Source organism: Nuphar pumila, chromosome 4, assembly GCF_984573655.1.
Source record: "Nuphar pumila chromosome 4, dmNupPumi1.hap1.1, whole genome shotgun sequence".
Taxonomy (NCBI): domain Eukaryota; kingdom Viridiplantae; phylum Streptophyta; class Magnoliopsida; order Nymphaeales; family Nymphaeaceae; genus Nuphar; species Nuphar pumila.
In genome coordinates this window covers 80,719,489-80,791,577 of record NC_143252.1, presented here as the reverse complement: position 1 = coordinate 80,791,577, position 72,089 = coordinate 80,719,489, and positions in this window count along the sequence as shown.

Genomic DNA, 72,089 nt, shown 5'->3' with positions numbered 1-72,089 from the left:
CATATTTCCAGTTGCTTATTTTGCAAAGAATAGCAGTGCAATTGTCGTAACTCCAGCGACGACTCAATCTCTAGTAATGGGATATCATTTCAATTGTCTACCAAAATTCTCAATAAATATTTTCCTCCAACCAAACTTCCTTCAGAAGCCTAACCATCAGTTCTACCTTGCAGAGAGCATCAGCAATATCCAAGAGAACATTTGTGATACCCGATGGTTCATACAAGATCCGGAAAGAAAACCTCATCAATCGAAGGTGTCGCATACTCAGTAGCTTCAGAAGAGGAAATAGACTCCCCCCGATAAGCTAAAAATCAGGGCCAGCAGGTTGAGGATGACATTGATCCTCAAATGTACGTCATGTTCAAGAAAATGATGACCAAGATGCTGACAAAGCAAGCTGAGGCCAGTACCGAGCAAATTCAGACCAAACAGAAGGATAAGGGTCATGCCGTCAAGAATGTGAAGATCAGCAAAAAGCAGAGTCGTCACGAGGAAATGTCTGATGAGTCAGAATCAGCTGACGATGCTGACAAGGAATGTGAAAATAAACATGAATTCAAAAGGTCGACTCAGGGCCAGGGGTCGGCTTACAAATCCAAAAATCAGTCTGTTGATGAGCTTACTCAGTCGCAACTAAAAGATATGATGAAAATGGTCAAAGATCTGCAGGCCCGCGACAAGGGCAAGAAAGTCTTCACCAGCGAAGACTTCTATGATGGCTTGGATGGGGACGACAATCTGGATAATCTCCCCAGAAAATTTATCAAGTTTGATGGTTCTGGCAACCCTAAGGCTCACCTCGCCATGTTTTTCGCTGAATGTTCACGATTCAAGCGTGACAATCGGGCACTTTTCCTTTGCTTCCCTCGCAGTCTGGAGGGAACGGCAACTAAATGGTACTCGGAGCACATCAACCCCATAGAGCTGAAAGAATTTGATAAGGTGGTGAATATGTTCATTGAGCGCTTTCTGTTCAATGCTGAGGTGCTCCCGACCCTCAGCCACCTCTGTGGCCTGAAACAGAGAGAAAATGAAAAGGCCCAAGATTTTATCCACCGCTGGAGGTCAGCTTGCAACAAGATGAGAGACCCCATATTAGAAGGGCATGCTTTGTCCTTGATTCTAAGCAATTTCTCGCAGCCTCTAAAAGCCCTCATCTCCACCGCACCATCCAGAACCTTTATAGAGTTAACAGAACGAGCCAAATGGCTCGAATTGAGTATGGAGAATGGTTTCTACGAAGGTTTCACTTTCACCAAGAACAACAATCAGAATGAGTCAAAGAAGAAGACTCATTTCGCTCACTCTGCCAGAAATGATAAACAGAATCATCGCAAGGGGCAGAATAGAGACTTCTGTTATGGGACAGGAGGTTCAAACAAGAATGACCAGAAAGGAAAGTCGATCCCGCAATTCAGCAAGCCGCTTCAGCTGGAGCAGGGACCAAAACCCCGAGAGAAAGTGAAGCACGAAGGATGGAGCTATGAGAGGAAGTTCACTCCATTAGATGAATCACTCGAGACTGTGCTCGAGTACCTGTTGACCAAGGAGATGGTCAAATTGCCCAGGCTGGTCGATCCTTCCGCTCCTATGGGAAAATTGAAAGACCAATTCTGCAAATTTCATCGAACAGTGGGGCACAACACTGAGAATTGCTTCGTTCTGAAGAACATTGTTCAGGACCTTATTGATAAAAATCTTCTGGTAGAAGGTGCGGAAGATGGAAATATAGATATTCTAAAAAAGCCATTTTCTCGTCATTCTACAGTAGTCATCACCGAACAGTCGTTTCAACCACAGGAGCATATCAGACCATGCTCTGAAAATGATATGCAAGCTCAGCATCGGGTCCTGGTATTGCAACAGGCTCAGTCCAAGGCCTAGAAGATGGACCTTATTTCAGCTTTCGGCAAAATGAAAGTATCTGACAAGCCCGCTGGGGTATCTCCCGAGGTAGCCAGAAGTATGCCATGGCTCCCTAAGCATCTCATTAAGTCCACCACAAAGAAAAGCGGGACATCCACTCTAAAGCCTATTACAGCATTATCCAATGTCTCAATTTTGGACTTAACCCAAGCTTCCGCTAAACATCAGCAAGTATTAAATAATCTGTTGCAGAAAATCAAGGTGAAACCAAGCATAACTCCGGAAGACATGGCCCACATAGTCAATCAGGCCATGACTAATGCTCCAGTTACTTTCTCCGATGAGGATCTCCCTAAACCTCATGTATTTCACAACAATGCCTTGTATGTTGTGGTTCGAACCAGAGGGATGACAGTTCCTCATGTGCTGATCGATGGAGGCAGCAGCCTCAATATATGTCCGGAAATGACCGCCAAAGCTTTGGGCATTAAAGAAGAAGAATATATTCCAGATCCAATCACCATTTATGGGTTCGACAATCATGGCCAAACAGCGAAAGGAAAAATCTTCCTAGAGATCTTCATTGACTACTCGGTCCATTCAATTCTCTTTCACGTAGTCAATGTGCCGCCCACTTATAATCTGCTTCTCGGGAGACCATGGATCCACAACACAAACGCAGTACCATCTACTCTGCATCAGTGCATCAAGTGGTCAAAAGGTGGTATGATCACGACAGTCTTAGGCGAAGATCCGGAGCAGAGGCTAGCACAGCCCATGGTTCCCAGGCCCTCTTTCACTACTGATATCCCTAGCATTAGGGGTATTGAAGAGGTCAGCTTCGAAGAGGATTCAGGAATAATACAGATGACAGAGCAACCCGAGCATATGGTGGCTACGACCCGATGGGGAGGCCCACAGTTCTTCAAGATTGGAGGACGAATTGATTATAGCGCACTTAAGGGTCATCCTCTATTCTCCCAATTTATGAAGGCTAGAAAGGGATTTTATTTACTAGTGAAGCACGGCTACCAGCCTTTTCAAGGCCTAGGCAAAAATGAAGATGGTCGTCTTGAACCAGTGATTCCTCAGCATTGCCCTAAAAGGGCCGGATTGGGCTTTAATGGCCGAAGATCTCAGAAAGGGACTGTTTTCATTAAGGGAACGCATTAGAAGAATTTATTTGTCTTTCCTTTTCTATTCTTTTGTCGGGATGATATCCCATTTCATTCTCATCATTGTCATTTTGATTAATTCTATCTTTCAATAAAGTTGCCAGTTTCCTTTGTCTATCTTCGTGCCATTTGTCTCTTTACTCCTCAATATTAAATCTTCACAAAATTGAAATCATTTTGCTCTTTTATCTTTCCAATTATTTTCAATAAAAGCAATTTATTTCATGATGAGCAATTTTCCTAAATCAATTTATTCTCCAATTTTCAGAATGTCTTCCCGATCTATCAAGAAACTCGTCTTTAATCCAAAAGCCTGTTCGAAATCAGCAATAATACATCAGGTCAGAATAAGAACAGAATGCAGTCAGACTGCAAAGCAATCAGAAGAATCCGCAGAGTTCGATTCAGCTCTTCAAGAACTGCCAGAATTTGCATCGGTTCAGAAGCAAGATGAGCCATCAACCTTAGTTCAAGATCCGAGTGAGGATATCAATATCGGATCAGAAGACGATCCTAGAATTATCAAGATTGGCAGTGGTTTGAGTCCAGAAGAGAAAGAAAGGCTCACTAATTTCCTCAAGCAGCATGAAGAAGTATTCGCATGGACTTATGAGGATATGCCAGGTTTAGATCCGAAATTGGTGGAACATCGCCTCGTTCTGAAGCCTGAGGCGAAACCAGTCAAGCAGAAGTTGAGAAAAATGGATCCTCGAATCGAGCAACAGGTCAAGGAAGGACTTGAGGATCTGCTTAAAGCAGGATTCATTCGAGCAATTGATTACCCGGATTGGTTGGCGAATATCGTAGCAGTTCCTAAGAAGAATGGTAAAATACGAATCTGTATCGACTTCCGTGATCTCAATAAAGCCACTTCGAAGGATGACTATCCGCTCCCAAACATTGATCTCCTAGTCGATAGCACAGTCGGGCATGCTATGTTTTCCTTTATGGACGGATACTCCGGATATAATCAAATCAAGTTGGCTGCTCGTGACCAATCCAAAACATCCTTTACCACGCCATGGGGCACTTTCTGTTATACAGTTATGCCTTTTGGGCTCAAGAATGCGGGAGCCACTTATCAGTGCGCTATGACCGTTATTTTCCATGATCAGATGCACAAGACTATGGATGCATATGTCGATGATATTCTGGTGAAATCCAAAAAAGAGGAGGATCACATCGAAGCTCTCAATCAAGTTTTCAAGCGACTCATTCTTTACAAGCTAAGACTCAATCCACAAAAATGTGTTTTTGGAGTCGAATCTGGCAAGTTGTTAGGCTTCTTTGTCAGCAAGAAGGGGATAGAAATGGATCCTGCTAAGGCCAAAGCTATCATTGGCATGCCGCCCTCGACTAATCTCAAAGAATTGCGTAGCCTTCAAGGACGCATGCAATCAATTCGGCGATTCATTTCTAATTTGGCCATGAGATGTGAGCCTTTCAATCATTTGCTCAGAAAAGGAGTGAGGTTCGAATGGGGACCAAAGTGTCAGCAGTCGTTCGAACGCATCAAGAAATATCTTCTCAATCCTCCTGTTTTAAAGCCGCCAGAATTAGGGAAACCCCTATTGCTATACATTTCATTTAATCGAATTGCTTGCGGCGGATTCTTAGCGCAATACAAAGAAGGCAGCTTGATAGAACATGCCATTTACTATGTGAGCTAGACCTTTATTGATTACGAGAAGAAACTCTCAGATAGAGAAGACGTGTTTAGCTCTGGTATGGATGTGTCAGAAATTGAGACATTATCTATTGGCGTCTGAAGTCAAGATTCTATCTAAATTAAATCCTCTCAAGTACATTCTTGAACAACCATTTCTCAGTGGACGAATCGCCAAATGGCAAGTCCTATTAATGCAATACGACTTGGAATATGTCTCTCAGCAATCTATCAAAGGCCAAGCAATTGCAGACCAATTAGCAGATTTTCCTCTAGCAGAGGATGTTAAAGCTGAGAATGATTTCCCCGATGAGCGGATCTGCAATATTCAACAATCCCCAATTTGGAATTTATTCTTCGACGGTTCCAAGAATATGGCAGGCATAGGAATCAGAATTCTACTAATCACACCAGAGAAAGAGATGATTCCCTTTTCTCTCAAACTGGATTTTCAGTGCACTCACAATATGGCCGAGTATGAAGCCTTGATACAAGGTCTGAAAATTCTACAGCACTTCCATGTCAAAAGAGTGCATGCTTATGGCGATTCTTTGTTAGTCGTCAATCAAGTCCTAGTCGAATGGCAAGTAAAAGATCAGAAATTACTTCCTTACCAGAAGATTGTCTTAGCTCTTGCCTACAAATTCGAAGAATTCCAACTTTTTCATATCAAGAGAGATTTCAATCAAGTTGCAGACAGTTTAGCTAATCTGGGATCCATCATGTCTTTCAGGAGTGGAGAATCTTGTCGCTCATTTGAAATTGGCAGACTCGATCAACCCGCTTTCGTCCCAGTAGAGCAGATAAACCAGGCTGAGCAAAAGAAGAAGCTCTGGTATCATGATATCAAGAATTTCATTAAAACTGGTGAATTTCCTCCAGAATTATCAAAGAGAGAGCAGCGAGCAATTCAACGCATGTCTGCTCGATATTTTATTCTTGCCGACGTCCTTTATCGTCGTGGATTCAGTTCTGAGTATTCCAGATGTTTGGACGAAGAAGAAGCCAAAGAAGTTGTGCAAGAAGCACATGAAGGCATTTGGGGTGGTCATATTGGCGATCAGACTCTCGTCAAACAAATCATCCGAGCAGGATATTATTGGAAAACTATGCAACAAGATTGCTATCATTTTGTGAAGAAGTGCGTTCAATGTCAAATGCATGCGCCTTCCATTCATGCGCCAGCGACATACTTGCAATCTGTCATCTCGCCATGGCCATTTTCCATGTGGGCTTTCGATGTTGTAGGCCCCATCACTCCTTCAGCCTCCAATGGTCATAAATATTTTCTTGCTGCAACAGAATATTTTACTAAATGGGTAGAAGCAGTCACTCTACGCACAGTAGAAGGTCGACACGTGGTTTCTTTCATCCATAAGAATATCCTTTGCCGTTTCGGTATACCGCATGATATTGTGTCGGATAATGGCAGTCATTTCAAGAATGAGAGAATGAGGACATTCTGCTCAAAATTCAGAATTCATCATCATTTTTCCGCTCCTTATTATCCTCAAGGGAATGGTCAGGCAGAGGCCACCAACAAGATTCTGATCCGGATCCTGGAGCGAACTTTAGAAATGGGCCGTGACTGGCATGAAAAGATTCATGATGCATTATGGGCATACAAAACCACCATTCGAACTCCAACGAATGCTACTCCATCAGAACTTGTCTACGGAACTGAAGTAGTACTGCCTCTACATGTTCAGAAACCTGCTCTAAAATTCGCATCACTTCTAGAATTACCTCTTGATCAGTATCAGCAACAGCGACTGGTACAGCTTGATTTGCTCGATGAAAGAAGGCTCAGAGCAGCAGAGCATGCTCAATCCTATCGCCAGAGAATAGCCCGACAATATGCAAAATCTGTCATTGAGAGAAAATTTCGGGTCAATGATCTAGTGCTCAGATCAACAGCTTATCTCAGGCACCGCCCGGGTGGCAAATGGTCGCCAAATTGGGAGGTTCCTTATGTTGTCAAAGAGGCACTACCTCGCAATTCATATCGGCTCATCAATGCTGATGGAATAGAATTACCAGATCCCATCAATGCTCGACATTTGAAAAAATTCTATACTTGAACAATTTCCTATTCTTTGTAATTCTTCCAAATTTTCTTCAATAATGATCAAAATTCTTTTTCCCAATTACACTGGTGCATTTTAAAATTTTGTTTTTATCTACAAATACCCTGTATGTAGGCAGGAAAAACAAATCTCTCATTTCACGCACTTGTGCATTCATGTGCATCAATTTGCATTCACTTGCATACAATCGCATTAATAACGATCTGGTCAGTATTGAGATTTCAACTATCAATCCCATCACAATTCCTAACGATTCAAGATTGAAAGACAATCACCAGAACTGAACCAAAATCCAGTATCCAAACTGGTACATTTTTAAAACCGGTATGCATACCGGTATCCTTTCAAAATCGAGCACTCGTGTTAGTGTTCCACTAAATAGTCATGTCAGTCGACCTCTTGAGTTCAGTCTTCGTGCTGATCACTCATCAAATTCCCAATTTCTAATTTCCAATTTCCAAATATCAATTTCCAAATTCCAAAATTCCCAATTTCTAATTTCCAATTTCCAAATATCAATTTCCAAATTCCAAAATTCCAAAATTCTAATTTCCAATTTCCAAATATCAAATTCCAAATTCCAAAATTCCAAAATTCTAATTTCCAATTTCCAAATATCAATTTCCAAAATTCCCAATTTCCGAATATCAAATTCCAAATTCCAAACTTCCAATTTCTAATTTCAAATATCAAAATTCCAATTTCAAAAATTCAAAATTCAAAATTCCAAATTTCGACCTTTTGGTCACTCAATACCAATTCCAAAAATTTCTCTTGCGAGAGACCCTTTGTATAGGGAGAGTTCGAGGGAGCTCGCTCTTTTCGCATGCTATCCAATTCGTTCACTTAGCCCCTTTTTAGGAAGAGTTTGAAGGGACTTGTGCCTTTGTGAACCGTTTGCAAAACAAAATTCCAATTTCATACAAGGAACCCTTAGTTCAGGGAGAGCTTCGACGAAAGTTTGTTTTTCTTGTGGCCCCATAATTTCAGACTAGGCCATTTCATCATGAAGGATCCTCTTTTCAGGGAGAGTGTGATGAACTCGTTCCTTCATGACCAATTTATCAACCTCACCAATTTCGGCCCCCTTTCCATAAGAGAAGCCTAATGTTAGGAAGTTTTGACGAAAGCTTAATTTCTCTTAGAAAGTTCATTTTGCAAACACCTCCTCTTCAGGGAAGAGAGGAGTAATTCCCAATTCTAATTTCTGAATCTTCTCCTTTGGGGAAAGGAGAAGAGAATTTTTGTCATGGATGCGTTGCGTTGTGCTTCGAATGCTCGCTTTCACAAAAGGATTTCAAGAAAATTTTGCCAATTTGTCATTAAATATTTGTTGATTTCAAAAATCATTATTGCACAAAATTATTACTTCAGAATACCTCCACTATTACTTCCGAAAAGGCAATGCTTTCACGAAAAAGGATTCAAAGTTCAAAATCTTTTTATTGGCCAACCAAAAGGATGAAGAATAAATCCATGATATGGCCAGCAAAGAGAATTCAATGTTGTTGCAAAGCCATGAGTGATTGATATTGATCGCAGTCAATGGCACATTTTTAAAGACCATTCTTGAAAAATAAAGCAGTCGAAATATCCTGGGTGATACAGAAAAATCCACTCAATTTTCATATCTCCTCAATCAACTAAGCTACAATTAAATATCTGCAAAAGGGATCTCTCAATTGTCGTCAAGATGAAGGCGAATTAAGCGAGTCGATCCCCGGGGCCAAAGAAGATTTGGATCATCTCCAAGATGACGGAGTTTGTGACGGATCCTTCCAGGAAAAGTTCAGATCACCGTCGATATGAAGGCGAGTGTGATGAGCCTACCGACAAACCCTAAAAGGTATTTAATTTCTGCTATCATCAAGAGATTTCATACCAAAGAGCCAATAACTATCAAGATAATCCCTGAGAGAAAAGAAGGATCGGAACATCTCTGAGATGAAGGAGTTTGTGACGTACCCTTCCAAAAAAAAAAAAGAGAGAGACAAGTCAGGACATCTCCAAAATGAAGGATGATGTAATTCCCGAAAAATCCAAGAGAGCTCCAATTCTGTCAAAAAGAGTGCAGAAAGATCATCATGAGAAAAGAATCCCAGGATATCAGACTTCCAAATCTATCAAGAATCTTCTTTAATTTTGTGAAATTCTTTTATCAATATTCTTTCACCAATAGCTCTCGCAATATCAAGAATACTTTCTTTTCCGTCCATATCAAGGAAATTGATAGCTTCCTTGAAAGAAAGTCAATCGCAAGCAATTTGAATTCGAATATTGATTCTACGAAGTTAAGCCCAGTCGGAGGTAATACTTCAGGTAGAAAAGAGGGAATACTTTCAAAACAAAGTGCATCATTTTCAATTATTTTGAATCAACAACAATTTTCAACATTTTGACAATATTTTCTAGTTATCCTGGCATGAAGCGAAAGCTTGGGGTTCATCTTTGGCGCATCCTGACACCATCCCTTTTAGGACTTGATTACGAAAGTTTTCAAGATTCCTTCCCTTCTATTGGTATAATCTGAGCGCATGGGCTCTTAGATTCACACACTTCCCTGTGTCCCCACTGTCCCACCATAGACAGTCCAATTTCGGCTTGAGGTTAAGCCACCAATTCCAGCAAAAGGCAATTTCAAAAGTTAATTAGTCTCAGCAATAAGACGCCCAAAATCAACCCCTTTTCAAACTTTAGAGACCTCAATTTCCTTCCTTTTGCAAAACCCCTATCGGATTCATTGTGCGGAAATCCGAAGGTTCCATCACGGTCTCTTCTTTCGACGATTCTGTCCATTTTCATTGCCCAATCAGGTCAAGGGTACAAACCTGAGCCTCACGTGATGAGGTATTTCATTGCCCAATCAGGTCAAGGGTACAAACCTGAGCCTCACGTGATGAGGTATTTCATTTCCCAATCAAGTTAAAGGTTAAGCCTGAGCTTCGTTCCATACGAGGTATTTCCCGTCCCATCCAGACCTAAATCTCACTTCTTTTGAAGTAAAATTTTCTCCTTATTTCCCATTTCATATCTACCCTCATCACTTGAACTAATTCTTTCATACCCCGTTAGATTCATCTAACTGGGGCATTTTTATAATCCAAATTTGGTGTGTTTTCTTTGCCACTAAGCTCGGCTTTCAACCGGCTTAGCAGCAAAGAGGGGCATCTGTAAACACCCCAAATTTTCACCCTCATCCAGTGTTTGTCCATTTCATAGGTCATCACAGATTATTGCATATCATTGCATGTATTCTGCATATCATTCCATCGCATTGCATAGCATTGCATGTCATTGCATTTCATTTTCGAGATTCAGCACTTCTATTTCAAAACATTCAATCCAGATTTGAATTTTAAAGCTTTTATTTCAAAATCAATTTTAAAACCTGGGTTTTTATTCAATACTCTATCATTTTCCAACCCCAGGACTTTATATTTCGAAATATTTTCTCAAGGAAACAATCTGGATTCATTTCAAATTCAAATTTTAATCGATTTCAATTCACAGATGAGACCCATTGAGGTGGTGTCGCTTCTGAATTCCTCTATTCATCAAATTTCTCAAAGTTTTGAAAGTTTCAGTCCGATCAGGACTCTGTCCCAGAGTCCTAATCCAGTCAGGAGTCTGTTTTGAAATCTGTTTTACTTCCATTTTTAGTCTTTTTAGATTATTGTCAAAATTTAGGTCATTTTACAGAGTCTAGTTAGTTCAAAACTCTATTTTAGAGTTCGGTCGAGTTAGGAGTCTAACCCTGACTGTGTTTTCTGACTTATTTCAACATTTCTTGGTAAAATCTTTCAAAAATTTTTACATTTGAATTCTAAAATTTAAAATCTCAGAGTCCTAAGAGTTCAGGACTCTAACTCGGAGTTTCAGTTCGCTTGAGACCCTATTTTCAAAGATCTTGAATTTCAAATGTCGATTTTAACCCTTTTTCAAAGCCATTTTCAGTGTTTATTTCAAAAAATTTCAAAATTCGATGTGGGCCCACTCAGTTGGCACCATATCCAGAGGAGTTCTAACCTAGTTAGGACCATATGCCATTTCAAAAATTATAACTTTGAAGTTTGTCTTTGAAAATCCTTTTGAAAACTCCTTCAATTTCAAGTTTTAAAATCGCTTTTTGAAAAACTCAAGTAGGGCCCACTCGGGGTGTAAGACCCTCGATATTTCTGAGAAAATTTGATATGAAATATGTTTCAGTGTTGGTAAATCCTTGTATTATTGAGAGAATTGCTCGTAATTTATGTATTTATTGCTTTCTGAGGTTTTGAATCCTGTAAACTTGCCTTACGAGGCGATTCAGGGCAAACCACGATGAATCAAACCTCGATATTACTAGATTAGATCTATAATGTATCTAATTAGACTTACCTCGAATTTGGAACCTAAACAAAAAAAAAATATCTCGTTATTTCATGTATTTTGGTGAAAGGGGTATATCGGTAAATACGAGTCGGATCGAGGCCCGAATTCGTTGGAACTGGAGATCTAAATACGTAATATTGAAATTTAGGTCTTAAAATTATGAAATATAATTTGGAAATAAAGCATTTAAATTATTTAAATCTAACTTTTAAATAAGAAAGCAATTAGGGGTTTTAAATAACTAAATAGCAATTTTTATAAAACCTAATTGAGGTTTTTCAAAAAGTTTAAAGGAGAGCTTGTCTTTGGCATTATTAGAAAATGGTTAGCATGGGGCCCACCTCATCCCATGCTACCTTGATTTAAATTAAAAAGAATTTCAAAAAAGTGCACTTTGTTAAGTGTTTTTGAAAAGTATGCAAAAAACTCTTTGAAAGGGTGGTTTTTGGCATTTTGAAAAGTAGTTGGCTAAAAGCCAACGTCTTTTCCATGTGGCTGGGCAACCCTTAGGGTGTAGCCTTGAGCTGAATTTAATGAATTCAAATAAAAAAAAATGAAATTTTAATGGAGCCTCCTTTGACAAGTCAAAGGAGACAACTCCCCTTGAATCAAGGGGAGTTGTTGAGAGTGGTTGGCCCCTCAAGGCTAGGCCTTGAGGGGTAGGCTTTGACCAAGGTGAGAAGGGTGGGGTGTGGGGCTGGAGAGTCTCCCATCTCTCCTCCCCCATTTACTCCCAGCCCTCCATCTCCCTTGCCTTCTTTTTTTTAAAAGGGGTAGAGGAGGGGGATGAGAGAGAAACAAAAAGGGGCGACACCCTTTCTTCTCTCTTCTTCTTCCCCCTTTTCTATTTTATTTTTTTTGTTGTGTGGTTGTGCTGTGTGTGTAAGAGTGGCTCAGCCCCAGCTGAAGAAAAACCTCCATTGTCTTCCTCAATGTGAGTAAAGCCCTCCTTACGTGTTCCTTTCTTTGGTAAAATGTGAATGGTTTAGGTATGGAATCCGGTTTGCACTTGCGAAGTGCAAACCGATCCATGGTGATTTCATGCCATGGTTGTGCTAAGCAAGCACTAGGATTGCATTTGAAGCCATATGATATGCAAAAGAAATTTTTTTATGGGTTGCCCTTGAAAACGTAACTAGTTGATTGATTTCGTTTCTCGTTTTTACGAGTTGTCAAAGAACCCTCCGGTAAAATAAGCGTATCTCCCTGGATACATGTCGGATTGGAGAGTTCTTAGGCATTTCGGAAAGCCCAGACAAATTCCCACAACTTGGTAGTTATTTATTTTTGCTGGTTCGGCATTCACAGCCGACTAAAATCAGCATCTTTGGCTGACATGTTGTTCCATCAGCAACCCAGGAACGTCCTGAGTGACATTTGGTTTTTTGGCGATATCTCCTGAACCGTATGTCGGATTTCTGATTTATTGAATTCTGTAAAAAGATAACGAAAATCTCTACGAGTTTAGTGTTTGAGGTTTTTTACAGAACAGTGTGTAGACTTCAGGAAAATGTCAGCATTTCGACTGCATTTTTGGAAAAAAATAAATATATATAACTACTTTGTTTTGATTTGGTTCGTTGTTTCTAACGCTTCCTTCACTTTTTTTTTTAGGACCGAGCTACCCGTTCGGTCTGCACCCACATGGGGCAGACCCAACTAGGTGCACCTTGGTCTGAGCACAGGCTCGACCAAGTGCACCCAGCTGGAACCTTTGGCGCGGCCGATGGGCGCTAGCCTTACCCGGCTAGCCCAGCCGGCCTGGGCGCCTGGCTGTGAGCTGGTTGCCCCTAGTTCGAACTGGTCTGAACCATAAGTTCAGACCAGTGTGTCGACTTGGCCTGGTGGTCTGGTCCAACGGACCAGACCCCAACCCGTTTCTCCTTTTGGCCTTGGCACGGTGGTGGGTGTCGGGTGCTAGTGCACCTGAGTAGCCTAGCCGGCCCCGTCTCCATTGACTCGGGCCACCCTGCACACTGAGTGCAGTGCCTGGTCTGAGCCTTGTGGGCTCAGACCAGGGGTTTCATTGATCTCGAGGTCTGATCCGAAGGACCAGACCCCGCCCCTTTGGCCTTCGCTCTGGCACAATAGTGGGCTGCGGGTGACTCAAGCAGGCCACACTTGGCCACGGGCTGAGCTGCACCAAGAGTACAGTGTCCTGGTCTTAGACCAGAGCCCTAGGTGACCCTTGCGGTCTGGTTTGACAGACCAGACCAAGTGGTCCAGCCCGTTTGCCTCCCATTTTTGCCGCCAACCTACAAAACGCGAAAAATCAAGGAAGAAATGAGGGAAAAGCAAGGAAAGGCAAAAAGGAAATTTTTGGGACACCGTGTGCGCTGTCTAGCAGTCCCGGGGAGTACTCTTGGCACTGATGGTGCATGATACAGATCCGCAAATGTGGCCTTATGGGCCGCGGTTAGTGTTTTGGACACTTTGGCACTTTGGTTGCCGTTTTGGATTTTGCCTAGCGCTTGGTCGGTCCAGAGTGATCACCATGGCCTTCCTTGCCTCGTCATGGCAGTATTAAAGGGTATAGCGTGGCGAGCGGTACGCTGCCCACGTGTCGATACATGACTCCTACATGATGGGTTTTTCGATCGTTTCGTCAAACCCCATCATTTTGGTATTTTTGAGTTTTGCAAGCGCGGTGACACATCGTGGATGTGCAAATGTAATTCCCATTCGGATGGGATTGAGTTGGATCTCGCTCTCGACACACTTGGGTGTCGATTCCGCGACAGTTCTTCGTCGAAGGCTTCGTTATGCGAGGTTCGCCGCACTGTGGGGGTTGGAGTACGCGTATTTGGGAAAATACGTATTTCAGGGTCTGGACACTCCTCGCATATACAATGGCTATAGTATATGCATTTTTTTTTAACCTCGTGCAACTCAAAAATAATGAATTATGCCATCTTAAATATATTGTTTCGGATCGATACTCGTGCGATTGATTGTGACTTCGTGACTTTTCTCGTTTCGCACATGCACGTTGACACATCTTGTCCATCTGTCACTGGCTATGGTTTGTCGAGTGTTACTTGTTGTTTGATTCATGTTCGTGTATTAATGATTGTCTTACGTACCAGAGGCGTGCTTCACACTCGCCGTAACATACACTTGAAAGTTGAAACACCATCTGGATATTAACACAGTTTGACCTGTTGAGGTTTGGGACTCGGTTGGAGTCTTTGGGTAGTGGCCCACGATCGTGAGAGAGCTCACGTACTGTGATACCCTAGAATGGAAATGGTAGTGATGTGAGATCGCTTTCACCGTCAACGTGCTCTTCTTGGGTCGGGTGAAGCCGAGCACGTGGGTGACATGGCTAAGACCTCGCTTCGTACCCCACGGGACAGCGAGGCATTTGGAAAGTTTAAATTCGTGCAAGAAGGCACGGGTTGGGTACGCTTGTAATGTTATAATTTTAAATATCGAAATACGATCACTTGTTACTGCTGGGTGGAATGCCACTTAGCCCTTGCATGTGTTCACACATGACTAGGAGTGAGATATGTAAATATTAACATTTACGGTTGATGGTTGGGCAATTATACCTCGCAGTTATCGACATGTATGTCATATGGATTGTATGCGACGTCAGTATGCGTACGTATGCGGTGATTCATCCTTGTCATTGAGCTAATGCTTGTCACATCTCTGAGTGTCATATATGGTTATCGCCTGCGTTGGCAAGGCCCTTTACTATGCTAGTAGTGCTGGAGCACGTAAATGTCTGAGTGTGATCTCGACATTTCTGCCTGTGTTGCCCTGCGGGGAACACCAGGCCGGATGGGCCTAAGTACCTCGGAAGGAGGAATTGTTACTGGATACGCGTAAATTTGCCTAATTGTGGTTTGGTGTACACGATAATTTTCATCATCGTAATGGCTCCTTTAATTAAGTACTTTACTGCTTAAATGTCTGATTAGTTTTGTATGCATTTTCTTTGGGCATACGACTTACCTAGTGATCCATCTCGTAAGTACAAAAGGGACTTGTTACGTATTTTAGAAATATATGCTTGTTTGAGACGGGTTTTTAGAGGTGATGAACTCCGTGGCAAGTTCTTGTGGGCGATAGACCCATCTCGTGAGTTGAGCTCACCTGTGCTAAGGATGTGTGGTTACACGTATTTTTCCCTTATAGTATATCCTGTGTGCCTTGGATATATAATTAATGAACATTCATTGTTGCCCTGGAATGTGAATGCTAACCGTTTGGTCATGATAGCGCTGCTCATCCTTGTTCGTGATGCTAGAGTTGTAGCTTCTTTGCTTACTCGCTTAGATGGTTGCCGTCACTGTCTATGTTGTTCGTGTTCGACACTGTCACTTATCACTTAGCAGTATTCGCTACCTTGCTTACTTACTCAGATATTTGACGTTACTGTCTAGATGTTTTAAGGCTTGACTTTGTCGCTCATCACTTAGTATTATTTTTACTTCACTACTCGTGTTAGTATCGTTCTTGCGCTTGTCTCGTGCTTGGTTCCTTAGTTGCTTGTTGTTCAGCAGTTGTTTGGCTCAGCCCTTTGTTTTGCTTAGTTCCCTCGTCTCATTGTTCAGTAGTTGCGTGTTTTGTTTTTCCTTGTTCAGTTCGTTGTAGTAGTTGTACTTGCTACTTTCACTGTTGCTTAGACTTGTAACACGTACACTTGCTTGACACACGCACTTGTACTTTGGTTTAAATGTCTCTAACTGTTCCATCATGTTAGCAGTAGCCTGTTACTTGTAGTTTTCAAGCATGACATATCTGTATCCTGTTTCATGCTTTAAACCTTATGCGTTTCCTTAGAAATGATAAATGTATGGATGGTTTATCTCACCAGCTCGCAAGAGTACTGACCCCGTTTTATGGGGATACAGGTGTTTGGCTTTTAGTGGTGCGATGGAGCTCGATGTGCGGCGGAGGACTGAACCCACACTCTAGAACTTGAAGATCCTGGCAGTGGACTTTGGAAAAAGGGAAATGATGTATATTGCTCACGTATCAATTTGTAATAAATAAAATGTTTCTTCTTGTTGTTTCTTCTTGTGACCCGCTCAGAATTTCCAACTGTTTTCCCTTGCCAGTTTTCCTTTTTTGCGCAATGCTTTCAAAAAAAAAAATTTACTCTAAAAATTTAAGGATTTTCCAAGTTGGGATTTTGGGGCGTTACACGGGGTGGTGCCATATTCGAGTCAGTCAGGGCTAGACTAGGGTTAGTTGATGTCTTGGTTAGTGTTAGAGGTTTAGAAGAGTCAAAACCATTTTGAAAAACTCATTTTGAAAGTTAGTTTTTAAAACTAGTGTTTTTAAAAGGTTTTTAAAGGTGTTTTAAAAAGCCAAATGTAGAAAATGCCAAGTGGCATTACATTTGGGGATTTTTTAGGAAATTCTAGGGGTTAATTAGGCACTAGTTTAGATAATCTAGGCTAGGGGTAGTTAGGTCTTTCCACCCAAAAATCGCCCCCCCTTGTTAGAGTCCAAAAAATTCAAAATTCCCAATTTTTAAACCTAAAAAATTTCTATAAATAGTCTCCATAGGGGGGTCGATTTTTCCAACTTGCTCTCCTTGGGATTCTTGGAGCTTCTCTCTCCTCTCCAGTCCTTCCTCCATTGCAGCCACCTCAAGGTAATTATTTTGTTTAATTTTTAGCTTTTATTTCATGTTTTTAATAGTTTTAAATCAATTTTAGCCATTAATACCTCCTATTTCATGGATTCAACCATGGTTTCACCTCAAGAACCATCAAGAATCAGCAAGAACGATCCAAGAAGGTGATCTAACCCTGTTTTGGGTGATTTACAGGGATTTTAATCCATTAGAATTGATTTTAATATGATTCTTTACATTATTAACCAATAAAATATATGATTTACCCTTTTAATTGGTTAAATCTATGTTTTAAAGGTGATATCAAATTCCAGCCATTGATTCCCTGTTTTTTATTTTATTTTCATGGTTTATTCATGTTTGTTTTACGTTCTATAGCATAGAAATAATTTTTATTTACTGTTTTATGGTTTATTTTATTGATTTACATTAGTTAATGCATGGTTTTTCAAGTTTCTTAAATTTCTGTGTGTTTTAGGTTTAGAACAGTAAAGATAATGTTATTTCGGATTGAAGTACTCATTGTTTATTTCTGATTTTTTTATATGTGATGCATGCATGAGTTATTGAGTTACTGTAGAAAAATCAAAGGTTTTGGATCTCGGAAACCCTGTCAAAAAAAATCAGACATCAAATCGGGTTTTTAAAGCTTTAAAATCCTGGTTAAAATCAAGAAGGTAACTTGCTGTTATGATATTTCTCTCATCTTATATCCGATTTTAGATCTGTAAAGTGATATGGATTCACATTGAGTAGATCTGTCTGCTGTAAAATTTTCGAATTTTTTGATCACTGTTTAGTATTTTTCCCTTTTCAGAGAAACTGTTTTTAAATTTAAAACTCATTAGGGTTTACCAAAACCCTAATCAGACTTGTGTTAGTCATAATTCTCAAACCACAGATCCAATTCATGATCTGTAAAACGTGAGTATTGCTATTTTTCTGTCTACTGTTTACTATTAAAATTTCAGAGATTTTTGTTTAGGTTTGCTATTTATGTTTGTATTTTCAATCTGAAACAGCTGTTTTAATCCCTGTTAAAAGTGATATATTTTAGCTCAGATTGCCGGAAAGGTTTCTCCCTAACCGGAGATGCTTTTTCCGATCTGTAAATTAGGAAATCTCTGTATTTCTTCTTAGTTAGTCTCTGTAAAATTTCATAAATTTTCATGGAGGTGTGACCCCTGGTTCGGGTCTTGGACTGAAACTGGTTGGTGAACTAGGTCAAAAATAGCATATTTTTAGGGTTTAATGCAATTTTCAGATTAATTTAATGTCAAAAAAATAATTTTATAATTCTAATTTGATATTAGGGTTATAAAAAGTGCAGGTACCGAATTTGATGAATTTTGGAATCCATTTGATGTCTGAATTAATAAAATTGCAAAACAGGGCACCCGAAGAATTCCAAAACACTGCAAAAATCACAAAATTTGTGATATTCTTGGATTTTCGTGTATAAGAATATATTTTTAGGGTTTAATCATGTTCATAATCTTATTAGGATGCTTTAGGTTTAATTTGATGCTCCTTTGATTTCATTTAGTGCATAAAACCTAAGTTTTTACCAAAATATTTTCAGAAAACCCTGATTTCAAGGCCATAGTCTTGCTATCGGGGGCAATTTGGTCATTTGACCTCAATTTCGAAATACCTAACCCTAATTTTCACATATTTAAGCATGTCACATCATATTTAGCTTAGTTTATTCCATTCAAATTTCAAAACTTGCATTTTATCAAAATATCTTTCTAAAAACCCTAATTTCAAGGCCATAGTCTTGTTATTAGGGGTATTTTGGTCATTTTGACCCCAATTTCGAAATTTCATATCTTCTCTTTCATATTTATTCAATTTTATTTCATATTTTATCAATTTTGATTTAAGGGAATCATGGCAAAAAGGCTTATATCTAGTAAAATCCAACAATTTCCTGATATTGCTGGATAAATCTAGAAAAGCCAACATATATTCACTAACAAGTTTTCTAGTTTTGCAGGTACATGGAAAACTTTAGTTTCTTTAATTTCATGTATTTAAATTTCAATAGTGATGTAATTAAACTTTGGAATAAGAATTTACATTTCCTGCTTAGCTTAGGTTGCATTGCATATAGTTTATTTTTTTATAATGTCAATGTGTGATGGATGATGATTCATGCATATTCAAACTCACCATGGTCTACACGAATGGCACATGCACTAGCTTTTATGAAGTTTATAAACTTGGTGAAATTCGTATTTATGGCCATAGTCAGAATACGAATGATACCCAGATTTATGATCTTCACATTAGCCACATTCAGCCTACACTCTTAGGCTAACTTCAAAATGCACTGCATTTCTCAAAAATACAAAAAGTATTTCTCAAATCCTCAAATTCATATTCATTCATTTCATGCATTTGCCAATTTCAATTCAAAGAAGTTCATTTTCTCAAAATTTTCTAAGTCATACTCAAAAATCGATTTTCCCAAAAGCATTGAATTTCAAAGAATATTTTAAGTATTTCCCAAGTTCCAAATTCAAATTTTCTAAGTTAGAATTTCAATTTCAAAGTTTGAATTCAAAGAAATCAAGTTTTTCAAAGTTATTTCATATCTCTCAAAATCGATTTTCACAAAATCCTTACATTTCTTCAGAAATTGATTTTTACTTCTCTCAGAAGTACATTTCAAATCCCATTTCATGATTTTTCATGTGATATCATTTCCAAGATTTACATTTTCTAAATATTTCAATCATTCAAAGCAAACATCATGTGCATTTTCTGAAAATTCATAGCACATGCCTGATTCTTTGTGCATTTAGAAATTAGAATATGATTTAGACAAGTTGAATAGAGCAGAGCAGTAGATTGATCCTTGGTTCGATTACCCCTGTTAAAGGTGGCAGGAACGGTCGAACCTCGTACCGACAGGCGAGTCCCATTCTACGGAATTTTCCCGCATTTTCAAACGGAGGCGAGTTATTTTCAAAAATTATTTCAAAGGTCAGTTTGACTCGCAAAAAGTTAAAATTTTTCCGATGATAACAAACACATATATCTATGATTGAATTTGAAATTTTTTTGATATCCATAGAATACATATATACATGATTCAATGACTATTAAATTTTTTGACAGCCTTAGAACACATATTCATGATTGACTCTCTATGAAAATTTTTTAACAACCTTAGAAGACATATATGCATTATTGAGTCACTATGAAAATTTTTAAACAGCCTTAGAACACATATTTGCATGATTGAATCTTTATGAATTTTTTTTGACCGCATTGGAACACAATTATGCATGATTGAATCACTATTAAATTTTTTTGACTGCCTTAGAACACATATGCATGATTGAATTTGAATTTTTTTTATAGCCTTAGAATACCTATATGCAAGATTGAATGACTATGAAAATTTTTGATAGCCTTAGAACAAATATTCATGATTGAATCTCTATAAATTTTTTTTGACAGCATTAGAACACATATATACATGATTGAATCACTATGAAATTTTTTTGATAACCTTAGAACACATATGTATGATTGAATCACAGTGCAATTTTATTGACAGCCTTAGAACACATATATGAATGATTGAATTACTATGAATATTTTTTGACAGCCTTAGAACAGATATATACAAGATTGAATCTCTATCATTTTTTTTTGACAGCATTGGAAACCATATATGCATGATTGAATCTCTATCAAATTGTTTTGATAGCCTTAGAACACATAAATGCATGATTGAATCACTATATAAATTTTTTGATAGTCTTAGAACACATATATGCATGATTGAATCACTATGAATTTTTTTTTGACAAAATTAGAATACATATATGCATGATTGAATCACTATGAAATTTTTTTGTAAGCTTAGAACACGTATATGCATGATTGAATCACTATAAATTTTTTTTGACAGCCTTAGAACACATATATGATTGATTGAATTAGTATGAATTTTTTTTTACAGCCTAAGAACACATATATACACGATTGAATCTCTATCAAATTTTTTTGACAACATTAGAACCCATATATGCATGATTGAATCACTATAAAATTTTTTTGACAACCTTAGAATACATATATGCATGATTGAATCACTTTACAATTTTTTGACAGCCTTAGAATACATATATTCATTATTGATTCACTATAAAATTTTTTGACAGCCTTAGAAGACATATATACATGATTGAGACTCTATGAAATTTTTTTGACAACATTAGAAAACGTATATGCCTGATTGAATCACTATGAAATTATTTTGATAGCCTTAGAACACATAAATGCCTGATTGAATCACTATGATTTTTTTTTTTAAAATCTAAGAACACATATATGCATTATTGAGTCACTATGAATTTTTTTTGTCATCCTTAGGACACATATATGCTTGATTGAATAACTATGATTTTTTTTTACAGCCTTAGAACATATATATGCATGATTGAATCACTATAGTTTTTTTTTGACAACCTTAGAACACATATGCCCATGATTGAATCACTATGAAATGTTTTGGACCGACTTAGAACTCATACATGCATGATTAAATCACTAAAAAAAAATTTGACATCATTTGAACACAGATATGCATGATTGAATCACTTTGAAATTTTTTTGACAGCCTAGAACACATATATGCATGATTGAATTACTGTGAAATTTTTTTGACAGTCTAAGAACACATATATGCATGATTAAATCACTATGAAATTTTTGTGACAGCCTTAAGACACATATATTCATGATTGAATGACTACAAATATTTTTTGACATCCTTATAACACATATATGCATGATTGAATCACTGTGATTTTTTTTTTAACCGTAGAACACATATATGCATGATTTAATCAATGTGAAATTTTTGTGACACCCTTAGAACACATATATGCATGATTGAATCACTACAAATATTTTTTGACATCCTTAGAACACATATATGCATTATTGAATCACAACGATTTTTTTTTAAAACTTAGAACACATATATGCTTGATTGAATCACTATGAAGTTTTCTTTATAGCTTTAGAACACATATCTGCAAGGTTGAATCTCTGTGAAAATTTTTTGACAGCATTAAAACACATATAAGCATGATTGAATCACAATAAAACTTTTTTGACAGCCTTAGAACACATATATGTAAGATTGAATCTCTATGAATTTTTTTGATAGCCTTAATACAAATATATGCATGATTGAATGTCTATGTAATTATTTTGATAGCCTTAGAACACATATATGCATGATTGAATCACTATGAATTTTTTTTAACCTTAGAACACATATATGCATGATTGAATCACTATAAAATTTTCTTGACTGCCTTGGAACACATATATTCATGATTGAATCTCTATGAAATTTTTTTGATAGCAATAGAACACATATAAGGATGATTGAATCACTATGAATTTTTTTTGAGAACCTTAGAACACATATATGCATGATTGAATTTGAAATTTTATTGACAACCTTAGAAAACATATATGCTTCATTGAATCAATAAAAAACTTTGTGACAACTTTGAAACACATATATGCGTGATTGAATCAGTATGAATTTTTTTTAATAGCCATAGAACACATATATACATGATTGAATCTTTATGAATTTTTTTTGAAAGCCTTAGAACACATATATGCATGATTGAATCTCTATGAATTATTTTTGAGAGCATTAGAACACTTGAATGCATGATTGAATCACCATGAAATTTTTTCGACAATCTTAAAACACATATATGCATGATTGAATCACTATGTATTTTTTTGACAACCTTAGAACACATATCTACATGATTGAATCACTATGAAATTTTTTTAACCATCTTAGAACACATATATGCCTGATTTAATCACTATGATTTTTTTTTTATAGCCTTAGAACTCATATATACATGATTCAATCAATATGATTTTTTTTTGACAATATTAGTTCACATATATGCATTATTGAGTCACTATGAATTGTTTTGACAGCCTTAGAGCACATATATGGATGATTGAATCACTATGAAATGTTTTTGACAGCCTTAGAACATATATATGCATGATTGAATCACTAAATTTTTTTTTGACAGCATTAGAACACTTATATGCATGATTGAATCACTATGAATTTTTTTTTAAAGCATTAGAACACATATATGCATGATTGAATCACTATGGAATTTTTTTGTCAGCTGTAGAACACATATATGCAATATTGAATCTCTATATAAATTTTTTGAGAGCATTAGAACACAGATATGCATGATTGAATTTGAATTTTTTTTTACAGCCTTTGAACACATATATGGTTAATTGAATCACTATGAAATTTTTTTGACAGCCTTAGAACAACATATATGCCTGATTGTATCACTATCAAATTTTTTTAACAGCACTAGAACAAATATAAGCATGATTGAATCACTCAATTTTTTTTTTGACTACCTTAGAACACATATATGCACGATTGAATCACTACACATTTTCTTTGACAATCTTAAAACACATATATGCAAGATTGAATCACTATGAATTTTTTTTTACAGCCTTAGAACTCATATATGCATGATTGAATCACTAAGAAATTTTTTGTCAACCCAAGGACACATGTATGCATAATTGAATCACTATGGAATTTTTTTGACTGCCTTAGAACACATATATGCATGATTGAATCACTATGAATTTTTTTTGACAATGTTACAACACATATATCCATGATTATGTCACTATAAATTTTTTTTGACTGCCTTAGAACACATATGCATGATTGAATCACTATGATTTTTTTTTATAGCCTTGGAACACATATATGCAAGATTGAATCACTATGAATTTTTTTTATAGACTTAGAACACATATTTGCATGATTGAGTCACTATGAAATTTTTTTGACTATCTTAGAACACATATATGCATGATTGACTCACTATAAATTTTTTTTTTACAACATTTCAACACATATACGCATGATTAAATCACTATAAAAATTTTTGGAAAACCATAGAACACATATATGCATGATTGAATCACTATGATTTTTTTTTAACAATCTTTGAATACATATATGCATGAATGAATCAGTATGGAAATTTTTTGATAGCCTTGGAACATATATGCATGACTGAATCAGTATGATTTTTTTTGACAAGCTTAGAGCACATATATGCATGATTGGGTGACTAAAAAAATTTTTACAGCCTTAGAACACATATATGCATGATTAAATCACTATGAATTTTTTTGATAGCCTTAGAATACATATATGCATTTTAGAATCAATCCATAGAACACATATATGCATGATTAAATCACTATGAAAATTTTTGGACAGGCTTAGAACACATATACGCATGATTGAATCACTATGAATTTTTTTTGACAACCTTAGAACACATATATGCATGATTGAATCACTTCAATTTTTTTTGGCCGCATTATAACACATATATGCGTGATTGGATAAATATAATTTTTTTTTGACAATCTTAGAACACATATAAGCAAGATTGAATCGCTATAAAATTTTGTTGACAGACTTAGAAGACATATATGCATGATTGAATCACTATGAATGTTTTTTGACAGCCTTAGAATACTCATATGCATGCTTGAATCACTATAAAAATTTTTTGACAGCATTAGAACACATATATATATAAGTGATTGAATCACTATAAATTTTTTTTGCCAGCCTTAGAACATATATATGCACAATAGAATCACTATATAGATTTTTGACATCCTTAGAACACATATATGCATGATTGAATCACTATGAATTTTTTTTGACAACCTTAGAACACATATATGCATGATTCAATCACTATAAATTTTTTTGATACCATTAGAATACATATGCGTGATTGTATCACTATAAATTTTTTTTGACAACATTAGAACAAATAAATACATGATTGAATCACTAGAAATTTTTTTTGACAACCTTAGAACACATAGATGCATGATTGAATCACTAAAGCTTTTTTTTTACAACCTGATAACACATATATGCATGATTGAATCACTATGAAATTTTTTTTACAGCCTTAGAACACAATATTCCTTCTTTTCTATCGAGTTTGTCATAACCACTACGTACACTCCATGAAATTGTGCACAACAAATAGGAGCTAATGAATAGACCCGAGATACGATAGAAACACATCAGATTCCTACCAAAATAACTGGAAGTTCCAACCAATAAAAATCCTAGTGAACCTAAAAAAAGGATACAAGCCTAGTAGAAGTCACTTATTCTTCTGCAACCCGTTATAAGTTCTATCCATATATGTTCTGATCGCCAATTCATATAGATGGAGTTTCATTCTATTGGAATTTCGAGAATAATCAAAATGAGTTTTTTGGCTCCCGAAGTAACTTTCATCTGCTAATACTATCTTGATGTAAATCATCAATCAGAATTCATTCATTGAATCAGTTAGATAGAACTAACATCCACTCCTCCATGCATGATTGAGTCACAATAAAAAAAATTTGACAGCCTTATAACACATATATGCATGATTGAATCACTATGCAGTATTTTTGACAGCCTTAGAATACACATAAGTAAGATTGAATCACTATGAATATTTTTTGACACCCTTAGAACACTTATATGCATAATTGAATCATTATGATTTTTTTTTGACAGGCCTAGAACACATATATGCAAGATTGAATCACTATAAATTTTTTTTGACAATCATAGAACACATATCTGCAAGATTGCATCATTATGAAATTTTTTATACATCCTTAGAGCACATATATGCATGATTGAATCACTATAAAATATTTTTGACATCCATAGAACACAAAAAAGCAAGATTGAATCACTATAAAAAAAAATTCACAGTCGTAGAACACATATAAGCAAGATTGAATCACTATGAACTTTATTCACAACCTTAGAACACATATATCCATGATTTAATCACTATGATTTTTTTTGACAGAATTAGAACACATATATGCAAGATTGAATCATTATATATATTTTTTAATTCCTTAGAACACATGTATGCATGATTTAATCACAATAAAAAAATTTTGATTGATTCAATCACGCATATATGTAATGTAAGGCTATCAAAAAAAATTCATAGTGATTCAATCATGCATATATTTTTTCTACGGTAGTCAAAAACAAAATCAATTAATTCAATTGTGCATATATGTGTTCTAAGGAAGTCAATTTTTTTTTTGTGGGGATTCAATCATGCATATATGGGTCCTAAGGAAGTCAAAAAAATGTCATAGTGATTCAATCATGCATATATGTGTTCTAAGGCTGTCAAAAAAATTTCATAGTGATTCAATCACGCATATATGTGTTCTAAGGCTGTCAAAAAAATTGTATTGTGATTCAATCAAGCATATATGTGTTCTAAGACAGTAAAACAAAATTTATAGTGATTCGATCGTGCATATGTGTTCTACGGCTGTCAAAAAAAATTTATATTGATTCAATCCTGCATATATGGGTTATAAGGCTGTCAAAAAAAAATCATAGTGATTCAATCGTGCATATATATGTTCTAAGGCTGTCAAAAAAATTTCATAGTGAAACAATCATGATTATATGTGTTCTAAGTTAGTTTAAAAAATTTCTTAGTGATTCAATCATGCACATGTGTGTTGTAAGGTAGTCAAAAAATTTCTTAGTGATTCAATCCTGCATATATGTGTTCTAAAGTAGCCAAAAAAATTTTCTAGTGATTCAATCATGCAAATATTTGTTCAAAAGTAGTAAAAAAAAATTCATAGTGAGTCAATCATGCATATACGTGTTCTAAGGCTTTTAAAAGAATTGCATAGTGATTTAATCTTGCATATATGTGTTCTAAGGTTGTCAAAAAAATTGCATAGTGATTCAATCATGAATATATGTGTTGTACGACTGTCAAAAAAATTTCATAGTGATTCAATCATGCATATATGTGATCTAAGGCAGTCAAAAATATTTGATAGTTATTCAATCATGCATATTCTTGTTCTAAGGTTGTCAAAAAATTTTCATAGTGATTCAATCATAAATATATGTGTTCGAAGGTATACAAAAAAAAAATTCAAGTGATTTAATCATGCATATATGTGTTCTAATGCTGTAAAAAAAATTCAAAGTGACACAATCATGCATATATGTTGTCTCAAGTTGTCAAAAAAAATCAATGATTAATTCATGCATATATGTGTTCTAAGGCAGTCAAAAAAATTCCACAGAGATTCAACCATCCATATTTGTGTTCTAAGGCTGTCAAAAAATTTTCATAATGATTCAATCATGCATATATGTGTTCTAAGGCTGTCAAAAAAATTTTTATAGTGATTTAATCGTGCATAGATGTGTTCTAAGGCTGTCAAAAAAATGTCATTGTGATTCAAATATGCTTATATGTGTTCTAAGGTTGAAAACAAAAATCATAGTGATTCAATCCTGCATATATATGTTCTAAGGTTGTCAAAAAAAAATTCTAGTGATTCAGACTTGCATATATGTTTTTTAATGCTGTAAAAAAATCATAGTGATACAATCATGCATATATGTTGTCTATGGTTGTAAAAAAAAATTCATAGTGATTCAATTATACATATATGTGTTCAAATGCTTTTAAAAAAAATGCATAGTGATTCAATCATGCATATGTGTTCTAAGGATGTCAAAAAAATTTCAAAGTGATTCAATCATGCATATATGTGTTCAAAGGCTATAAAAAAAAATTCATAGTGATTCAATCTTGCATATATGTGATCTAAGGATGTAAAAAAAAATTCATAGTGATTCAATTTTGCATATTTGTTTTCTGAGGTAGTCAAAAAAAGTTTCAAGTGATTCAATCATGCATATATGTTTTCTAAGGCTCTAAAAAAAAATCATAGTGATTCAATCATGCATATATGTGTTCTTAGGTTGTCTAAAAAAGAATTTAGTGATTCAATCCTGCGTATATATGTTCTAAGGTTGTCAACAAAATTTCTAGTGATTCAATCTCGCATATATATGTACTAATGTTGTAAAAAAAATTATAGTGATACAATTATGCATATATATGTTCTAAGGCTTTTAAAAAAATTGTATAGTGGTTCAGTCATGCATATGCGTTCTAAGGTTGTCAAAAAAATTCATAGTGATTCAATCGTGCATATATGTGCTCAAAGGCTATGAAAAAAAATTCGTAGTGATTCAATCATGCATATATGTGGCCTAAGGATGTCGAAAAAAATTCATAGTGATTCAATTTTGCATATTTATGTTCTAAGGTAGTCAAAAAAAGTTTCAAGTGATTTAATCATGCATATATGTGTTCTAAGGTAGTAAAAAAAAATTCTATTGATTCAATCGTGCATATATGTGTTCTAAGGTAGTCAAAAAAAAAATCACAGTGATTCAATCTTGCATATATGTGTTATAAGGCTGTCAAAAAAAATTCATAGTGATACAATCATGTATGTTTGTGTTCAAAGGCTATCAAAAAAATTTCATAGTCATTTAATCATGCATATTTGTGTTAAAGGGCTGCCCAAAAAATTTCATAGTGATACAATCATGCATATTTGTGTTCAAGGTCTGTCAAAAAAATTTCATAGTATTTCAATCATGCATATATGTGTTGTAAGGCTGTCAAAACAAATTCAGAGTGATTCAATCATGTATTCATGTGTTCTAAGGCTGTCAAAAAATTTTCATAGTGATTCAATCATGCATATATGTGTTCTAAGGCTGTCAAAAAAATTCCATAGTGATTCAATCATGCATATATGTGTTCTAAGGCTGTCAAAAAAAATTCAGAGTGATTCAATCACACATATATGTGTTCTAAGGCGTTCAAAAAAATTTTATAGTGATTCAATCATTCATATATTTGTTATAAGGCTGTAAAAAAAAATCACAGTGATTCAATTGTGCATATATGTGTACTACGGCTGTCAAAAAAATTTCATAGTGATTCAATCATGCATATATGTATTCTAAGGCAGTAAAAAAAAATCATAGTGATTTAATCGTGCATACATAGGTTATAAAGCTGTCAAAAAAAACTCACAATGATTCAATCGTGCATATATGTGTTGTACGACTGTCAAAAAATTTTCATAGTGATTCAATCATGCATACATGTGTTCTAAGGCAGTCAACAAAAATTCTTAGTGATACAATCTTGCATATATGTGTTCTAAGGCTGTCAAAAAAATTTCATAGTGATTCAATCATCCATATATGTGTTCTAAGGCTAGCAAAAAAATTTCATAGTGATTCAATCATGCAGATAAGTGTCCTAAGGCTGTCGAAAAAAAATTATAGTGATTCAATCGTAAATATATGTGTTCTAAGGCTGTCACAAAAATTTCATAGTGATTCAATCGTGCATATATGGGTTATAAAGGCTGTAAAAAAAAGTTCATAGTGATTCAATCGTGGATATATGTGTTCTAAGGCTGTCAAAAAAAATTTATAGTGAAACAATCATGGATATATGTGTTCTAAGGCTGTCTATGAAATTTCATAGTGATTTAATCGTGCATATATGTGTTCTAAGGTAGTCAAATAAAATTACTAGGGATTCAATGGTGCAAATTTGTATTCTAAGGTACTCAAAAAAAAATTCATAGTGACTCAGTCATGCGTATATGTGTTCTAAGGCTTTTAAAAAAAATGCATAGTGATTCAATCATTCATATATGTGTTTTAAGGTTGTCAAAAAAAATGCATAGTGATTCAATCATGCATATATCTTTTTTAAGATTGTCGAAAAAATTTCATAGTGATTCAATCATGCATATATGTGATCCAAGGCTGTCAAAAAGGTTTGATAGTGATTCAATCATGCATATTTTTGTTCTAAGGCTGTCAAAAAATTTCATAGTGATTCAATCATACATATATGTGTTCTAAGTAGTCAAAAAAAATTCATGTGATTCAATCATGCATATATGTATTCTAATGCTCAAAAAAAAAATTCTTAGTGACACAATCATGCATGTATGTTGTCTCAGGTTGTCAAAAAAATCATAGTGATTAATTCATGCATATTTGTGTTCTAAGGCGGTCAAAAAAATTCTACAGTCATTCAGTCATCCATATATGTGTTCAGAGGCTGTCAAAAAAATTTCATAGTGATTCAATCATTCATATATATGTTCTAAGGCATTCAAAAAAAATCATAGTGATTCAATCATGCATATATGTGATCTAAAGATGTCAAAAAAATGTCATAGTGATTCAATCATGCATATATGTGATCTAGGGCTGTCAAAAAATTTTCAAAGTGATTCAATCATGCATATTTGTGTTCTAAGGTTGCCAAAAAAAATTCATAATGATTCAATCATGCGTAGTTGTGTTCAAAGGTTATCAAAAATATTTCATAGTGATTTAATCTTGCATATTTATGTTCTAAGGTAGTAAAAAAAAAATTCAAGTGAATCAATCATGCATATATGTGTTCTAAGGTAGTAAAAAAAAATTCATCGTGATTCAATCATGCATTTATGTGTTCTAAGGCTTGAAAAAAAAATCAAAGTGATTCAATCTTGCATATATGTGTTCTAAGGCTATCAAATAAAATTCATAGTGATTCAATCATGCATATATGTGTTCTAAGGCTGTCAAAAAAAATTCAGAGTTTTTCTATCACTCATATATGTGTTCTAAGGGTGTCAAAAAATTGTTATAGTGATTTAATCGTGCATAGATGCCTTCTAAGGCTGTCAAAAAAACGTCATTGTGATTTAATCAAGCATATATGTGTTCCAAAGTTGTAAAAAAAATTCATAGTGATTCAATCATGCATATATGTTTTCTATGACTCTAAAAAAAAAATCATAGTGATTCAATCATGCATATATGTGTTCTAAGATTGTCAAAAAAAAAATTATAGTGATTCAATCCTTCATATATACGTCCTAAGGTAGTAAAAAAAAAATTCTATTGATTCAATCTTTCATATATGTGTTCTAATGCTCTAAAAAAAAATCATAGTGCTGCAATCAGGCATATATGTTGTCTATGGTTGGAAAAAAACCTCATCATGATTCAATTATGCATTTATGTGTTCTAAGGCTTTTAAAAAAATTGCATAGTGATTCAATCATGCATATGAGTTCTATGGTTGTAAAAAAAAAATCACATTTATTTAATCCTGCATATATATGTTCAAAGGCTATCAAAAACATTTTATAGTGATTAAATCATGCATATTTGTGATCTAGGGATGTCAAAAAAAATTCATAGTGATTCAATTTTACATATTTATGTTCTTAGGTTGTCAAAAAAAGTTTCAAGTGATTCAATCATGCATATATGTGTTCTAAGGTAGTAAAAAAAAATTCTAGTGATTCAATCATGCATATATGTGTTCTATGGTAGTAAAAAAAAAATCTCAGTGATTCAATCACGCATATATGTGTTATAAGGCAGTCAAAAAAATTTCATAGTGATACAATCATGCATATTTGTGTTCAAAGGTTGTCACAAAACTTTCATAGTGATTCAATCGTGCATATATGTGTTCTACGGCTCTCCAAAAAAAATTATAGTGATATAATCATGCATATATGTGTTGTAAGGCTATAAAAAAAATCATAGTGATTCAATCACTCATTTATGTGTTCTAAGGCTGTCAAAAAAATGTTATAGTGATTTAATTGTGCATATATTTGTTCTAAGGCTGTCGAAAAAAAATCATAGTGATTCAAACATGCAGATATGTGTTCTAAGTTACTCAAAAAAAATATATAGTGATTCAATCACGCATATATATGTTGTAATGCTGTAAAAAAGTTGTTGTTATTCAATTATGGATATATGTGTTTAAGGTTGTCAAAAAAATTTCATAGTGATTCAATCAAGCATATATGTGGTCTAAGGTTGTCAAAAAAATTTCATAATGATTCAATCAAAAATATTTGTTTTCTAAGGCTCTCAAAAAAATTTCATAGTGATTCAATCGTGCATATATGTGTTATACGGTTATCCAAAAAAGTTTATAGTGATTCAATCTTGCATATATGTGTTCTAATGCTGTCAAAATAAATTCATAGTGATACAATCATGCACACATGTGTTCTAAGGTTGTAAAAAAAAATTTGTAGAGATCCAATCATGCATATATGTGTTCTAAGGCTTTTTAAAAAATTGCATAGCGATTCAATCATGTATATATGTGTTCTAAGGTTGTCAAAAAAAATCATAGTGATTCAATCATGCATATATGTGTTCTAAGGCTGTCAAAAAAAATTCACAGTGATTCAATCACACATATATGTGTTCTAAGGCTTTCAAAAAAATGTTATAGTGATTCAATCATGCATATATGTGTTCTAAGGCTGTCAAAAAAATCTAATAGTGATTCAATCACACATTTATTCATTATAAGGTTGTCAAAAAAATTTTATAGTGATTCAATCGTGCATGTATGTATTCTTAGGATGTCAAAAAAAATTTGTAGTGATACAATCAAGCATATATGTGTTCTAAGGCAGTCTAAAATTTTTTATAGTGATTCAATCATGCATATATGTGATCTAAGGCAGTCAAAAAAAATGTAATAGTGACTCAGTCATGCATATATGTGTTCTAAGGCTGTCAAAAAAAATGAAAAGTGATTCAATCTTACATATATGTTTTCTAAGGTGGTCAAAAAAATTTCATAGTGGTTCAATCATGCATATATGTGTTCTAAGGCTGTAAAAAAAAAATCATTGTGATTCAATCATGCATATATGTGATCTAAGGATCTCAAAAAAAAATCATTGTGATTCAATATTAAATATATGTGTTCTAAGGTAGTCAAAAAAAGTTTTAAGTGATTCAATCATGCTTATATGTGTTCTAAAGCAGTCAAGAAAAATCTTTAGTGATTCGATCGTGCTTATATGTGTCCAAAGGTAGTCAAAAAAAAAATCATAGTGATTAAATCATGCATATATGCATTCTAAGGCAGTCAAAAAACTTTCATAGTGACACAATCATGCATATTTGTGTTCTAAGCCTCTCAAAAAAATTTAGAGTGATTCAATCATGCATTTATGTGTTCTGAGGTTGTGAAAAAAAAATTATAGTGATTCAATCATGCATATATGTGTTCTAATGTTGTCAAAAAAAATCACAGTGATACAATCATGCATATATGTTGTCTAAGGTTTTCAAATTTTTTTTATAGTGATTCAATCATGCATATATGTGTTCTAAGGCTTTTAAAAGAATTGCATAGTGATTGAATCATGCATATGAGTTCTAGGGTTATTAAAAAAAAATCACATTTATTTTATCGCGCATATATGTGTTCAAAGGCTATCAAAAACATTTTATAGTGATTAAATCATGCATATTTGTGATCTAGGGATGTCAAAAATAATTCATAGTGATTCAATTTTGCATATTTATGTTCTAAGAGTGTCAAAGAAAGTCTCAACTGATTCAATCATGCATATATGTGTTCTAAGGTAGTAAAAAAAAAATTCTAGTGATTCAATCGTGCATATATGTGTTCTATGGTAGTAAAAAAAAAATCACAGTGATTCAATCACGCTTATATGTATTATAAGGCAGTCAAAAAAAATTCATAGTGATACAATCATGTATATTTGTGTTTAAAGGTTGTCACAAAAGTTTCATAGTGATTCAATCACGCATATATGTGTTCTACGGCTCTCAAAAAAAATTATAGTGATATAATCATGCATATATGTGTTGTAAGGCTATAAAAAAAAATCATAGTGATTCAATCACTCATTTATGTGTTCTAAGGCTGTCAAAAAAATGTTATAGTGATTTAATCGTGCATATATTTGTTCTAAGCTGTCAAAAAAAAATCATAGTGATTCAAACATGCAGATATGTAGTCTAAGTTACTCAAAAAAAATATATAGTGATTCAATCACGCATATATATGTTGTAATGCTGTAAAAAAAGTTGTTGTTATTCAATTATGGATATATGTGTTTAAGGTTGTCAAAAAAATTTCATAGTGATTCAATCAAGCATATATGTGGTCTAAGGTTGTCAAAAAAAATTCATAATGATTCAATCAAGAATATTTGTTTTCTAAGGCTCTCAAAAAAATTTCATAGTGATTCAATCGTGCATATATGTGTTATACGGTTATCCAAAAAAGTTTATAGTGATTCAATCTTGCATATATGTGTTCTAATGCTGTCAAAATAAATTCATAGTGATACAATCATGCACTTATGTGTTCTAAGGTTGTAAAAAAAAATTTGTAGAGATGCAATCATGCATATATGTGTTCTAAGGCTTTTTAAAAAATTACATAGCGATTCAATCATGCATATATGTGTTCTAAGGTTGTCAAAAAAAATCATAGTGATTCAATCATGCATATATGTGTTCTAAGGCTGTAAAAAAAAATTCACAGTGATTCAATCACACATATATGTGTTCTAAGGCTTTCAAAAAAATGTTATAGTGATTCAATCATGCATATATGTGTTCTAAGGCTGTCAAAAAAATCTAATAGTGATTCAATCATACATTTATTCATTATAAGGTTGTCAAAAATTTTTTATAGTGATTCAATCGTGCATGTATGTATTCTTAGGCTGTCAAAAAAATTTTGTAGTGATACAATCAAGCATATATGTGTTCTAAGGCAGTCTAAAATTTTTTATAGTGATTCAATCATGCATATATGTGATCTAAGGCAGTAAAAAAAAATGTAATAGTGACTCAGTCATGCATATATGTCAAAAAAAATTTATAGTGATTTAATCGTGCATAGATGTGTTCTAAGGCTGTCAAAAAAATGTCATTGTGATTCAATCATGCTTATATGTGTTCTAAGGTTGAAAACAAAAATCATAGTGATTCAATCCTGCATATATATGTTCTAAGGTTGTCAAAAAAAAATTCTAGTGATTCAGATTTGCATATATGTTTTCTAATGCTGTAAAAAAATTATAGTGATACAATCATGCATATATGTTGTCTATGGTTGTAAAAAAAAAATCATAGTGATTCAATTATACATATATGTGTTCAAATGCTTTTAAAAAAAATGCATAGTGATTCAATCATGCATATGTGTTCTAAGGATGTCAAAAAAATTTCAAAGTGATTCAATCATGCATATATGTGTTCAAAGGCTATAAAAAAATATTCATAGTGATTCAATCTTGCATATATGTGATCTAAGGATGTCAAAAAAAATTCATAGTGATTCAATTTTGCATATTTGTTTTCTGAGGTAGTAAAAAAAAGTTTCAAGTGATTCAATCATGCATATATGTTTTCTAAGGCTTTAAAAAAAAAATCATAGTGATTCAATCATGCATATATGTGTTCTTAGGTTGTCTAAAAAAGAATTTAGTGATTCAATCCTGCATATATATATGTTCTAAGGTAGTCAAAAAAAATTCTAGTGATTCAATCTCGCATATATATGTACTAATGCTGTAAAAAAAATTATAGTGATACAATTATGCATATATATGTTCTAAGGCTTTTAAAAAAATTGTATAGTGGTTCAGTCATGCATATGCGTTCTAAGGTTGTCAAAAAAATTCATAGTGATTCAATCGTGCATATATGTGCTCAAAGGCTATGAAAAAAAATTCGTAGTGATTCAATCATGCATATATGTGGCCTAAGGATGTCGAAAAAAATTCATAGTGATAATTTTGCATATTTATGTTCTAAGGTAGTCAAAAAAAGTTTCAAGTGATTTAATCATGCATATATGTGTTCTAAGGTAGTAAAAAAAAATTCTATTGATTCAATCGTGCATATATGTGTTCTAATGTAGTCAAAAAAAAAATCACAGTGATTCAATCTTGCATATATGTGTTATAAGGCTGTCAAAAAAATTTCATAGTGATACAATCATGTATGTTTGTGTTCAAAGGCTGTCAAAAAAATTTCATAGTCATTTAATCATGCATATTTGTGTTAAAGGGCTGCCCAAAAAATTTCATAGTGATACAATCATGCATATTTGTGTTCAAGGTCTGTCAAAAAAATTTCATAGTATTTCAATCATGCATATATGTGTTGTAAGGCTGTCAAAACAAATTCAAAGTGATTCAATCATGTATTCATGTGTTCTAAGGCTGTCAAAAAAATTTCATAGTGATTCAATCATGCATATATGTGTTCTAAGGCTGTCAAAAAAATTTCATAGTGATTCAATCATGCATATATGTGTTCTAAGGCTGTCAAAAAAAATTCGGAGTGATTCAATCACACATATATGTGTTCTAAGGCGTTCAAAAAATTTTTATAGTGATTCAATCATTCATATATTTGTTATAAGGCTGTCAAAAAAAATCACAGTGATTCAATCGTGCATATATGTGTACTACGACTGTCAAAAAAATTTCATAGTGATTCAATCATGCATATATGTATTCTAAGGCAGTAAAAAAAAATCATAGTGATTTAATCGTGCATACATAGGTTATAAAGCTGTCAAAAAAAACTCACAATGATTCAATCGTGCATATATGTGTTGTACGACTGTCAAAAAATTTTCATAGTGATTCAATCATGCATACATGTGTTCTAAGGCAGTCAAAAAAAATTCTTAGTGATACAATCTTGCATATATGTGTTCTAAGGCTGTCAAAAAAATTTCATAGTGATTCAATCATCCATATATGTGTTCTAAGGCTAGCAAAAAAAATTCATAGTGATTCAATCATGCAGATAAGTGTCCTAAGGCTGTCGAAAAAAAATTATAGTGATTCAATAGTAAATATATGTGTTATAAGGCTGTCACAAAAATTTCATAGTGATTCAATCGTGCATATATGGGTTATAAAGGTTGTAAAAAAAAGTTCATAGTGATTCAATCGTGGATATATGTGTTATAAGGCTGTCAAAAATTTTTTATAGTGAAACAATCATGGATATATGTGTTCTAAGGCTGTCTATGAAATTTCATAGTGATTCAATCATACATATATGTGTTCTAAGTAGTAAAAAAAAATTCATGTGATTCAATCATGCATATATGTATTCTAATGCTCAAAAAAAATTTTCTTAGTGACACAATCATGCATGTATGTTGTCTCAGGTTGTCAAAAAAATCATAGTGACTAATTCATGCATATTTGTGTTCTAAGGCGGTCAAAAAAATTCTACAGTCATTCAGTCATCCATATATGTGTTCAGAGGCTGTCAAAAAAATTTCATAGTGATTCAATCATTCATATATGTGTTCTAAGATATTAAAAAAAAAATCATAGTGATTCAATCATGCATATATGTGATCTAAAGATGTCAAAAAAATGTCATAGTGATTCAATCATGCATATATGTGATCTAAGGCTGTCAAAAAAATTTCAAAGTGATTCAATCATGCATATTTGTGTTCTAAGGTTGCCAAAAAAAATTCATAATGATTCAATCATGCGTAGTTGTGTTCAAAGGTTATAAAAAATATTTCATAGTGATTTAATCTTGCATATTTATGTTCTAAGGTAGTAAAAAAAAAATTCAAGTGAATCAATCATGCATATATGTGTTCTAAGGTAGTCAAAAAAAATTCATCGTGATTCAATCATGCATATATGTGTTCTAAGGCTTAAAAAAAAAATCAAAGTGATTCAATCTTGCATATATGTGTTCTAAGGCTACAAAAAAAAATTCATAGTGATTCAATCATGCATATATGTGTTCTAAGGCTGTCAAAAAAAATTCAGAGTTTTTCTATCACTCATATATGTGTTCTAAGGGTGTCAAAAAATTGTTATAGTGATTTAATCGTGCATAGATGCCTTCTAAGGCTGTGAAAAAAACGTCGTTGTGATTTAATCATGCATATATGTGTTCTAAAGTTGTAAAAAAAATTCATAGTGATTCAATCATGCATATATGTTTTCTATAACTCTAAAAAAAAATCATAGTGATTCAATCATGCATATATGTGTTCTAAGATTGTCAAAAAAAAATTTATAGTGGTTCAATCCTTCATATATACATCCTAAGGTAGTCAAAAAAAAATTCTATTGATTCAATCTTTCATATATGTGTTCTAATGCTATAAAAAAAAATCATAGTGTTACAATCAGGCATATATGTTGTCTATGGTTGGAAAAAAACCTCAACATGATTCAATTATGCATTTATGTGTTCTAAGGCTTTTAAAAAAATTGCATAGTGATTCAATCATGCATATGAGTTCTATGGTTGTAAAAAAAAAATCACATTTATTTAATCGTGCATATATGTGTTCAAAGGCTATCAAAAACATTTTATAGTGATTAAATCATGCATATTTGTGATCTAGGGATGTCAAAAAAAATTCATAGTGATTCAATTTTGCATATTTATGTTCTTAGGTTGTCAAAAAAAGTTTCAAGCGATTCAATCATGCATATATGTGTTCTAAGGTAGTAAAAAAAAATTCTAGTGATTCAATCATGCATATATGTGTTCTATCGTAGTCAAAAAAAAATCTCAGTGATTCAATCACGCATATATGTGTTATAAGGCAGTCAAAAAAATTTCATAGTGATACAATCATGCATATTTGTGTTCAAAGGTTGTCACAAAAGTTTCATAGTGATTCAATCACGCATATATGTGTTCTACGGCTCTCAAAAAAAATTATAGTGATATAATCATGCATATATGTGTTGTAAGGCTATAAAAAAAATCATAGTGATTCAATCACTCATTTATGTGTTCTAAGGCTGTCAAAAAAATGTTATAGTGATTTAATCGTGCATATATTTGTTCTAAGCTGTCAAAAAAAAATCATAGTGATTCAAACATGCAGATATGTAATCTAAGTTACTCAAAAAAAATATATAGTGATTCAATCACACATATATATGTTGTAATGCTGTAAAAAAAGTTGTTATTCAATTATGGATATATGTGTTTAAGGTTGTCAAAAAAATTTCATAGTGATTCAAATCAAGCATATATGTGGTCTAAGGTTGTCAAAAAAATTTCATAATGATTCAATCAAGAATATTTGTTTTCTAAGGCTCTCAAAAAAATTTCATAGTGATTCAATCGTGCATATATGTGTTATACGGTTATCCAAAAAAGTTTATAGTGATTCAATCTTGCATATATGTGTTCTAATGCTGTCAAAATAAATTCATAGTGATACAATCATGCACATATGTGTTCTAAGGTTGTAAAAAAAAATTTGTAGAGATCCAATCAAGCATATATGTGTTCTAAGGCTTTTTAAAAAATTACATAGCGATTCAATCATGCATATATGTGTTCTAAGGTTGTCAAAAAAAATCATAGTGATTCAATCATGCATATATGTGTTCTAAGGCTGTCAAAAAAAATTCACAGTGATTCAATCACACATATATGTGTTCTTAGGCTTTCAAAAAAATGTTATAGTGATTCAATCATGCATATATGTGTTCTAAGGCTGTCAAAAAAATCTAATAGTGATTCAATCATACATTTATTCATTATAAGGTTGTCAAAAAATTTTTATAGTGATTTAATCGTGCATGTATGTATTCTTAGGCTGTCAAAAAAAATTTGTAGTGATACAATCAAGCATATATGTGTTCTAAGGCAGTCGAAATTTTTTTATAGTGATTCAATCATGCATATATGTGATCTAAGGCAGTCAAAAAAAATGTAATAGTGACTCAGTCATGCATATATGTCAAAAAAAATTTATAGTGATTTAATCGTGCATATATGTGTTCTAAGGCTGTCAAAAAAATGTCATTGTGATTCAATCATGCTTATATGTGTTCTAAGGTTGAAAACAAAAATCATAGTGATTCAATCCTGCATATATATGTTCTAAGGTTGTCAAAAAAAAATTCTAGTGATTCAGACTTAAATATATGTGTTCTAAGGTAGTCAAAAAAAGTTTAAGTGATTCAATCATGCTTATATGTGTTCTAAAGCAGTCAAGAAAAATCTCTAGTGATTCGATCGTGCTTATATGTATCCTAAGGTAGTCAAAAAAAAATTCATAGTGATTAAATCATGCATATATGCATTCTAAGGCAGTCAAAAAACTTTCATAGTGACACAATCATGCATATTTGTGTTCTAAGCCTCTCAAAAAAATTTAGAGTGATTCAATCATGCATTTATGTGTTCTGAGGTTGCGAAAAAAAATTTATAGTGATTCAATCATGCATATATGTGTTCTAATGTTGTCAAAAAAAATCATAGTGATACAATCATGCATATATGTTGTCTAAGGTTTTCAAAAAAATTTTATAGTGATTCAATCATGCATATATGTGTTCTAAGGCTTTTAAAAGAATTGCATAGTGATTGAATCATGCATATGAGTTCTAGGGTTATAAAAAAAACAATCACATTTATTTTATCGCGCATATATGTGTTCAAAGGCTATCAAAAACATTTTATAGTGATTAAATCATGCATATTTGTGATCTAGGGATGTCAAAAATAATTCATAGTGATTCAATTTTGCATATTTATGTTCTAAGAGTGTCAAAAAAAGTCTCAACTGATTCAATCATGCATATATGTGTTCTAAGGTAGTAAAAAAAAAATTCTATTGATTCAATCGTGCATATATGTGTTCTATGGTAGTAAAAAAAAATCATAGTGATTCAATCACGCTTATATGTATTATAAGGCAGTCAAAAAAATTTCATAGTGATACAATCATGTATATTTGTGTTCAAAGGTTGTCACAAAAGTTTCATAGTGATTCAATCATGCATATATGTGTTCTACGGCTCTCAAAAAAAATTATAGTGATATAATCATGCATATATGTGTTGTAAGGCTATAAAAAAAAATCATAGTGATTCAATCACTCATTTATGTGTTCTAAGGCTGTCAAAAAAATGTTATAGTGATTTAATCGTGCATATATTTGTTGTAAGCTGTCAAAAAAAAATCATAGTGATTCAAACATGCAGATATGTAGTCTAAGTTACTCAAAAAAAATATATAGTGATTCAATCACGCATATATATGTTGTAATGCTGTAAAAAAAGTTGTTGTTATTCAATTATGGAAATATGTGTCTAAGGTTGTCAAAAAAATTTCATAGTGATTCAATCAAGCATATATGTGGTCTAAGGTTGTCAAAAAAAATTCATAATGATTCAATCTAGAATATTTGTTTTCTAAGGCTCTCAAAAAAATTTCATAGTGATTCAATCGTGCATATATGTGTTATACGGTTATCCAAAAAAGTTTATAGTGATTCAATCTTGCATATATGTGTTCTAATGCTGTCAAAATAAATTCATAGTGATACAATCATGCACATATGTGTTCTAAGGTTGTAAAAAAAAAATTGTAGAGATCCAATCAAGCATATATGTGTTCTAAGGCTTTTTAAAAAATTACATAGCGATTCAATCATGCATATATGTGTTCTAAGGTTGTCAAAAAAAATCATAGTGATTCAATCATGCATATATGTGTTCTAAGGCTGTCAAAAAAAATTCACAGTGATTCAATCACACATATATGTGTTCTAAGGCTTTCAAAAAAATGTTATAGTGATTCAATCATGCATATATGTGTTATAAGGCTGTCAAAAAAATCTAATAGTGATTCAATCATACATTTATTCATTATAAGGTTGTCAAAAAATTTTTATAGTGATTCAATCGTGCATGTATGTATTCTTAGGCTGTCAAAAAAAATTTGTAGTGATACAATCAAGCATATATGTGTTCTAAGGCAGTGTAAAATTTTTTATAGTGATTCAATCATGCATATATGTGATCTAAGGCAGTCAAAAAAAATGTAATAGTGACTCAGTCATGCATATATGTGTTCTAAGGCTGTCAAAAAAAATGAAAAGTGATTCAATCTTACATATATGTTTTCTAAGTTGGTCAAAAAAAATTCATAGTGGTTCAATCATGCATATTTGTGTTCTGAAGCTGTAAAAAAAAAAATCATAGTGATTCAATCATGCATATATGTGATCTAAGGATCTCAAAAAAAAATCATTGTGATTCAATCTTAAATATATGTGTTGTAAGGTAGTGAAAAAAAGTTTTAAGTGATTCAATCATGCTTATATGTGTTCTAAAGTAGTCAAGAAAAATCTCTATTGATTCGATCGTGCTTATATGTGTCCTAAGGTAGTCAAAAAAAAATTCATAGTGATTAAATCATGCATATATGCATTCTAAGGCAGTAAAAAAACTTTCATAGTGACACAATCATGCATATTTGTGTTCTAAGCCTCTAAAAAAAAATTAGAGTGATTCAATCATGCATTTATGTGTTCTGAGGTTGTCAAAAAAAAATTATAGTGATTCAATCATGCATATATGTGTTCTAATGTTGTCAAAAAAAAATCATAGTGATACAATCATGCATATATGTTGTCTAAGTTTTTCAAAAAAAAATTATAGTGATTCAATCATGCATATATGTGTTCTAAGGCTTTTAAAAGAATTGCATAGTGATTGAATCATGCATATATGCGTTCTGAGGTTGTCAAAAAAATTTCAAAGTGATTCAATCATGCATATACGTGCTCTAAGCCTGTTAAAAAAATTTCATAGTGATTCAATCATGCGTATATGTCATCTAAGGATGTCAAGAAAATTTCATAGTGATTCAATCATGCATATATGTGATCTGAGTCTGTCAAAAAATTTTCATAGTAATTCAATCATGCATATATGAATTCTTAGGTTGTCAAAAAAATTTCATAGTGTTTCAATCTTGCATATATGTGTTCTAAGGTAGTCAAAAAAAGTTTCAAGTGATTCAATCATGCATATATGTATTATAAGGTTGTCAAAAAAAATCATGGAGATTCAATCATGGATATATGTGTTCTAAGGCTGTGAAAAAAAAAATCATAGTGATTCAATCTTGTATATATATGTTCTAACGTTGTCAAAAAAAAATCATAGTGATTCAATCACTCATATATGCGTTCCAAGGCTGTCAAAAAAAATTTATAGTGTTTTTATCTTGCATATATGTGATTCAATCATTCATATATGTGTTCTAATGATGTCCAAAAAAAATCATAGTGATTCAATCTTGCATATATGTGTTAATGTTGTCAAAAAAAGTTTCAAGTAATTCAATCATGCATATATGTGTTCTAAGATAGTCAAAAAAAAATTCTAGTGATTGAATTGTGCATATATGTGTTCTAAGGTAGTAAAAAAAAAATCATGCTGATTCAATCATGCATATATGTGTTCTAAGGTAGTAAAAAAAAAATCATGGTCATCAAATCGTGCATTTATGTGTTATAAGGGTGTCAAAAAAATTTCATAGTGATTCAATTGTGCATATATGTGTTCTTAGGCTGTCAAAAAAATTTCATAGTGATACAATCATGCACATATGTGTTCTACGTCTGTCTAAAAACTTTCATAGTGATTTAATCATGCATATATGTGATATAAGGTTTTTAAAATTCAAAACGATTCAATCATGCATATACGTCCTCTAAGGCTGTCAAAAAAATTATGTACTAATTTAATCATGCATATATGTGTTCTAAGGTTGTCAAAAAAAAATTATAGTGATTCAACTATGCATATATGTGTTCTAACATTGTCTATAAAATTTCATAGAGATTCAATCATGCATATATGTGTTCTAATGATGTCAAAAAAAATGTAGTGATTCAATCATGCATATGTGTGTTCTAAGGCTATCAAAAAAAAATTATAGAGATTCAATCTTGCATATATGTAATCAAAGGTTGTCAAAAAAATTTTATAGTGATTCATTCATGCATATATGTGTTCTAATTCTGTGAAAAAAATTTGTACTGGTTCAATCATGCATATATGTGCTCTAATGGTGTAAAAAAAATTTGTAGTGGTTCAATCATGCATATATGTGTTCTAACGTTGTTAAAAAAAATTCATAGTGATTCAATCATGCATATATGAGTTCTAAGAATGTCAAAAAATTTCATAGTGATTCAATCTTGCGTATATGTTTTCTAAGGTTGTCAAAAAAAAATCATAGTGATTCAATCTTGCATATATGTGATCTAAAGGTGTAAAAAAAAATTCATAGTTATTCAATCTTGCATATAAGTGTTCTAATGTTGTAAAAAAAAATTCATAGTGATTCAATCATGCATATATGTGTTCTAAAGCTTTCAAAAAAAAAATCACAGTGGTTCAAACATGCATACATGTGTTTTAAGGCTATCAAAAAAATTTCATAGTGATTCAATCATGCATATATGTGTTCTAAGGCTATAAAAAAAATTCATTTTCCTTCAATTTTTCATGTATGTGTTCTAAGGCCGTCAAAAAAGAATCATAGTGATTCCATCATGCATATATGTGTTCTAAGGCTGTCTAAAAAAGTTCATAGTGATTCAATCATGCAAATATGAGTTCTAAGGTTGTCAAAATTTTTTATAGTGACTCAATCTAGCATATATGTGTTCTAATGCTGTCAAAAACTTTTGTAGCGATTCAATCAAGCTCATTTGTGCTCTAAGGCTGTCAAAAAAATTTCATAGTGATTGAATCTTGCATATATGTGTTCTAAGGCTGTCAAAAAAAAATTATAGAGATTCAATCATGCATATTTGTGTTTTAAAGCTGTCAAAAAAATTTCATTGTTATTCAATCTAGCATATATGTGTTATAAGGCTGTAAAATTTTTTTTATAGTTATTCAATCATGCATGTATGTGTTCTAAGGCTTGCATAAAAATTTCAAATTAATCAAAGATTGTCAAAAAAATGTTATAGTGATTCAATATTGCATATATGTAATCAAAGGTTGTCAAAAAAATGTTATAGTGATTAAATCGTGCATATATGTATTCTATTGCTGTGAAAAAAAAATTGTATTGGTTCAATCAAGCATATATATATTCGAAGGTTGTCAAAAAAAATTCATAGTGATTCAATCTTTCATATATGTGTTTTATGGCTGCCAAAAAAATTTAAAAGTGACTCAATCATGCATATATGTTTTCTAACGTAGTAAAAAAAAATCACAGTGATTCAATCACGCATATATGTGTTCTAAGGCTGTCAAAAAATTTTCATAGTGATTCAATCATGCATATATGTGTTGTAAGGCTGCCAAAAAAAAATCATAGTGACACAATCATGCATATATGTGTTTTAACGTTGTCTAAAAAATTTCATAGAGATTCAATGACGTATATATGTGTTCTAAGGCAGCCAAAAAAAATTCAATAATGCATATATGTGTTCTAAGGCTGTCAAAAAAATTTCATAGTAATTCAATCATGCATATATGTGTTCTAAGGCTGCCAAAAAAATTTATAATGACTCAATCATGCATATATGTGTTCGAACGTCGTCAAAAAAATTTCATAGTGATTCATTCATGAAAATATGTTTTCTAAGGCGGTCTAAAAAATTTCATAGTGATTCAATCATGCATATATTTTTTCTAAGTCTGTTAAATAAATTTCAAACATACATAATTATGTTCTAAGGCTGTCAAAAAAATTCATAGTGATTCAATCATGCATATATGTGTTCTAAGGCTCTCAAAATTTTTTATAGTCATTCACTTATGCATATATGTGTTCTAAGGCTATTAAAAAAAATTCATAATGACTTAATGATGCATATATGTGCTCTAACATTGTCAAAAAAATCTCATAGTGATTCAATCATGCATATATTTGTTCTAATTGTAAGACCCGCAATTTTTCAGTATCTTTCTGAAGAAATTCACGAGGCATTTTCAAGTAAAAATAACATCTGAACCCGAAATACAAATCAGATCGATTTGTACGAACCAGTTATACTTGAGATATTTGTCGCTTTGCGAATATATGCTCAAACACTCTGGAAGCCATAACCTCTTAACTAAACAAAAACAAAGGATTTCCTCGAGCCAAGTTTCTTAGTTACGTCAATACGAAGAGAATGGCGTACTCAGAATTTTTCGGAAAAAAATCGCCGGAAACCCGAAATTCTTGCGGGACCCACGGAAATATTGGTGGGACCCACAGAAATATTCCTCAGAAAATATCTTGTGGGACCCACAGAAATATTCCTATGGAAATATCTAGTGGGCCCCACCTCAAAAGGAACCTCCTAGAATTAAAATAAAGCTCAGGGGCAAAAGGGGGATAAAAATTCCCAAGAGGAGGTGGGCTTGGACTATAAATAGCCCTCCCCACTCTCTCTCTTCTCATAATTTCGACCCCCCCTCTCTCTCTTGCCTCCTCTCTCTCTCCTAAACCTCCCCTAGTGAGCCCAAGTGAGTCTGAGCCCACCTGACCTGGCCTGAACCCACCTGACCTGGTCTGAGCCTGCCTGACCTAGTCCTAGCTCACCTGACCTGGGTCTGAACCCACTTGACCTAGTCCAAACCTAGTTGACTTGACTTGAACCTAGTTGGGTTTAAAGTCAAAGTCAAAGTCCGTTTTGGTCTAGATTCCGATTTGGATTTCTGAACCCAGACTTAGCCTACTTGAGCTGAGTTCGAACCTGCTGAACCCAGTTGACTTGGATCGAACCCTGTTTGGTTCAAACCACTTAGGTTGAGTAGCTTGACCTACTCTCCCTCTTTCTCAACTAAGTCAGCTTCATCTGACTTAGTCTGACCTCTCGAAGGAAGGCTCGAAGCCAAAGAAGCAACCCAGAGCCGTTTCTTCCACGATTTGAAGTAAGTTCGCTTCGTTGATCCATCTCTCTCAAGTATTTGATTGTTTGTATATAGAATATACTTTCTGAAGTAGTATCTTGCTTTAGTTCTTGGTTGAGCCCTCTAGGACGCTTCGGTGTTCACGCGCTCGCCTCGTAACTATCGTCCGATATATATGTTCGAATACGCAGTATATGCGTTCTTCAAAATAGTATCTCACCCTAGTTCTTGGTTGAGCCCTCTAGGACACTTCGGTGTTCACTCGCTCGCCTCGTAACTATCGTTGGATACAGATCTAGGTGTATATCTGCTGATTCTGCCGACACGTCTTATATCGCACAGGCTATGTAATTTACCTTTGCCGTCGCGTCGTATGATGCCAAGGCTCCCTGTTTTCTGCACTTCCGATTACTGCACTTTCGATTATGCATTTACTTACGCCGTCGCGTCGAACGATGCCAAGGCTCCTGCTTTCTGCAATGTATTTACTTACGCCGTCGCGTCGAACGATGCCAAGGCTTCTGCTTTGTTATATATGTAGAATATTTCGTTCAGTTACACACCCTGAACAATAGTATATGCATTTCTTTACGCCGCCGCTGTATAAAGCACAGGCTTCTGCTTATACTACATATATAGCGCATAAATGAGCGTTCAAATGGAGATCAACTCCAAATCGCCCATGCGATTCCTTGACCGCTCCTCGTTCAAGATTCTGCTTGACGAATGAAGCCCCTATTGGAAAGGCTTCGGTTTTTGGCAAATTGCTCTTTACGTAATGACTAAGTCAATTTCGTATGGCCTGGCTATGGCCAAGGGTTCCTGCAACCTTGATGGATGCAAAGTACGCACAACGGTGCGCATCCATTTCCCGAATTAAGCGTGGCGATTTCCTACCAAAGAGGGGAGATGCCGCTGAAATGGATAAAAGAAACGCACGCTTTCTCCGTAAAAGAGAGGAAGTGCTGCTGAAATTTTTGAAGAAGCTAAGAATAGCTCAGAAAGAACGTAGTAGGATACTCTGACATATAGCAGAGTGCTACCCAGTTCATGGTTTGCCCTCTACAACGTAGAAGGGTTCGTCGCACCACTGCCGGTAGAGCAGGGGAGGTGCTGACGAAATGGTTGGCAGAAGAGCTGCCGGAACCAATGGAACGGCATAATGATGTCCATTGATGGAACGATGCCAGATCGGCTCGTATCCTTGTGCCTGCAAGGGCACCTTGCTCGTAAGGGCCGCTGAGCCGGAGTAGAGGTTGCGCCTTGGCTAGGTTTGGACTCGTTGCGTAAAAATACGCCGAGTAGCCGATCTATTTAGATCGAGTCATATGCATGCTCATTGAGAACGGTTACACAACCAGACTCGTAAGGGCCGAAGAGCCAGAGTGTGTTTTTTCCACCCAAATAGGTGTGATGCTCGTGGTGGCCGAAGTGCCAAAGAGCGGTGTTCTCCATGCATATGAATAAGACTTAAGGTCGCACATACCCCGCGGTTGAAGATCGTGTTAGGGGTACCCCCTCAGTAATGACTGTGTTGGGGAAGACTGAATGGGGTCGGGTACATACTCCCGTAGTGCTGAAAGCACGGGCTGCCTAAATGGCATGCAGATTCTGTCCAAGTAATTGTAAGACTGGCAGACCCCTTTAGGAATTATGCTCACTGTGGAATGACAGTGATGGTAGAGCCTTGAGTGACATGTATTTTACTTTGGACCTGATAGAGTCCACGATGGCCTCAGTCACTCATGGGTTTTGGGGTCGTGGTTATCCTTAAGATCTAAGGATTGAACCCAACTACTGCAAGTAGAGGATGCATCCGAATATGGGCCTAGTAGGATTCTCCCAGTTGAAACACACTGCCCTACTATGGATAGGGTCAACAGGCCTCTGGGGTATCTAAAATACATAGAATAATCAACCCCCAGAACGTCGTGTTGATGCCCGGACAATAGCTCTACCTGCGTACCAAAGGCGGGAGCGGTTAATTATCAAACAATGCATTAGTTCTAGGTACAGCGATGCTTTGAATGTATGAGTGGATGACGTGTTGAGTCAGTCCTGCATAACCTTTGTGAAGGTGTCATGTTCGGTATACTACTGGACCGACTGGGCAAAGACCCGTGTTGTATCCGCACGACTAAGCGAAACTCGAGGAGTTGTCCTTAGATGCGTGGGATACGGATGTGCCAAGTATGAAGACTTGAGCTAGACATCACTTTGAGACCCGGAAGAGGTCATGGCTAAGTCGTGGAGACTTATGCGGCTATTTAAATCACAGCCCTGAAAAGGCTTGCTCTAAGTCATGAAGACTCGAGCGGATGTTCAACTCATAGCCCTGAGGAGGCTCCTGCGATATACGCTAAGTCTTGGAGGCTTGAGCGTCGTTATTGCGCATTGCGACCTTGAGTAGTCATTATCGTGCTTGAGTTGAATGGTTACATGATTGCATGCTTACCAGACCATCAGTGGTTCTAACCCCGTTTTATGGGGATTTCAGGTGTTGGACCTGCGTGGCGATATGCGGAGCAAGGCGGCATCAAGTTCCAGGGTTTCTCTAGACAGAGTTGTACTGCTTCCTTTTTATTGAACCTACACTGCTTTCCTAAGCAGTAGTGTTGTAATAAACATATGTTTTCGATAAAATGGAACACTTTGGTGGTCAATGAGTTGCTTGGCCACATACCTGCAACGTGCTCGGAGTTTTTCTAAAACTGACGACTCATTATCGTCTGATTCCGCTGCTAAAAGCTTTTCTAAGTTCCGCTGCAAAGAAAAAAAAAAGAAATTCATGAAAATTTTAACTTAGCTTTGTTTTGGAAATCCGGGGCGTTACAGAATTGGTATCAGAGCATGAGTCTGAGAAACCTGGTTCAAGATCCGTCATGTTTGCGGTATCGCACTGTAAGTATAAATCTTATACTTTCTCTAATTTGGGTGTATTTGTGTGAATAGATAAAATGGCTCCTAGGACGAGGAGAACCATGCCGAGCGAGGAGTCCCATACGCAGGGCTTCCTGCAGGAGACACTCAACAGGCTTGTGTCTGCCATTCGTGAATCAAGGCAAGCACCAGCCCCACCTCGCAATGAGAACCTGGGAGGAATAACATATGAAAGGTTCCTCAAACTCGACCCACCTGTTTTCGTTGGCAGTGCCGATCCAGAGCTTGCAGAAAGCTGGATCGAGGAAACAGAGCGGGCATTCCTGGTATTGGGAGTACCAGAGGATAGAAAGACTAACTTCGGCACATATAGGCTGAAGGATAATGCACGAAAGTGGTGGGATACCACTAAGCTTATCCAGTTCTCACAAGTCGAAGTCATTCCTTGGACTGACTTTCGGAGAACTTTCTTGGATAACTACTTCCCGTTGCACTCCAGAAATAAGAAAAAGATGGAGTTTCTGGAACTAGAGCAGGGTGGTATGAGTCTTATCGACTATACTACCAAGTTTCAGAACCTTGAGCGGTACTGCTCTCGGTTATTTGATACTGACCAAGAGAGGGCTGATAAATATATCAATGGATTTCGGGAAGGGCTACGATCTCGAGTCATAACTAGCATGCCCCAAACATTTCAAGTCGCTATGGCAGCAGCTTCAAAGATTAGTGCAGACTGGGAGCGATGCAAAGGGGTCGTAGTAAAGCGACCGGTAGCAAGTAATGGGAACAACAAGAGGACGTTCCCCGGTGGCCAAGAATCACGACCAACTTTTTATAAGAGGGATTTTCAGGAGAACAACTTTACTCCACCGGCCGAGCGGCCATTACAGATGGTAGAAGCCAATCAGCCCTACCGACAGTCTAATTTTCGATGCCCGAGGTGTAGCTCAGATCACCCCGGAGGGGTTTGTCCTCGCGATACAGGGGGTTGCCTGTATTGCGGCAAACCAGGGCATCGTGTAACAGAATGCCGCAAGAAGGCCTCAGATCTTCAACGAAGAAATATGGGATCTGGAGGACCCTCTCAACAAATACAACAACAACGACTGCCACTACCCAGGATAGAGCAGAAACCTGTGGCAGGTCGTGTCTATGCGGTGACAGCCGAACAACTCACGGATAATGATCGTATCAAGGAATCTGAATACCTTGATAGATAGAGTTGTGTTGGGTAAGAAGCAATTGAAAGACAAGATCCAATGAATGCTTGAGACAAGTGGCTTATGACCTTGTGTACGGTCATCTGGATAGATATGTATCCTTGCTCTGTAAAGTAATTTTGGATTTGTCAAATAAAAATCTTAAGTGCTTATGCCCAAAATTTATGGCTATAGACCCCATGATTGAAAAATTAAGTTTGCGTAATTAGAACGTTAAAAGTTACTTAATAAAATAAACCATCGAGGAATTGTTCCCAAGAAGAGAGTCCTGTGAGGTTTTACATATTCAAGATCAGATCGTCTAGCCAGAGTGAGCCTGTGAGGGTATACAGCTCCGTGCGAGTGTATATGTTCCAAAATCAGTAGCTTAGCTAGTATGATTCTGTGAGGGTGTACTGATCCAATATCAGGTGAGTCTGACGAGGGCGAACCTGTGAGGAGGTACGTTTCCAATACCAGGTAGTCTGACAGGGGACTTATTCCAATATGGTTAATCTCTAGAAGAATGATCTATGTGTATGGAATAGTTACACAAGATGGCTATATTGATAGCCGGTTGGAAGAACATTGATTCAACAAAACTATCGTGGTTGTAGCATAATTTGAACTCAGATATGAGAAGCATACCTCAATTGATCGAGAATCATGATATGAGGTTATGATTGAAATAAATATGATGTTGAACTAAGTGAATAACATTATGAATCTAACATATGGGAGAAATATCCCGAGTTACGCACTTAGTACACTTAACTGAATTTCGCGGACGAAATTCCTTTAAGGGGGTAATGATGTAAGACCCGCAATTTTTCAGTATCTTTCTGAAGAAATTCACGAGGCATTTTCAAGTAAAAATAACATCTGAACCCGAAATACAAATCAGATCGATTTGTACGAACCAGTTATACTTGAGATATTCGTCGCTTTGCGAATATATGCTCAAATACTCTGGAAGTCATAACCTCTTAACTAAACAAAAACAAAGGATTTCCTCGAGCCAACTTTCTTAGTTACGTCAATACGAAGAGAATGGCGTACTCAGAATTTTTCGGAAAAAAATCGCCGGAAACCCGAAATTCTTGCGGGACCCACGGAAATATTGGTGGGACCCACAGAAATATTCCTCAGAAAATATCTTGTGGGACCCACAAAATATCCTATGGAAATATCTAGTGGGCCCCACCTCAAAAGGAACCTCCTGGAATTAAAATAAAGCTCAGGGGCAAAAGGGGGATAAAAATTCCCAAGAGGAGGTGGGCTTGGGCTATAAATAGCCCTCCCCACTCTCTCTCTTCTCATAATTTTGACCCCCCCTCTATCTCTTGCCTCCTCTCTCTCTCCTAAACCTCCCCTAGTGAGCCCAAGTGAGTCTGAGCCCACCTGACCTGGCCTGAACCCACCTGACCTGGTCTGAGCCTGCCTGACCTGGTCCTAGCTCACCTGACCTGGGTCTGAACCCACTTGACCTAGTCCAAACCTAGTTGACTTGACTTGAACCTAGTTGGGTTTAAAGTCAAAGTCAAAGTCAAAGTCCGTTTTGGTCCAGATTCCGGTTTGGATTTCTGAACCCAGACTTAGCCTACTTGAGCTGAGTTCGAACCTGCTGAACCCAGTTGACTTGGATCGAACCCTGTTTGGTTCAAACCACTTAGGTTGAGTAGCTTGACCTACTCTCCATCTTTCTCAACTAAGTCAGCTTCATCTGACTTAGTCTGACCTCTCGAAGGAAGGCTCGAAGCCAAAGAAGCAACCCGGAGCCGTTTCTTCCACGATTTGAAGTAAGTTCGCTTCGTTGATCCATCTCTCTCAAGTATTTGATTGTTTGTATATAGAATATACTTTCTGAAGTAGTATCTTGCTTTAGTTCTTGGTTGAGCCCTCTAGGACGCTTCAGTGTTCACGCGCTCGCCTCGTAACTATCGTCGGATATATATGTTTGAATACGCAGTATATGTGTTCTTCAAAATAGTATCTCACCCTAGTTCTTGGTTGAGCCCTCTAGGACACTTCGGTGTTCACTCGCTCGCCTCGTAACTATCGTTGGATACAGATCTAGGTGTATATCTGCTGATTCTGCCGACGCGTCTTATATCGCACAGGCTATGTAATTTACCTTTGCCGTCGCGTCGTATGATGCCAAGGCTCCCTGTTTTCTGCACTTCCGATTACTGCACTTCCGATTATGCATTTACTTACGCCGTCGCGTCGAACGATGCTAAGGCTCCTGCTTTCTGCAATGTATTTACTTACGCCGTCGCGTCGAACGATGCCAAGGCTTCTGCTTTGTTATATATGTAGAATATTTCGTTCAGTTACACACCCTGAACAATAGTATATACATTTCTTTACGCCGCCGCTGTATAAAGCACAGGCTTCTGCTTATACTACATATATAGCGCATAAATGAGCGTTCAAATGGAGATCAACTCCAAATCGCCCATGCGATTCCTTGACCGCTCCTCGTTCAAGATTCTGCTTGACGAATGAAGCCCCTATTGGAAAGGCTTCGGTTTTTGGCAAATTGCTCTTTACGTAATGACTAAGTCAATTTCGTATGGCCTGGCTATGGCCAAGGGTTCCTGCAACCTTGATGGATGCAAAGTACGCACAACGGTGCGCATCCATTTCCCGAATTAAGCGTGGCGATTTCCTACCAAAGAGGGGAGATGCCGCTGAAATGGATAAAAGAAACGCACGCTTTCTCCGTAAAAGAGAGGAAGTGCTGCTGAAATTTCTGAAGAAGCTAAGAATAGCTCAGAAAGAACGTAGCAGGATACTCTGACATATAGCAGAGTGCTACCCAGTTCATGGTTTGCCCTCTACAACGTAGAAGGGTTCGTCGCACCACTGCCGGTAGAGCAGGGGAGGTGCTGACGAAATGGTTGGCAGAAGAGCTGCCGGAACCAATGGAACGGCATAATGATGTCCGTTGATGGAACGATGCCAGATCGGCTCGTATCCTTGTGCCTGCAAGGGCACCTTGCTCGTAAGGGCCGCTGAGCCGGAGTAGAGGTTGCGCCTTGGCTAGGTTTGGACTCGTTGCGTAAAAATACGCCGAGTAGCTGATCTATTTAGATCGAGTCATATGCATGCTCATTGAGAACGGTTACACAACCAGACTCGTAAGGGCCGAAGAGCCAGAGTGTGTTGTTTCCACCCAAAGAGGTGTGATGCTCGTGGTGGCCGAAGTGCCAAAGAGCGGTGTTCTGCATGCATATGAATAAGACTTAAGGTCGCACATACCCCGCGGTTGAAGATCGTGTTAGGGGTACCCCCTCAGTAATGACTGTGTTGGGGAAGACTGAATGGGGTCGGGTACATACTCCCGTAGTGCTGAAAGCACGGGCTGCCTAAATGGCATGCAAATTCTGTCCAAGTAATTGTAAGACTGGCAGACCCCTTCAGGAATTATGCTCACTGTGGAATGACAGTGATGGTAGAGCCTTGAGTGACATGTATTTTACTTTGGACCTGATAGAGTCCACGATGGCCTCAGTCACTCATGGGTTTTGGGGTCGTGGTTATCCTTAAGATCTAAGGATTGAACCCAACTACTGCAAGTAGAGGATGCATCCGAATATGGGCCTAGTAGGATTCTCCCAGTTGAAACACACTGCCCTACTATGGATAGGGTCAACAGGCCTCTGGGGTATCTAAAATACATAGAATAATCAACCCCCAGAACATCGCGTTGATGCCCGGACAATAGCTCTACCTGCGTACCAAAGGCGGGAGCGGTTAATTATCAAACAATGCATTGGTTCTAGGTACAGCGATGCTTTGAATGTATGAGTGGATGACGTGTTGAGTCAGTCCTGCATAACCTTTGTGAAGGTGTCATGTTCGGTATACTACTGGACCGACTGGGCAAAGACCCGTGTTGTATCCGCACGACTAAGCGAAACTCGAGGAGTTGTCCTTAGATGCGTGGGATACGGATGTGCCAAGTATGAAGACTTGAGCTAGACATCACTTTGAGACCCGGAAGAGGTCATGGCTAAGTCGTGGAGACTTATGCGGCTATTCAAATCACAGCCCTGAAAAGGCTTGCTCTAAGTCATGAAGACTCGAGCGGATGTTCAACTCATAGCCCTGAGGAGGCTCCTGCGATATACGCTAAGTCTTGGAGGCTTGAGCGTCGTTATTGCGCATTGCGACCCTGAGTAGTCATTATCGTGCTTGAGTTGAATGGTTACATGATTGCATGCTTACCAGACCATCAGTGGTTCTAACCCCGTTTTATGGGGATTTCAGGTGTTGGACCTGCGTGGCGATATGCGGAGCAAGGCGGCATCAAGTTCCAGGGTTTCTCTAGACAGAGTTGTACTGCTTCCTTTTTATTGAACCTACACTGCTTTCCTAAGCAGTAGTGTTGTAATAAACATATGTTTTCGATAAAATGGAACACTTTGGTGGTCAATGAGTTGCTTGGCCACATACCTGCAACGTGCTCGGAGTTTTTCTAAAACTGACGACTCATTATCGTCTGATTCCGCTGCTAAAAGCTTTTCTAAGTTCCGCTGCAAAGAAAAAAAAAAGAAATTCATGAAAATTTTAACTTAGCTTTGTTTTGGAAATCCGGGGCGTTACACTAATAATGTCAAAAAAAATTTATAGTGATTTAGTCTTGCATATATGTGTTCTAGGGTTGTCCAAAAAAATTGACAGTGATTCAATCAAGCACATATGTGTTCTAAGGCTTTCAAAAAAATCTCCTAGTGATTCAATCATGCAAATATGTGTTCTAAGGTTGTCAAAAAAAATTCATAGTGATTAAATCTTGCATACAAGTGTACTAAGGCAGTGAAAAAAAAATCATAGTCATTCAATCTTGCATAAAAGTGTTCTAATGTTGTAAAAAAAAAATCATAGTGATTCAATCATGCATATATGTGTTCTAAGGATGTCAAAAAAAAAAATCATAGTGATTCAATCATGCATATATGTGTTTTAAGGCTATAAAAAAAAATCATAGTAATTCAATCATGTATCTATAAGTTCTAAGGCTGTCAAAAAAAATTCATTGTGCTTCGATCTTTCATGTATGTGTTCTAAGGGCATCAAAAAAAATTATAATGACTTAATCATGCATATATGTGTTCAAACGTTGTAAAAAAAAATTCATAGTGATTCATTCATGCAAATATGTGTTCTAAGGCTCTCCAAAAAAATTTATAGTGATTCAATCATGCATATATTTTTTCTAAGGCTGTCAAAAAAATTTCAAACATGCATATATTTGTTCTAAGGCTGTCAAAATAATTTCACAGTGATTCAATCATGCATATATGTGTTCGAAATCTATAAGAAAATTTCATAGTGATTCAATCATGCTTATGTGTTCTAAGGCTCTAAAAAAAAATTTATAGTCATTCACTTATGAATATATGTGTTCCAAGGCTGTTAAAAAAAATTCATAATGACTTAATGTTGCATATATGTGTTCTAACATTGTCAAAAAAATCACATAGTGATTCAGTCAAGCATATATGTGTTCTAATAATGTCAAAAAAAATTTATAGTGATTTAGTCTTGCATACATGAGTTCTAAGGTTGTCAAAATTTTTTTACAGTGATTCAATCAAGCATATATGTGTTCTAAGGCTTTCAAAAAAAACTCATAGTGATTCAATCATGTATATATGTGTTCTAAGGTTTTCAAAAAAAATCATAGTGATTACATCTTGCATACAAGTGTACTAAGGCTATCAAAAAAAATTCATAGTGATTCCATCATGCATATATATGTGTTCTAAGTCTGTCAAAAAAATTTCATAGCGATTCAATCATGCGTATATATGTGTTCTAATGTTGTTGAAAAAAATTCATAGTGATTGAATCATGCATGTATGTGTTCTAAGGCTATCAAAAAAAATTTATAGTGATTCAATCTTGCATATATGTGTTCTAATGCTGTAAAAAAATTTGTATTGGTTAAATTATGCATATATATGTTCTAAGGCTTTTAAAAAACAATCATAGTGATTCAATCTTTCATATATGTGTTTTAAGGCTGCCCAAAAAATTTCATAGTGACTCAATCATGCATATATGTTTTCTAACATTGTCAAACAAATGTCATAGTGATTTAATCATGCATATATGTGTTCTAAGGCCGTCAAAAAAAAATCATAGTGACTCAATCTTGCATATTTGTGTTCTAACGTTGTCTAAAAAAATTTATAGGGATTCAATCATTCATGTATTTGTTATAAGGCTGTAAAAAAAAATCACAGTGATTCAATCGTGCATATATGTGTTCTACGGCTGTCAAACAAATTTCATAGAGATTCAATCATGCATATATGTATTCTAAGGCAGTCAAAAAAAAATCATAGTGATTTAATCGTGCATACATAGGTTATAAAGCTGTAAAAAAAAATTCACAATGATTTAATCGTGCATATATGTGTTGTACGACTGTCAAAAAAATTTCATAGTGACTAAATCATGCATACATGTTTTCTAAGGCAGAAAAAAAAAATTCTTAGTGATACAGTCTTGCATATATGTGTTCTAAGGCTGTCAAAAAAATTTCATATTGATTCAATCATCCATATATGTGTTCTAAGGCTAGCAAAAAAAATTCATAGTGATTCAATCATGCAGATAAGTGTCCTAAGGCTGTCAAAAAAAATATGGTGATTCAATCATCAATATATGTGTTCTAAGGCTGTCACAAAAATTTCATAGTGATTTAATCGTGCATATATGGGTTATAAAGGCTGTAAAAAAAAGTTCATAGTGATTCAATCGTGCATATATGTGTTCTAAGGCTGTCAAAAAAAATTTATAGTGAAACAATCATGGATATATGTGTTCTAAGGCTGTCTATGAAATTTCATAGTGATTAAATCATGGATATATGTGTTCTAAGGCTGTCTATGAAATTTCATAGTGATTCAATCGTGCATATATGTGTTCTAAGGTAGTCAAATAAAATTACTAGGGATTCAATGGTGCAAATTTGTGTTATAAGGTACTCAAAAAAAATTTCATAGTGACTTAATCATGCGTATACGTGTTCTAAGGCTTTTAAAAAAAATGCATAGTGATTCAATCATTCATATATGTGTTTTAAGGTTGTCAAAAAAAATGCATAGTGATTCAATCATGCATATATGTGTTCTAAGGCTGTCAAAAAAATTTCATAGTGATTCAATCATGCATATATGTGATCTAAGGCTGTCAAAAAAGTTTGATAGTGATTCAATCATGCATATTTTTGTTCTAAGGCTGTCAAAAAATTTCATAGTGATTCAATCATACATATATGTGTTCTAAGTAGTAAAAAAAAATTCATGTGATTCAATCATGCATATATGTATTCTAATGCTCAAAAAAAAATTTCTTAGTGACACAATCATGCATGTATGTTGTCTCAGGTTGTCAAAAAAATCATAGTGATTAATTCATGCATATTTGTGTTCTAAGGCGATCAAAAAAATTCTACAGTCATTCAGTCATCCATATATGTGTTCTAAGGCTGTCAAAAAAAATTCATAGTGATTCAATCATTCATATATATGTTCTAAGGCATTCAAAAAAAATCATAGTGATTCAATCATGCATATATGTGATCTAAAGATGTCAAAGAAATGTCATAGTGATTCAATCATGCATATATGTGATCAAAGGCTGTCAAAAAAATTTCAAAGTGATTCAATCATGCATATTTGTGTATTAAGGTTGCCAAAAAAAATTCATAATGATTCAATCATGCGTAGTTGCGTTCCAAGGTTATCAAAAATATTTCATAGTGATTTAATCTTGAATATTTATGTTCTAAGGTAGTAAAAAAAAAATTCAAGTGAATCAATCATGCATATATGTGTTCTAAGGTAGTCAAAAAAAAAATCATCATGATTTAATCATGCATATATGTGTTCTAAGGCTGTGAAAAAAAAATCAAAGTGATTCAATCTTGCATATATGTGTTCTAAGGCTATAAAAAAAAATTCATAGTGATTCAATCGTGCATATATGTGTTCTAAGGCTGTAAAAAAAAATTCAGAGTTTTTTTATCACTCATATATGTGTTCTAAGGGTGTCAAAAAATTTTATAGTGATTTAATCGTGCATAGATGCCTTCTAAGGCTGTCAAAAAAATGTCATTGTGATTTAATCATGCATATATGTGTTCTAAAGTTGTAAAAAAAATTCATAGTAATTCAATCATGCATATATGTTTTCTATGACTCTAAAAAAAAATTCATAGTGATTCAATCATGCATATATGTGTTCTAAGATTGTCAAAAAAAAAATTATAGTGATTCAATCCTTCATATATACGTCCTAAGTTAGTCAAAAAAAAATTCTATTGATTCAATCTTGCATATATGTGTTCTAATGCTGTAAAAAAAAATCATAGTGTTACAATCAGGCATATATGTTGTCTATGGTTGGAAAAAAACCTCATCATGATTCAATTATGCATATATGTGTTCTAAGGCTTTTAAAAAAATTGCATAGTGATTCAATCATGCATATGAGTTCTATGGTTGTAAAAAAAAAATCACATTTATTTAATCGTGCATATATGTGTTCAAAGGCTATCAAAAACATTTTATAGTGATTAAATCATGCATATTTGTGATCTAGGGATGTCAAAAAAAAATCATAGTGATTCAATTTTGCATATTTATGTTCTAAGGTTGTCAAAAAAAGTTTCAAGTGATTCAATCATGCATATATGTGTTCTAAGGTAGTAAAAAACAAATCTAGTGATTCAATCGTGCATATATGTGTTCTATGGTAGTAAAAAAAAAATCACAGTGATTCAATCACGCATATATGTGTTATAAGGCAGTCAAAAAAATTTCATAGTGATACAATCATGCATATTTGTGTTCAAAGGTTGTCACAAAAATTTCATAGTGATTCAATCGTGCATATATGTGTTCTACGACTCTCCAAAAAAAATTATAGTGATATAATCATGCATATATGTGTTGTAAGGCTATAAAAAAAAATCATAGTGATTTAATCACTCATTTATGTGTTCTAAGGCTGTCAAAAAAATGTTATAGTGATTTAATCGTGCATATATTTGTTCTAAGGCTGTCGAAAAAAAATCATAGTGATTCAAACATGCAGATATGTGTTCTAAGTTACTCAAAAAAAATATATAGTGATTCAATCACGCATATATATGTTATAATGCTGTAAAAAAAATTGTTGTTATTCAATTATGGATATATGTGTTTAAGGTTGTCAAAAAAAATTCATAGTGATTCAATCAAGCATATATGTGTTAGAAGGCTGTCAAAAAAATTTCATTGTGATTAAAACATGCATATATATGGTCTAAGGTTGTCAAAAAAATTTCATAATGATTCAATCAAGAATATTTGTTTTCTAAGGCTCTCAAAAAAATTTCATAGTGATTCAATCATGCATATATGTGTTATAAGGTTATCCAAAAAAGTTTATAGTGATTCAATCATGCATATATGTGTTCTAATGTTGTCAAACTAAATTCATAGTGATACAATCATGCACATATGTGTTCTAAGGTTGTAAAAAAAATTTTGTAGAGATCCAATCATGCATATATGTGTTCTAAGGCTTTTAAAAAAATTACATAGCGATTCAATCATGCATATATGTGTTCTAAGGTTGTCAAAAAAAATCAAAGTGATTTAATCATGCATATATGTGTTCTAAGGCTGTCAAAAAACATTCACACAGATTCAATCACACATATATGTGTTCTAAGGCTTTCAAAAAAATGTTAGTGATTCAATCATGCATATATGTGTTCTAAGGCTGTCAAAGAAATTTAATAGTGATTCAATCGTACAGATAAGGTCGTCAAAAATTTTTTATATCGATTCAATCATGCATGTATGTATTATTAGGCTGTCAAAAAAAATTGTAGTGATACAATCAAGCATATATGTGTTCTAAGGCAGTCTAAAATTTTTTATAGTGATTCAATCATGCATATATGTGATCTAAGGCAGTCAAAAAAAATGTAATAGTGACTCAGTCATGCATATATGTGTTCTAAGGCTATCAAAAAAAATGAAAAGTGATTCAATCTTACATATATGTTTTCTAAGGTGGTCAAAAAAATTTCATAGTGGTTCAATCATGCATATATGTGTTCTAAGGCTGTAAAAAAAAATTCATAGTGATTAAATCATGCATATATGTGATCTAAGGATCTCAAAAAAAATTCATTGTGATTCAATCTTAAATATGTGTTCTAAGGTAGTCAAAAAAAGTTTTAAGTGATTCAATCATGCTTATATGTGTTCTAAAGTAGTCAAGAAAAATTTCTAGTGATTCGATCGTGCTTATATGTGTCCTAAGGTAGTCAAAAAAACATTCATAGTGATTAAATCATGCATATATGCATTTTAAGGCAGTCAAAAAACTTTCATAGTGACACAATCATGCATATTTGTGTTCTAAGCCTCTCAAAAAATTTTAGAGTGATTCAATCATGCATTTATGTGTTCTAAGGTTGTCGAAAAAAATTTATAGTGATTCAATCATGCATATATGTGTTCTAATGTTGTCAAAAAAAATCATAGTGACACAATCATGCATATATGTTGTCTAAGGTTTTCAAAAAAAAATTATAATGATTCAATCATGAATATATGTGTTCTAAGGCTTTTAAAAGAATTGCATAGTGATTGAATCATGCATATATGCGTTCTGAGGTTGTCAAAAAAATTTCAAAGTGATTCAATCATGCATATACATGTTCTAAGCCCGTTAAAAAAAAATCATAGTGATTCAATCATGCGTATATGTCATCTAAGGATGTCAAGAAAATTTCATAGTGATTCAATCATGCATATATGTGATCTGAGTCTTTCAAAAAAATTTCATAGTGATTCAATCTTGCATATATGTGTTCTAAGGTAGTCAAAAAAAGTTTCAAGTGATTCAATCATGCATATATGTATTATAAGGTTGTCAAAAAAAATCATGGAGATTCAATCATGGATATATGTGTTCTAAGGCTGTGAAAAAAAAATCATAGTGATTCAATCTTGTATATGTTCTAACGTTGTAAAAAAAAAATCATAGTGATTCAATCACTCATATATGTGTTCTAAGGCTGTCAAAAATAATTTATAGTGTTTTTATCTTGCATTTATGTGATTCAATCATGCATATATGTGTTCTAATGATGTCCAAAAAAAATCATAGTGATTCAATCTTGCATATATGTGTTAATGTAGTAAAAAAAAGTTTCAAGTGATTCAATCATGCATATATGTGTTCTAAGATAGCCAAAAAAAAATCTAGTGATTGAATTGTGCATATATGTGTTCTAAGGTAGTCAAAAAACAAATCATGGTGATTCAATCATGCATATGTGTGTTCTAAGGTAGTAAAAAAAAAAATCATGGTGATCAAATCGTGCATTTATGTGTTATAATGGTGTCAAAAAAATTTCATAGTGATTCAATAGTGCATGTATGTGTTCTTAGGCTGTCAAAAAATTTTTATAGTGATACAATCATGCATATATGTGTTCTACGGCTGTCTAAAAACTTTCATAGTGATTTAATCATGCATATATGTGATATAAGGCTGTTAAAATTCCAAACGATTCAATCATGCATATACGTGCTCTAAGGCTGTCAAAAAAATTATGTACTAATTTAATCATGCATTTGTGTGTTCTAAGGTTGTCAAAAAAAATTATAGTGATTCAACCATGCATATATGTGTTTTAACATTGTCTACAAAACTTCATAGAGATTCAATCATGCATATATGTGTTCTAATGATGTCAAAAAAAAATATAGTGATTCAATCATGCATATGTGTGGTCTAAGGCTATCAAATTTTTTTTATAGAGATTCAATCTTTCATATATGTAATCAAAGGTTGTCAAAAAAATGTTATAGTGATTCAATCATGCATATATGTGTTCTAATTCTGTGAAAAAAATTTATAGTGGTTCAATCATGTATATATGTGCTCTAATGGTGTAAAAAAATTTTTGTAGTGGTTCAATCATGCATATATGTGTTCTAACATTGTTAAAAAAAATTCATAGTGATTCAATCATCCATATATGAGTCCTAAGAATGTCAAAAAATTTCATAGTGATTCAATCTTGCGTATCTGTTTTCTAAGTTTGTCAAAAAAAAATATGTATATGTGCATATATGTGATCTAATGGTGTTAAAAAAATTTCATAGTGATTGAATCATTTATATATATTTGTTCTAAAGCTATCAAAAAAAATTCATAGTTATTCAATCTTGCATATAAGTGTTCTAATGTTGTAAAAAAAAATTCATAGTGATTCAATCATGCATATATGTGTTCTAAAGCTTTAAAAAAAAAATCATAGTGGTTCAAACATGCATACATGTGTTTTAAGGCTATCAAAAAAAATTCATAGTGATTCAATCATGTATGTATATGTTCTAATGCTGTAAAAAAAAATTCATTTTCCTTCAAACTTTCATGTATGTGTTCTAAGGCCGTCAAAAAAAATCATAGTGATTCAATCATGCATATATGTGTTCTAAGGCTGTCTAAAAAGTTCATAGTGATTCAATCATGCAAATATGAGTTCTAAGGTTGTCAAAAAATTTTATAGTGACTCAATCTAGCATATATGTGTTCTAATGCTGTAAAAAAAAATTATAGAGATTCAATCATGCATATTTGTGTTTTAAAGCTGTAAAAAAAAATTCATTATTATTCAATCTAGCATATATATGTTATAAGGCTGTAAAAAAAATTTATAGTTATTCAATCATGCATGTATGTGTTCTAAGGCTTGCACAAAAATTTCATAGTAATCAAAGATTGTCAAAAAAATGTTATAGTGATTCAATATTGCATATATGTAATCAAAGGTTGTCAAAAAAATGTTAGAGTGATTAAATCGTGCATATATGTGTTCTATTGCTGTGAAAAAAAAATTGTATTGGTTCAATCAAGCATATATATATTCGAAGGTTGTCAAAAAAATTTCATAGTGATTCAATCTTTCATATATGTGTTTTATGGCTGCCAAAAAAATTTCAAAGTGACTCAATCATGCATATATGTTTTCTAACGTAGTAAAACAAACTCACAGTGATTCAATCACGCATATATGTGTTCTAAGGCTGTCAAAAAAATTTCATAGTGATTCAATCATGCATATATGTGTTGTAAGGCTGCCAAAAAAAAATCATAGTGACACAATCATGCATATATGTGTTCTAACGTTGTCTAAAAAATTTCATAGAGATTCAATGATGCATATATGTGTTCTAAGGCAGTCAAAAAAAAATCAATAATGCATATATGTGTTTTAAGGCTGTCAAAAAAAATTTATAGTGATTCAATCAAGCATATATGTGTTAGAAGGCTGTCAAAAAAATTTCATTGTGATTAAATCATGCATATATATGGTCTAAGGTTGTTTAAAAAATTTCATAATGATTCAATCATGCATATATGTGATCAAAGGCTGTCAAAAAAATTTCAAAGTGATTCAATCATGCATATTTGTGTATTAAGGTTGCCAAAAAAAATTCATAATGATTCAATCATGCGTAGTTGCGTTCCAAGGTTATCAAAAATATTTCATAGTGATTTAATCTTGAATATTTATGTTCTAAGGTAGTAAAAAAAAAATTCAAGTGAATCAATCATGCATATATGTGTTCTAAGGTAGTCAAAAAAAAAATCATCATGATTCAATCATGCATATATGTGTTCTAAGGCTGTGAAAAAAAAATCAAAGTGATTCAATCTTGCATATATGTGTTCTAAGGCTATAAAAAAAAATTCATAGTGTTTCAATCATGCATATATGTGTTCTAAGGCTGTAAAAAAAAATTCAGAGTTTTTTTATCACTCATATATGTGTTCTAAGGGTGTCAAAAAATTTTATAGTGATTTAATCGTGCATAGATGCCTTCTAAGGCTGTCAAAAAAACGTCATTGTGATTTAATCATGCATATATGTGTTCTAAAGTTGTAAAAAAAATTCATAGTAATTCAATCATGCATATATGTTTTCTATGACTCTAAAAAAAAATTCATAGTGATTCAATCATGCATATATGTGTTCTAAGATTGTCAAAAAAAAATTATAGTGATTCAATCCTTCATATATACATCCTAAGTTAGTCAAAAAAAAATTCTATTGATTCAATCTTGCATATATGTGTTCTAATGCTGTAAAAAAAAATCATAGTGTTACAATCAGGCATATATGTTGTCTATGGTTGGAAAAAAACCTCATCATGATTCAATTATGCATATATGTGTTCTAAGGCTTTTAAAAAAATTGCATAGTGATTCAATCATGCATATGAGTTCTATGGTTGTAAAAAAAAAAATCACATTTATTTAATCGTGCATATATGTGTTCAAAGGCTATCAAAAACATTTTATAGTGATTAAATCATGCATATTTGTGATCTAGGGATGTCAAAAAAAAATCATAGTGATTCAATTTTGCATATTTATGTTCTAAGGTTGTCAAAAAAAGTTTCAAGTGATTCAATCATGCATATATGTGTTCTAAGGTAGTAAAAAACAAATCTAGTGATTCAATCGTGCATATATGTGTTCTATGGTAGTAAAAAAAAAATCACAGTGATTCAATCACGCATATATGTGTTATAAGGCAGTCAAAAAAATTTCATAGTGATACAATCATGCATATTTGTGTTCAAAGGTTGTCACAAAAATTTCATAGTGATTCAATCGTGCATATATGTGTTCTACGACTCTCCAAAAAAAATTATAGTGATATAATCATGCATATATGTGTTGTAAGGCTATAAAAAAAAATCATAGTGATTTAATCACTCATTTATGTATTCTAAGGCTGTCAAAAAAATGTTATAGTGATTTAATCGTGCATATATTTGTTCTAAGGCTGTCGAAAAAAAATCATAGTGATTCAAACATGCAGATATGTGTTCTAAGTTACTCAAAAAAAATATATAGTGATTCAATCACGCATATATATGTTATAATGCTGTAAAAAAAATTGTTGTTATTCAATTATGGATATATGTGTTTAAGGTTGTCAAAAAAAATTCATAGTGATTCAATCAAGCATATATGTGTTAGAAGGCTGTCAAAAAAATTTCATTGTGATTAAAACATGCATATATATGGTCTAAGGTTGTCAAAAAAATTTCATAATGATTCAATCAAGAATATTTGTTTTCTAAGGCTCTCAAAAAAATTTCATAGTGATTCAATCATGCATATATGTGTTATAAGGTTATCCAAAAAAGTTTATAGTGATTCAATCATGCATATATGTGTTCTAATGTTGTCAAACTAAATTCATAGTGATACAATCATGCACATATGTGTTCTAAGGTTGTAAAAAAAAATTTGTAGAGATCCAATCATGCATATATGTGTTCTAAGGCTTTTAAAAAAATTACATAGCGATTCAATCATGCATATATGTGTTCTAAGGTTGTCAAAAAAAATCAAAGTGATTTAATCATGCATATATGTGTTCTAAGGCTGTCAAAAAACATTCACACAGATTCAATCACACATATATGTGTTCTAAGGCTTTCAAAAAAATGTTAGTGATTCAATCATGCATATATGTGTTCTAAGGCTGTCAAAGAAATTTAATAGTGATTCAATCGTACAGATAAGGTCGTCAAAATTTTTTTATATCGATTCAATCATGCATGTATGTATTATTAGGCTGTCAAAAAAAATTGTAGTGATACAATCAAGCATATATGTGTTCTAAGGCAGTCTAAAATTTTTTATAGTGATTCAATCATGCATATATGTGATCTAAGGCAGTCAAAAAAAATGTAATAGTGACTCAGTCATGCATATATGTGTTCTAAGGCTATCAAAAAAAATGAAAAGTGATTCAATCTTACATATATGTTTTCTAAGGTGGTCAAAAAAATTTCATAGTGGTTCAATCATGCATATATGTGTTCTAAGGCTGTAAAAAAAAATTCATAGTGATTAAATCATGCATATATGTGATCTAAGGATCTCAAAAAAAATTCATTGTGATTCAATCTTAAATATGTGTTCTAAGGTAGTCAAAAAAAGTTTTAAGTGATTCAATCATGCTTATATGTGTTCTAAAGTAGTCAAGAAAAATTTCTAGTGATTCGATCGTGCTTATATGTGTCCTAAGGTAGTAAAAAAAAAATCATAGTGATTAAATCAAGCATATATGCATTCTACGGTAGTCAAAAAACTTTCATAGTGACACAATCATGCATATTTGTGTTCTAAGCCTCTGAAAAAAATTTAGAGTGATTCAATCATGCATTTATGTGTTCTAAGGTTGTCAAAAAAAAATTATAGTGATTCAATCATGCATATATGTGTTTTAAGGATGTCAAAAAAAAATCATAGTGATTCAATCACTCATATATGTGTTTGTAAGGGTGTCAAAAAAATGTTATAGTTATTTAATCGTTCATATATGTGTTCTAAGGCTGTCAAAAAAACTTTATAGTGATTCAATTATGCATATATGTGTTATATGGCTGTCAAAAAAATTTCATAGTGATTCAATCACACATATATTTGTTCTAAGGCTATCAAAAAAATGTTATAGTGATTCAATAGTGCATATATGTGTTCTAAAGCTTTCAAAAAGATTACATTGTGACTCAATCATGCATATATGTGTTCTAACATTGTAAAAAAAATCATAGTGACTCAATCATGCATATATGTCTTCTAAGGCTGAAAAAAAAAATTCATAGTGACTCAATCAAGTGTATATGTGTATTGTCAAAACAATTTCAGAGTGACTCAATCATGTGTATATGTGTTAAAAAATGAATTTCATAGTGATTCAATAAGTCATATTTGTGTTCTAAGGTTCTAAAAAGAATTTCATAGTGCTTTAATCATGCATATATGTGTTCTAAATCTGTCAAAAAAATCTCATAGTGATTTAATCATGCATATATGTGTTCTAAGAATGTCAACAAAATTTCATAGTGATTAAATCTCGCATATATCTGTTCAAAGGTTGTAAAAAAAATTTTATAGTGCTTCAATCATGCATATATGTGTTCTAAGTATGTCAAAAAAATTTCATAATGATTCAATCATGTATATATGTGTTCTAAGGCTGTCAAAAAAATTTCATAGTGATTCTATCACTGATATATGTGTTCTAAGGCTGTTAAAAAAATGTTATAGTGATTCAATCATGCATATATGTGTTCTAAGGCTGTAAAAAAAAATCATAGTTAATCAATTATGCATATATATATGTTATAACGCTGTTAAAATTTTTTTATAGTGATTCAATCACTCATATATGTGTTCTAACGATGTCAAAAAAATGTTATAGTGATTTAATCATGCATATATGTGTTCTAAGAATGTCAACAAAATTTCATAGTGATTAAATCTCGCATATATCAGTTCAAAGGTTGTAAAAAAAAATTTATAGTGCTTCAATCATGCATATATGTGTTCTAAGTATGTCAAAAAAATTTCATAATGATTCAATCATGTATATATGTGTTCTAAGGCTGTCAAAAAAGTTTCATAGTGATTCTATCACTGATATATGTGTTCTAAGGCTGTCAAAAAAATGTTATAGTGATTCAATCATGCATATATGTGTTCTAAGGCTGTAAAAAAAAATCATAGTTAATCAATTATGCATATATATATGTTATAACGCTGTTAAAATTTTTTTATAGTGATTCAATCACTCATATATGTGTTCTAACGATGTCAAAAAAATGTTATAGTGATTCAATCGTGCATATATGTATTGTAATGTTGTCAAAAAAAATTCATACTGACTCAATCGTGCATATATGTGTTATATGGTTGTCAAAAAAATTTGATAGTGATTCAACTGTGCATATATGTATTCTAAGGTTGTCAAACTAATTTCATAGTGATACAATCATGCATATATGTGTTTTAAGTCTATCTAAAAAAGTTTGTAGTGATTCAATCATGCATATATGTGTTCTAAGGCTCTCAAAAAAATTTCATAGTGACTCAATCATGCATATATGTGTTCATAGATTGTAAAAAACAATTTGATAGTGATTCAATCATGAATATATATGTTTTAAGGCTGTGAGAAAAATTTCATAGTGACTCAAACATGCATATCCGTGTTCTTACGTTGTCAAAAAAAATTTAGAGTGTTTCAATCATGCAAATATTTGTTCTAAGGTTGTAAAAAAACTTTTAGTGTGTGTCAATCAAGCACATACGTGTTCAAAGTCTATAAAAAAAAATTCAGAGTGAATCATTCATGCATATATGTGTTCTAAGTTTGTCAAACAAATTTCATAGTGATTCAATCATGCATATATTTGTTTTAAGGCTGTCAAAAACATTTATAGTGATTCAACCACGCGTATATGTGTTCTAATGCTGTCAAAAAAAATTATAGTGCTTCAATCATGCATATGTGTTCTAAGGATGTCAAAAAAAATTTATTGTGATTCAATCAAGCATTGATGTGTTCTGAGGTTGTAAAAAAAAAGTCATGTTGATACAATCAGGCATATATGTTTTCAAAGGCTGTCAAAAAATTTTCATAGTGATTCAATCAAGCGTATAAGTGTTCTAAGGTTGTCAAAGAAAATGTATAGCCTTTCAATCGTGCATATATGTGCTCCAAGGTAGTCAAAAGAAAAATCTAGTGATTCAATCATGCATATATGTGTTCTAATATTGTGAAAAAAAATTCATAGTGATACATTCATGCATATATGTTGTCTAAGGCTGTCAAAAACAATTCATAGTGATTCAATCATGCATATTTGTGTTCTAAGGCTGTAAAAAAAAATTGCATAATGATTCAATCTTGCATATATGTATTCTAGGGATATCAATAAAAAATCACAGTGAGTCAATCGTGCATATATGTGTTCTAAGGCTGTCAAAAAAATTTAATAGTGATTCAATCTTGCATATATGTGTTATAAGGTTCTCAAATAAAATTCATAGTGTTTCAATCAGGCATATATGCATTCTAAGGCTGTCAAAAAAATTTCTTAGTGATACAATAATGCATTTATGTGTTCCAAGGCTTTCTAACGTGATTCAATCATGTATATATGTGTTCTAAGGCTGTAAAAAAAATCATTATGATTCAATCATGCATATACGTGTTCTAAGTTACTAAAAAAAAAATCAGAGTGATTCAATCTTACATGTATGTGTTCTAAGGTTTTAAAAAAAAAATTATAGTGATTGAATCATGCATGTATGTGTTCTAATATTAAAAAAAAAAAATCATAGTGATACAATCATGCATATATGTTGTTGAAGGATGTCAAATTTTGTTTATACTGATTCAATTATATATTTATGTGTTGTAACGCTTTTAAAAAAACTGCACAGTGATTCAATCATGCATATATGTGTTCTAAGGTTTTCAAAAAATTTTCATGGTGATTCAATCATGCATATACGTGTTCTAAGGCTGTCGAAAAAATTTCATAGTGATTCAATCATGCATATATGTGTTTTAAGGATGTCAAAAAAAATTCATAGTGATTCAATCACTCATATATGTGTTCTAAGGGTGTTAAAAAAATGTTATAGTTATTTAATCCTTCATATATGTATTCTAAGGCTGTCAAAAAAACTTTGTAGTGATTCAATTATGCATATATGTGTTATATGGCTGTCAAAACATTTTCATAGTGTGATTCAATCACACATATATGTGTTCTAAGGCTATCAACAAAATGTTATAGTGATTCAATTGTGCATATATGTGTTCTAAAGCTATCAAAAAAATATCATTGTGACTTAATCATGCATATATGTGTTGTAACGTTGTAAAAAAAAAATCATAGTGACTCAATCTTGCATATATGTGTTCTAAGGCTGAAAAAAAAAATTCAGTGACTCAATCAAGTGTATATGTGTTCTAAAATTGTCAAAAAAATTTCAGAGTGACTCAATCATGTCCATATGTTTTCTAATATTGTCAAAAAAAAATCATAGTGATTCAATAAGTCATATTTGTGTTCTAAGAATGTCAACAAAATTTCATAGTGATTAAATCTCGCATATACGTGTTCAAAGGTTGTAAAAAAAAATTATAGTGCTTCAATCATGAATATATGTGTTCTAAGTCTGTCAAAAAAATTTCATAATGATTCAATCATGTATATATGTGTTCTAAGGCTGTCAAAAAAATTTCATAGTGATTCTATCACTGATATATGTGTTCTAAGGCTGTCAAAAAAATGTTATAGTGATTCAATCATGCATATATGTGTTTTAAGGATGTAAAAAAAATCATAGTGAATCAATTATGCATATATATATATATATGTTATAACGCTGTCAAAAATTTTTTATAGTGATTCAACAACTCATATATGTATTCTAAGGTTGTCAAACTAATTTCATAGTGATACAATCATGCATATATGTGTTTTAAACCTATCTCAAAAAGTTCATAGTGATTCAATCATGCATATATGTGTTCTAAGGCTCTCAAAAGAATATCATAGTGACTCAATCATGCGTATACGTGTTCTTACATTGTCAAAAAAAAATTAGAGTGTTTCAATCATGCATATATTTGTTCTAAGAATGTCAAAACAATTTTATTGTGATTAAATCTTGCATATATGTGTTCTAAGGTTGTAAAAAAACTTTTAACGTGCATCAATCAAGCACATATGTATTCAAAGTCTATCAAAAAAAATTTAGAGTGATACATTCATGCATATATGTGTTCTAAGATTGTCAAACAAATTTCATAGTGATTCAATCATGCATATACGTGTTCTAAGGTTGTCAAAAATTTTTTATTATGATTCAATTAAGCATAGAAGTGTTATGAGGCTGTCAAAAAAATTTCACAATGACTCAATCCTACATATATGTGTTCGAAGGTTGTCAAAAAAAATTCATAGTGATTCAATCAAGCATATATGCTTTCTAAGGCTGTCAAAATTTTTTTATAGTGATTCAATCATGCATATATGTGTTCTAAGGCTGTCAAAAAAATTGCATAGTGATTCAATCATGCATATATGTGTTCTAAGGTTGTGAAAAAAAAATTATAGTGATTCAATCATGCATATATGTGTTCTAAGGATGTCAAAAAAATTTCATAGTATTTCAATCATGCATATATGTGTTATAAGGTTGTCAAACAAATTTCATAGTGATTCAATCATGCATATATGTGTTATAAAGGTTGTCAAACAAATTTCATAGTGATTCAATCATCCATATATGTATTATAAGGATGTCAAAAAAAATTCACAAAGATTCAATCTTTAATATATGTGTTCAAAGGTAGTAAAAAAAAAATCGTTTGATTCAATCATGCATATATGTGTTCTATGGTAGTCAAAAAAAAATCTGGGTGATTCAATCGTGCATATGTGTTCTAAGTCCATCAAAAAAATTTCAAGTGATAAAATCATGAATATATGTGTTCTAAGGCTGTCAAAAAAATTTCATAGTGATGCAGTCATGCATATATATGTTCTAAGACTGTCAAAATAATTTCCTATTGATTCAATCATGCATATACGTGATCTAAGGATGTCAAAAAAATTTCATAGTGATTCAATCAGGCATATATGTGATCTAAGTTTATCAAAAAAAAATCATACTGATCCAATCATGCATATATGTGTTCTAAGGCTGTCATATTTTTTTTATAGTGATTGAATCATGCATAAATTTATTCGAAGGCTGACAAACAAATATCGTAGT